Source organism: Lithobates pipiens, unplaced genomic scaffold, assembly GCF_037356315.1.
Source record: "Lithobates pipiens isolate NorthernLeopardFrog02 unplaced genomic scaffold, aLitPip1_a1.2 Scaffold_30, whole genome shotgun sequence".
Lineage (NCBI taxonomy): Eukaryota > Metazoa > Chordata > Amphibia > Anura > Ranidae > Lithobates > Lithobates pipiens.
In genome coordinates, this window is record NW_027507791.1 from 163453067 (window position 1) to 163524158 (window position 71092).

At 48.6% G+C, this 71092-nt stretch overlaps 18 pseudogenes; 12 read left to right on the top strand and 6 right to left on the bottom strand.

Moving 5' to 3' along the window:
- Positions 1-8898: 8898 nt before the first annotated feature.
- On the top strand, positions 8899-9017 carry LOC143949421 (5S ribosomal RNA; annotated as a pseudogene).
- Positions 9018-9117: 100 nt separating this feature from the next.
- On the top strand, positions 9118-9236 carry LOC143946370 (5S ribosomal RNA; annotated as a pseudogene).
- Positions 9237-9560: 324 nt separating this feature from the next.
- On the top strand, positions 9561-9679 carry LOC143947798 (5S ribosomal RNA; annotated as a pseudogene).
- Positions 9680-9778: 99 nt separating this feature from the next.
- LOC143949431 (5S ribosomal RNA) lies at positions 9779-9897 on the top strand (annotated as a pseudogene).
- A 1026-nt stretch (positions 9898-10923) lies between these two features.
- Positions 10924-11042, top strand: LOC143949107 (5S ribosomal RNA; annotated as a pseudogene).
- A 1075-nt stretch (positions 11043-12117) lies between these two features.
- Positions 12118-12236, top strand: LOC143947696 (5S ribosomal RNA; annotated as a pseudogene).
- A 1817-nt stretch (positions 12237-14053) lies between these two features.
- On the top strand, positions 14054-14172 carry LOC143949980 (5S ribosomal RNA; annotated as a pseudogene).
- A 12816-nt stretch (positions 14173-26988) lies between these two features.
- LOC143948834 (5S ribosomal RNA) lies at positions 26989-27107 on the top strand (annotated as a pseudogene).
- A 722-nt stretch (positions 27108-27829) lies between these two features.
- LOC143949319 (5S ribosomal RNA) lies at positions 27830-27948 on the bottom strand (annotated as a pseudogene).
- A 378-nt stretch (positions 27949-28326) lies between these two features.
- LOC143948248 (5S ribosomal RNA) lies at positions 28327-28445 on the bottom strand (annotated as a pseudogene).
- A 101-nt stretch (positions 28446-28546) lies between these two features.
- On the bottom strand, positions 28547-28665 carry LOC143950062 (5S ribosomal RNA; annotated as a pseudogene).
- Positions 28666-28985: 320 nt separating this feature from the next.
- LOC143946955 (5S ribosomal RNA) lies at positions 28986-29104 on the bottom strand (annotated as a pseudogene).
- Positions 29105-41297: 12193 nt separating this feature from the next.
- Positions 41298-41416, bottom strand: LOC143948604 (5S ribosomal RNA; annotated as a pseudogene).
- Positions 41417-42659: 1243 nt separating this feature from the next.
- On the top strand, positions 42660-42778 carry LOC143949931 (5S ribosomal RNA; annotated as a pseudogene).
- A 1225-nt stretch (positions 42779-44003) lies between these two features.
- On the top strand, positions 44004-44122 carry LOC143946500 (5S ribosomal RNA; annotated as a pseudogene).
- Positions 44123-57116: 12994 nt separating this feature from the next.
- LOC143948322 (5S ribosomal RNA) lies at positions 57117-57235 on the top strand (annotated as a pseudogene).
- A 109-nt stretch (positions 57236-57344) lies between these two features.
- On the top strand, positions 57345-57463 carry LOC143948507 (5S ribosomal RNA; annotated as a pseudogene).
- A 6238-nt stretch (positions 57464-63701) lies between these two features.
- Positions 63702-63820, bottom strand: LOC143946088 (5S ribosomal RNA; annotated as a pseudogene).
- Between the last annotated feature and the right edge of the window lie 7272 nt (positions 63821-71092).

The window sequence follows — 71092 nt, forward strand, 5'->3', positions numbered from 1 at the left end:
TCTCTGCAGCCAGTGCGTAGAGGCATGAGAAGATGGGTCAGAGGGAACGTCATGAGTCAGAGAGGGGTCTGAACATAGGACTTGGCAAGTCGCCTGTGGTCCTCCTTACACCAAGGTCCAAAACTCGCTCCCTGTAGGGCCGGTGGAAAAGCCGGAGTTCCAAACAGTGGAGTCATGGGTCCCTGCATGGGAGATAGGGTCTTGGAGGAATTCATTCGGGTCCAGATTTGTATGGTTTGTTGGGTGAGGTCGCTCAGTGGTACCTCTTCTTTCAGGAATTCAGTAGGTGTCCACGGCAATGCACAGAGATCTATTGGGTTAATATGGCTCTCTATTTGTACCCACAATTTGGAGGAGGAATGATGGAACCAGTTAAGTATACGCGTGAGCACAGCTGCTCTATAATATAAGGAGGCATCCAGGGCTCCTGCTCCGCCACGAATCTTGGGGAGTGATAAGGTCTCGTAGCGTATCCGGGGACGAGCCCCTCCCCAAATAAAGGAGGAGAATAGTTTGGCGGAGCTTCCTAAAAAACCAGGAGGGTATGGAAATGGGAATTGTTTGGAACAAATAGAGAAACCGAGGGATTACATCCATTTTTAGGGCATTTACTCTGCCTAGCTACGATAGGCATTTCTTTGCGTAGTTTGAGAGATCCGTCTTGGTTCTAAGCAGCAGGGGTGCATAATTCAAAGAGAATAGATTGGACCTGTCCGTGGGTATTTGGAATCCGAGGTAGCGGATGGAGGTAGAGCCTGTTTTAAATGGGTACCTAGCGGATATCTGGCGGAGGACCTCTTGGGACAGTGAGATGTTCAGGATTTCTGATTTAGTATGGTTTACTTTGAAATTGCTCAGCATGCCAAACCTTGTGAATTCCTGCATTTATGTGGTAAAGATAGGTGGGGTTGGGTTACAAACAATAGCAAGTCATCCGCGAAGAGCGCCAGCTTAGAATGAGTGGGGCCTATCGATACACCTGAGATGTTGGGGTTATTGCATAAGGCTATTGCTAGGTGTTCCATGACAAAGACATATAGAAGGGGAGATAAAGGACAGCCCTGTCGTGTCCCATTGTTAATGGCAAATGTAGGTGACAGTGAACCATTTACCCGAATTCTAGCGGAAGGTGAGGAGTAAAGGGCCATAATTCGGGATAGCATTTTGGGACCCAGGCCTATCTGTTGCAGAGACATCGGAAGGAATTGCCAGTCAACCCGGTCGAATGCCTTTTCGGCGTCGACCGTTAAAAGGCATAGAGGGATTTCGTGGGTGCGGGCATAGTCGGTAAGAAGCAGGGTTTTCAGGGTGTTATCCCTTGCCTCGCGGCCACTTACAAAACCCACCTGGTCCAGATGTATAAGGCGGGGGAGTAGCGGTTGCATTCTAGTAGCTAATATTTTGGCATATATTTTCAGGTCCACTCCAATTAATGATATGGGCCTATAATTTTCACACAAGGTAGGGTCTTTGTCTGGTTTGGGGATAATGGTGATGTGGGCTTCAAGCATTTGTGGAGGAAACGCTGAGCCTTCTGATAGAGAGTTAAACACCTTAGCCATAATGGGGGTCAGTGGAGGAGCAAATGTTTTGTAGAATTTAGGGGTAAAACCGTCGGGTCCTGGGCTTTTACCAGAAGGGGTGGCCGCTATCGCTCCCACTTCCTTGTCTGCTGTGATTACTTTCTGTAGCTCTTCTGCAGTATCGCCATCTAATATAGGGAGCTCAGTTTCCTCGACATAGGACTGTCCATCGGGCGCAGGGGTGTGGGATGGGCTAGATGGGATACCGGTCGGTAGGTTGTACAGTGTTTGATAGAAATCTCTGAATGTTTGTGATATCTTGGAGGGCTCATTAAGCATTTCTCCAGAAGGGGCCCGAATATGAGGTATAAATGTGGAAGGCGTGTTTGGATGGAGGGTGCGGGCCAACGGCCTACCACATTTATCTCGAAATCGGTACTGATGTAAAGCAAGTCTGTCCGCATAAGTACGAGCTGAGGCCTCGTATAGGTCCCTGAGTTGGGATCGGGCCAGTGAGACCTCTGTCAAAGTCACCAGCGTAGGGGCTCGTTTATGCTGGGTCTCAAGGTCCCGAAGCTTTTGTGTTGCTGAGGTTATTGCAGCTGAACGAGTCTTTTTTAAGCGGGTTCCCACCTGAATGAAGAGTCCTTGCAGAACAGCTTTAAGCGCCTCCCATTGACCTTGTGGGAACACTCAGGGTTCGTGAGGAGGGAATCATTCATCCTCCATGTCCATTCCCTCACCGGTGTGGAAGGGATAGATAATGTCAGATATATAGGCGAGTGGTCAGACAAGACCATTGAGTCTATGTCACATTCAGGTGACCAATCTAAGCAGCTATGGTCAAGAAGGAAGTAGTCGATAGGACTATAGGAGTGATGGACCTGTGAGAAATGGGTATAATTCCGATTTGTTGGAAACAGAACCCGCCAGATGTCGATTAGACGGAGGTCGTATATAGCCCGTTTAAAAGCCCTCAACTTAGTAAAGGAGATGGATGAGCGAGAGGTGGATGAGTCTAAGAGTGGGTCTAGGGGGGCATTAAAATCCCCGCCTATAATTAGTTTACCTTCCGCGAATTCTGACAAGAGCTTCAGGTATCGCAGAGCAGTCGAGATTTGGTTAGTGTTTGGTAGGTAGAGGTTGGCTATAGTAAATTTGGTGCCCCATAGGGAGAACTTTACGAACACATACCTTCCCTTAGGATCCGACAGCTGGTCTATCAGATCAATCAGGAGCGTTTTGTGGAAGGCAATAGAAACGCCTTTAGTTTTCTGAGAGGGGTTTGTACTGTGGAACCATCTGTTAAAGTACCTGTTGGAGCAGGAAGGGGTGGAGTTTGTGTGGAAATGTGTTTCCTGTAACAGTAATACGTTGACCTGCTGTTTATGCATGTGGTAAAGGATTTGTCCTCTCTTGGATGCAATATTGAGGCCATTTACATTGTACGAGCAACACTTCAAGCGAGGACGAGATAGTACTGTGTGAGCCATAGTGGAATGCAGATAAGAAAATCAAGTTATAGACAGTGGGGGGGGGGGGGGGGGGGGAGTAGGAGAAGGAAAGGGGGAACTTATAAGGTAGCAGAAAGTGTACTAGTACAAAACTAAAAAAGGAAAAGAAAAGGGAAAAAAAAGGGAAAGAGGGCTCCTAGGCAAGGAGCCTGGCAAATCTAAGGGGTCCACGAGAACGGGACACCACGTGAAAGTTCACGTAAATGAGCACTATTCGTGCCCGGCCTATTGAGGGTGAAGGGTCGAAGCGGAGAACCTGAGCCATGAGCCCAGTAGCACGACAGGCATGTAAAACTTTACTGAGGCACATTAGTATAACAAGATATTAATACAGAACACACATCAGATCCTCCACGAAGGGGGAGACGGTCTGCATGGGCAAATAGCTCCACACCAGTCCAGTCTCCCCCCTCCGCAGAGGAGACAACAGTCCATGAGACACCTCACGGGAAGGGAGCAAGCATTGTCAACATATGTTTCCACATAGTCCAACGGGGGGGCCAGAGATCCATCCGTGTAATACTACAGAGAGCGCATTAGGGTGAAACTACCCAGTGTGTAAGAAACCGTGAGTATATAACTAAGGAAGCCCACGTGGATAGCGGCAAGGGACCGTGGACCCAACCGGTCCATCAGCCGCCCCTCCACCCATATCCAGGTGGGCCATTACCGCTAAACATCTAGAGAGTAGACCTTACATTAAAGTAGATTAGGAACTCAACATTTACATAACTAGATCAAGCATGAGCAACCCGCTGTTCCATTGCCTCTCCTGAACCCCAGCCAGTCACAATACACTAGCAAAGGGCAGGGAGAAGGTCCGTCAATTAAGTGCACCAGCTGTATTGAGGTATTTAGTATGCGGTCTACCACCCCATCTCCCATCATGGCATAACCAACAGAGTATATGGAGAAACAAGTAAGATGAAAGGAGGGGAGGCAAGGGATAGGTATAATACTGAGATGGCACTAGTCATACAATGAGCATCAAAATAGGTCCAAAAGGTTTCTTGAAGTTACTTTAATCTTCCGGAGAGGTAGGGTGACGTGGTCCAGGATCAACAGAGTGCGATGCATACCTCGGATGTCTGCAGCGTTGTGGGAGAGGATCACATATTTGTACCCTAGCGCCGTCGTCTGGGGGGTCCAGCCAGTTAGGTACATCAGTTGGATTTTGCTCCAAAAAGCTGAAAAAGGCTGGAAGTTGATCTGGATCAGAGAGGACAAATTTATACTTGGCCCTGGTCACCTTGATGCTGAAGGGGTGCCCCCAAGTGTAGGTTGCTCCGGCTTGGCGTATCAGGTCTAGCAGTGGGCGGACCATTCGGCGCATGTGAAGAGTGTTGCGAGAAAGGTCTGGGTATAGGTGGATAGTTGAACCGTCAAAGTCCACAGGACCCAAACGCCACGCTTTCACATTATTTCTTCTTTAAGGGTGAAATAGTGGACCCTGCATAGGACGTCACATGGGCGGTCACTATGTTCCCTCCTGGGCCCCCCCCATTCTGTGCACCCGGTCTATCTCAATAGGGGACATAGTCTCTCTTCCCAGGACTAGGTTGAGGATGGCAGTGACAGATGGTTTCAAGTCCGTACCCGCTGTGGCTTCCGGTATGCCTTGTAGTCGTATATTATTCCTGCAGCTCCTATTCTCCCCGTCTTCTATGTGCAGTTGATGTTAACGTATACGGTGCAAGTATTCTTTGGAGGCCCGCTCAAGAGACGTGATGCGGGCAGCATGGTCAGATTGAGTATCAGTTAGGGTAGAGATTGTGGTCTGATTGGTAGAGACCTGCTGTTGGATGGCCTGAAGGTCCTTGTGGAGTGAGGACTCCATTTTGACTGCCCAGAATTCAAACTCCGCTCGGAAGGCCGCTAGAAGAGTCGAGGCTTCAGACCTAGGTAATTCTCCTGATGCTGGAGGGGCCACAGCTCCAGGGGCTGCCCCTGGAAGAGGGACAACAGTGGTGCCGGATCTGGACGCTACACTTGGAAGGACCGAGTGCTGGGTCGGGGGGTCATCTGATTCCTCACCACTGTCCGTTGTCGGCTGAGTAGGAGGACGAGGTTTGCTCTTCCCTGGATTACGCGCTGGTGCCATCTTGTCTCTGGGAGTGCGGGGATCAGACTGAGATGTACAGAGCAGGTATCGCTGGATTGTACACTGTTGGAGATCCGCTGACTCAGTAGATCGAGAGCTGTGCGTGGACATGCTGTTCAGGTATGTGCAATGTCTGAGGTATAGCCTGTCCGCTACGGGCAATCACGGGACTCAGCTGGACATTTCTTTAGCCAGACATGGTCGTTCCGTGTTTCTGCGCAGTTGAACGGACGGAGACCCCAGGTGGGCACTATCTGATTGGGCTGCTTTGGTGGCTGTGTATGTAGAGATCCAGGTTCGTAAGGATAAGGGAGCTCAGGAGTGTGGGTGTATACAGCAGCCTGGGTGAACCAAGATGGCCACCTTCCTGGGTTTCTGGATCCGTAGCAGCAGCCTATGTAATAAGGGGGGGTTGGTCCTCGAGGATATCCCCGTCTAATTCTGCAGGCGCCCGGCCAGGATTTCCAGGGGGTCGGTGAGTCTAGAATGGGGCCCAGAAGACACGGAGGTGTAGCAAGATGGCCGCCCCTCTAATTCTCTGAAGCCAGGGCCTCGACAGCAAATGCAGCCAGATTAAAGTACATGACCCCTTAATAACCCCTTTAGGGGTCTCTGGTGGTCTGGCTAGAGTGTTCCTGAGGGTGGATGGGGACGGATTGAGCCCAGAGAAAACAGAGAGGCCTCCGGGTGTACCAAGATGGCCGCCGTCACTTACCAGGACCGTTTTGGATGATCCCAGGGCCACTCAGGGAGGACTTCGGGCTCTAGATAGCAGGCTGGATGTTCCCGGCAACCCGCAGGTGGTAGAAACTGCCGCTGGGCTTTGTAGTCCGCCGGAGCTCGGCCTGCGGGTGAAGCAAGATGGCCGCTGCTCCACGTTGCAGGCCGAAGCCTCGGACTGTCCTGCTGGGCGGCCAGAGCTCCGCGAACGGCGCACCCGAGCTAGAGGTATGCCCCAGCTCCTCCTGGTATGCCCAGGGCCTCCGGTGGGGTCCGTTCCGCTCCGGCGGATGGGAAGGTTCTGGGTGTGCGCTCTAGTAGCGGAGCTCAACCCAGGCACGTCCACTCAGGTCTCCGCTCGGCCACGCCCCCCCCCATTGGCTTTAGTTTTAAGTTGTTGGCATTGACTTATTTTTTTTTTTTATTCTTTTATTAAGTATAAATAGAGCAACATAAATATAACAGTCAACCATACAGCATGACCCAGGGTCACAATTACATGGTAACAAAAAATAGGCAGTCAAATTACTCTGGGTTCTCAGAGGGGAGTCCTACAGTTTCATGCAGAAAAGAGAGAAACCCCACCTCCGACACGTAGTACAGTATAACTAGTGCAGCTCCGTTCGGACAAATGTAATCATGGAGAACAACTGGGACCACAGCGAGCCAGCTTATCATGACCTATGTGAACCAGAGTAAAAGATGGGCCGGTCGTGTCCAGGGTTCTTCTGGGCCCCGAAGGCTAGTAAGGAGACAAGGCATAGTCAAAAGGGAGGACGGGGGGAGAAGAGAGTGCAAAGACGGAGAGAGAGGAGGGGGGGTGGCGGCAGGGAAAAAAAGAAAACAAGACAAAAAGGGAGGGGGGGGGAATGCCACCCAGGGCAGACATGGCCTACGTAGGTAAAGGTTAGATGTTCAGTTGTTTTCTGGGACAAGGGCGCTGCTCACCTCCCGAATGTAGTCTCGATTACAAGTAAAATACCTCCAGGGCCGCCATGTAACACTAAATGCCTCTTCAGTGTTGTGAAGGGTGGCGGTCAATTCTTCCATCCGGAGAATATGATTGACTTTGGAATACCACAGCACCTTGGATGGGGGCTGAGGCTGCCTCCACAGTGCGGGAATGCAGGCCTTCAGGAGCTGCATCGTGAGGGTTTTTTTGTATTTTCGAATAGGCTGTTCGGTCAAGTGTAGAAGGCACGCTGCTGGGAACCCAAAAGTTCCTCAAGGCCGGGCATGCCCAGAAAAGGTGTCCCATGGTCCCCGTATCTGAATTACACCTCCAACAAACATCCGGGATCGATCTATTCATTTTATTCAGAAGGTATGAGACTCTATACCAGCGTGAGACTATCTTGTATCCTGATTCTTGATATTGGTTTGCGATGGAAGCTTTATGTACTAAGGTCAGGATCTTCTTTATCTGTTGTGGGGTAAATGTGATGCCTAAGTCCCTCTCCCATTTGTGGATAAATGGTGGGGTCGACTCCTCCTCCTGACTACTCAATAGGTTGTACAGAAGGGAGAGGGTGTGTCGCACAGGTTCCCTTTTGTGACAGATGGATTCATAGGGCGTCAGGTCTCTAGGAGGGTAGGGGGCCCTTTGTATGGCCAGAAGAAAGTGACGAAGTTGATAAGCACTAAACAAGTCAAGCGGAGGGTCAGAAAGCTCAGCGACAGTTTGCGTGGTCGGGAGCCCTCCCGAGGGCCACACCTCTCCCAGACGCTGTTTCCGCACCACTGTCAACTGTCGCAGTTTCTTGTTGGTACATCCCGGTGGGAAGTCTGGATTACCTATAACCGGAGTTATTGGTGACAGCAGGGGAGCAATGTGTGTGCAGCGGAACAACCTCCGCACAACAGCCAACGTAGCTCCCACTACGGGGTGATCTCTGAGGTCTTTTGGTAGGGAGGACAGGAGCCACGGGGAGGTCAATAGGGGAATGGACCCATCCTCAATCTCCATCTCCACCCACTGCTTGTGTGGGCCATTACAATGCCAATCAACGACTCTCGCTAGCAGAGTCACTCTGTAGTATTGTCTCAGATCTGGGAGACCCAGACCCCCCTTGTCCTTTGGTCTGGCAAGCAATTGCAAACGGGCTCTGGGCGTTTTGCGTGCCCAAATAAAGTCCTGGAGCAGCACCTGCAGTTGTCTGAAAAAAATTGGGGGTAACCGGATCGGTAATGTCTGGAACAAGTATAAGATCCGCGGGAGGGCCGTCATTTTGAATGCATTACAGCGCCCGAACCAGGTCAGTGTTAAAGCATGCCAGTTTCCCAAATCAGATTTTAGTCTATTCAGGAGAGGGACAAAATTAAGCGGGTACAATTGCGCCAAATCCGCTGCGATGTCAACGCCCGGGTAACGTATAGATTTTTCAGCTCAGTAGAATGGAAAAGCGGAGCGTAGCCTCTTGGCCTCACCATCCGGGACCGATATATTCAATACAGCCGACTTGGCGCAATTGATTTTATAGTTTGATAGGCTGCCGTATCGCCGGAGAGACGCAAGTATATTGGGAAGCAAAATGTGTGGATTGGAGACGGAAAAAATTAGATCGTCAGCGTACGGCGCAATTTTGTGGTGTGCCGAGGGTTTGGATATGCCAGTAATATTCGGGTCATTCCGAACGTGACACATAAGTGGTTCCAGTGTCAGAATAAAAATGAGGGGAGACAGAGGGCACCCCTGCCTCGTCCCATTAGTGATGGGGAAAGAGTCCGAGCACCACTCGTTCACCCTTACCGCTGCCGACGGCGTGGAGTAAAGCGACATTACCCAGCTCATCATGTTGGGGCCAAGATCTATATGTTCCAGGGTGGCCTGCATAAAGTGCCAGGCCACCCTGTCAAAGGCCTTCTCCGCGTCCGTTGACAACATAAGCAAGGGCCTTCCCCGTACATGCGCCGCATGGATTAAATTGAGGACTCGGGCCGTATTGTCTCTAGCTTCCGACTTATTTTTTATTTTTTTTGCTTGTTTCCCAAGCTTGGTTCTTGGCGTTTGTCAAGGGGGTTGAAAGTGCCTGAAGAGATTGCCTACGGGCACATCACCCTGAAAGCACCCGATCTCGTTTGATGTTGGAGGCTAAGAAGAGTCGGGCCTTGTTAGTACCTGGATGGGAGACCGCCTGGGAATACCAGGTGTCGTAGACTTCTTTTTATGTTGTTGGCGTTGACCAAATTTTTTTTCGCTTGTTTCCCAAAGTGACCATCTTGGTGTTTGTCAAGAGGGTTGAGAGTGCCTGAAGAGATTGCCTATGACCACATCACTCTGAAAGCACCCAATCTCGTATGATCTTGGAGGCTAAGAAGAGTCGGGCTTGGTTAGTACCTGGATGGGAGACCACCTGGGAATACCAGTTATTGTAGGCTTCTTTTTATGTTGTTGGCATTGATTCGTTTTTTTTTTTCGCTTGTTTCCCAAGGTGACCATCTTGGCATTTGTCAAGAGGGTTGAGAGTGCCCAAAGAGATCGCTTACAGCAGCATCACCCTGAAAGAGCCCTATCTCTTCTCTTCTCTGAGGCTAAGAAGGGTTGGGCCTAGTTAGTACCTGGATTGGAGACCACCTGGGAATACTAGGTGCTGTAGGCTTCTTTGTATGTTGTTGGCCTTGACCTGTTTTTTTTTTTTCACTTTTTTCCCAAGGTGACCATCTTGGCGTTTGTCAAGAGGGTTGAGAGTGCCGGAAGAGATCACCTATGGCCCCATCACCCTGAAAGCGCCCAATCTTGTCTGATCTCGGAGGCTAAACAGTGTCGGGCCTGGTTAGTACCTGGATGGGAGACCGCCTGGGAATACCAGGTGCCATAGGCTTCTTTTTATGTTGTTGGCTTTGACCTGTTTTTTTCGCTTGTTTCTCAAGGCGACCATCCTGGCGTTTGTCAAGAGGGTTGGGCGTGTCTTGAAGAGAGCGCTTATGGCCACATCACCCTGAAAGCACCCGATCTCGTCTGATTTCAGAGGCTAAGCAGCGTCAGGCCTGGTTAGTACCTGGATGGGATACTGTCTGGGAAGACCAGGTGCCATAAAAGGATATGGCCTGGTTAGTGTCTTGATTGGGAGATCGCCTGGGAATACCAGATGCCGTAGGTTTCTTTTTATGTTGTTGGCTTTGACCTGTTTTTTTTTAGCTTGTTTCCCAAGGTGACCATCTTGGCATTTGTCAAAAGGGTTGAGAGTGCCTAAAGAGATCGCTTACAGCCGCATCACCCTGAAAGCACCCTATCTCTTCTGATCTCTGAGGCGGGTTGGGCCTAGTTAGTACTTGTATGGGAGACAGCCTTGGAATACCAGGTGGCGTATTCTTCTTTTTATGTTGTTGGCGTTGACTTGTTTTTTTTCGCTTGTTTCAAAGGGTGACTATCTTGGCATTTTTCAAGAGGGATGAGAGTGCCCAAAGAGATTGCCTATGGGCACATCACCCTTAAAGTGCCCAATCTCCTCTGATCTCAGAGGCTAGAAAGGGTCGCGCCTTGTTAATACCTGGATGGGAGACCGCCTGGGAATACTAGGTGCTGTAGGCTTCTCTTAATGTTGTTAGCGTTGACTTGTTTTTTTTGTTTGTTTCCCACGGTGACTATCTTGGCGTATGTCAAGAGGGTTGAGCGTGCTTGAAAAAATCTTCTATGGCCGCATCACCCTGAAAGAGCCCAATCTCATTTGATCTCAGAGGCTAAGCAGGGTTGGGACCTGGTTAGTACCTGGATGAGAGACTGCCTGGGATTTCTCGATGCCATAGGCTTTTTTGTTAAGTTCTTAGCATTGACTTATTTTTTTTGCTTGTTTCCCATGGTGACCATCTTGGTGTTTGTCAAGAGGGTTGAAAGTGCCTGAAGAGATTGCCTACGGGCACATCACCCTGAAAGCACTCAATCTCGTTTGATGTTGTCGGCTAAGAAGAGTCGGGCCTTGTTAGTACCTGGATGGGAGACCACCTGGGAATACCAAGTGTCGTAGGCTTCTTTTTATGTTGGCGTTGACCTGTTTTTTTTTCCGCTTGTTTCCTAAGGTGACCATCTTGGTGTTTGTCAAGAAGGTTGAGAGTGCCTGAAGAGATTGCCTATGGCCACATCACTCTGAAAGCACCCAATCTCGTCTGATCTTGGAGGCTAAGAAGAGTCAGGCCTGCTTAGTACCTGGATGGGAGACCACCTGGGAATACCAGTTATTGTAAGCTTCTTTTTATGTTGTTGGCGTTGATTTTTTTTTTTTTCTTCTCTTGTTTCCCAAGGTGACCATCTTGGCATTTGTCAAGAGGGTTGAGAGTGCCCAAAGAGATCGCTTACAGCAGCATCACCCTGATAGAGCCCTATCTCTTCTCTTCTCTGAGGCTAAGAAGGGTTGGGCCTAGTTAGTACCTGGATGGGAGATGGCGTTGGAATACCAGGTGTCGTATTCTTCTTTTTATGTTGTTGACACTGACCTGTTTTTTTTTCGCTTGTATCTCAAGGTGACTATCTTGGCATTTGTCAAGAGGGTTGAGAGTGCCCAAAGAGATTGCCTATGGGCACATAACCCTGAAAGCGCCCGATCTCCTCTGATCTCAGAGGCTAAACAGGGTTGGGCCTTGCTAGTACCTGGATTGGAGACCACCTGGGAATACTAGGTGCTGTCGACTTCTTTTTATGTTGTTGGCCTTGACCTGTTTTTTTTTTCACTTTTTTCCCAAGGTGACCATCTTGGCGTTTGTCAAGAGGGTTGAGAGTGCTGGAAGAGATCACCTACAGCCCCATCACCCTGAAAGCGCCTAATCTTGTCTGATCTCGGAGGCTAAACAGTGTCGGGCCTGGTTAGTACCTGGATGGGAGACTGCCTGGGAAGACCAGGTGCCATAGAAGGATCTGGCCTGGTTAGTGTCTTGATTGGGAGATCGCCTGGGAATACCTTTTTTTTATGTTGTTGGCCTTGACCTGTTTTTTTTTCCCTTGTTTCTCAAGGCGACCATCTTGGCGTTTGTCAAGAGGGTTGGGCGTGTCTTGAAGAGAACGCTTACGGCCACATCACCCTGAAAGCACCCAATCTCGTCTGATTTCAGAGGCTAAGCAGCGTCAGGCCTGGTTAGTACCTGGATGGGAGACTGTCTGGGAAGACCAGGTGCCATAGAAGGATCTGGCCTGGTTAGTGTCTTGATTGGGAGATCGCCTGGGAATACCTTTTTTTTATGTTGTTGGCTTTAACCTGTTTTTTTAGCTTGTTTCCCAAGGTGACCATCTTGGCCTTTGTCAAGAGGCTTTAGAGTGCCCAAAGAGAGTGCCTATGGCCAAATCACCCTGAAAGAGCCCAATCTCATCTGATCTCGGAGGCTAAGCAGCGATGGGCCTGGTTAGTACCTGGATGGGAGACAGCCTGGGAATCCCAGGTGCCGTAGGCTTCTCATTATGTTGTCGGCGTTGACCTTGTTTCCCAAGGTGACCATCTTGGCATTTATCAAGAGGGTTGAGAGTGCACAAAGAAATTGCATACGGGCACAACACCCTGAAAGCGCCCAATCTCGTCAAGTCTCAGAGGCTAAGCAGGGTTGCGCCTGGTTTGTACCTGGATGGGAGACCGCCTGGGTTTTCCGGATGCCACAGGCTTCTTTTTATGTTGTTGGTGTTGACCTGTTTTGTTCGCTTGTTTCCCAAAGTGATCATCTTGGCATTTGTCAAGAGGGTTGAGAGTGCCTAAAGAGATCGCTTACAGCCGCATCACCCTGAAAGCACCCTATCTCTTCTGATCTCTGAGGCTAAGAAGGGATGGGCCTAGTTAGTACTTGTATGAGAGACGGCCTTGGAATACCAGGTGCCGTATTTTTCTTTTTATGTTGTTGGCGTTGACCTGTTTTTTTTTCGCTTGTTTCCCAGGGGTTACTATCTTGGCATTTTTCAAGAGGGATGAGAGTGCCCAAAGAGATTGCCTATGGGCACATCACCCTGAAAGCGCCCAATCTCCTCTGATCTCAGAGGCTAGAAAGGGTCGCGCCTTGTTAATACCTGGATGGGAGACCGCCTGGGAATACTAGGTGCTGTAGGCTTCTCTTAATGTTGTTGGCGTTGACTTGTTTTTTTTGTTTGTTTCCCAAGGTGACCATCTTGGCATTTGTCAAGAGGGTTGAGCGTGCCTGAAAAAATCTACTATGGCCGCATCACCCTGAAAGAGCCCAATCTCATTTGATCTCAGAGGCTAAGCAGAGTTGGGACCTGGTTAGTACCTGGATGGGAGACCGCCTGGGATTTCTTGATGCCATAGACTTTTTTTTTAAGTTCTTGGCATTGACTTTTTTTTTCTTCTCTTGTTTCCCAAGGTGACCATCTTGGCATTTGTCAAGAGGGTTGAGAGTGCCCAAAGAGTTCGCTTACAGCAGCATCACTCTGAAAGAGCCCTATCTCTTCTCATCTCTGAGGCTAAGAAGGGTTGGGCCTAGTTAGTCCCTGGATGGGAGATGGCTTTGGAATACCAGGTGCCGTAGTCTTCTTTTTATGTTGTTGACATTGACCTGTTTTTTTTTTCACTTGTTTCCCAAGGTGACTATCTTGGCATTTGTCAAGAGGGTTGAGAGTGCCCAAAGAGATTGCCTATGGGCACATAAGCCTGAAAGCGCCCGATCTCCTCTGATCTCAGAGGCTAAACAGGGTCGGGCCTTGCTAGTACCTGGATTGGAGACCACCTGGGAATACTAGGTGCTGTAGGCTTCTTTTTATGTTGTTGGCGTTGACTTTTTTTTTTTGTTTGTTTACCAAGGTGACCATCTTGGTGTTTGTCAAGAGGGTTGAGAGTGCCTGAAGAGCTCGCCTATGGCCACAGAACCCTGAAAGCACCAGATCTCGTCTGATCTCAGAGACTAAACAGGGTCAGGCCTTGTTAATACCTGGATGAGAGACCACCTGGGAATACTAGGTGCTGTAGACTTCTTCTTATGTTGTTGGCGTTGACTTTGTTTTTTTTGTTTGTTTCCCAAGGTGATCATCTTGGCGTTAGTCAAGAGGGTTTAGAGTGCCTGAAGAAATCTCCTACGGCCACATCACCCTGAAAGAGTCCAATCTCATCTGATGGTTGGGACCAGTTTAGTACCTGGATGGGAGACCGCCTGGGATTTCCAGATGCCGTAGGCTTCTTTTTATGTTGTTGCCGTTGACCTATTTTTTTCCCTTGTTCCCAAGGTGACCATCTTGGCGTTTGTCAAGAGAGCTGGGAGTGCCAGAAGATATTGGCTACGGCCACATCACTCTGAATCTGTTCCATCTCGTCTGATCTTGGAGGCTAAGCAGGGTCGGGCCTGGTTAATGCCTGGATGGGAGACCGCCTGGGAATACCAGGTGTCGTAGGCTTCTTTTTTTTTTCAAATATAATTTTTTCTCCAAACAGGGGAAGACGGTCTCCCGAGTACATAATGCAACACAGAAATACAGAGCAAAAAGCAGCTGAACAATACTTGATACAGGTATATTCGCAACTCTGAGTCTGCCTTCCATCAATCACAATGATTCGAGGCACGGATAAAGTACTGTACCAAGATCCAGGGTCACACAAACCCCAGGTCCCTCCGGCATAATCCATCCAGAGGGGGGTGTGGGGCCGTCATTCCCAATTTTCCACTTTTTCCAAAAGAGAGAGGGGGTAGAGGGGATGAGAGATAGGGGAGGAAGGCAGAAAAGAGAAGGGGTGAAAGATCAGGAAAGGAGAAGAGGGGACGAGACACGATGGCAGCCACTGTCCAAGGGGCCAGTCAAGGTAAGCTCAGAGCACTAAGGCGATAGCAGGCGACATCCTTCCAGCGACAATATAAAGGTATTCCAGATGTCCCAGGTTTGTTTAAAAAATTCTTGTTTGCCCACGGCCAGGGTGGTGGCTAATGGCTGGCCATCTCCTATGTTCGACCTCAGTAGAGGCACGAAACAAGGCTGCCCTCTATCTCCACTATTATATGCCTTGGCCGCGGAACCCTTGGCCGTGTCCATCCGAGCTGACCCAGAGATCAGGGGATTGAGCCATGGCGCCCTAACTGAAAAGATCAGCATGTATGCTGATGACACACTGTTATACCTGGCAGACTCGGGCCCCTCTCTACATGCGGCTCTCCAAACAATTGAACGGTTCGGGACTTTCTCCGGGCTAAAGATCAACTGGGGGAAATCCCAAATTCTTCCACTTGACAGCTTCCCACCGACCGAATTTCAGGGCAGTTTGCCATTACAACGAGTCAGCATTATCAAGTACCTAGGGATATACGTATCCAGATCACCAACGGATTATATACATTTAAATTTAAGCCCTCTAATTTCCCACGTTAAATCCAAACTACGGGCCTGGGCCCGTCTACCACTGGGGGTTTGGGGCCGGGTAAACCTCATAAAAATGGTTCTGCTACCCAAGATCCTCTATGTTCTCTGGCACTCCCCGACTTACTTACCCTTGAAGCATTTTAAATCCCTTGAGGCCCTTCTTAAACCCTTTGTATGGGGTAACAACAGACATAAATTAGCTTGGCAGGTGCTTAAAAACCCCACGGACCTGGGGGGCATGGCCCTTCCCGATTTTAATCTTTATTACATTGCGGCACAATTATCCCAACTGTACCATATAGACAAAACGGACAGAGGGCGGTTTCTCCAACTGCTATGCCCGGGGTGGGCTCGACGCACCGAAGATTCAATTTACCCGCTGGCGATGGGCCTTGGTGGGGCGGGCCTGGGGGACAACAGACAGACTTTGTTATACCATTACAGACGCATATGGGACTTGGCTTCTGTCAAGCTGGGGATACCACTCTATAATGATTACACTCCATTATGGCATAATAAAACTCTGTCAGAATTCTTACAACTTCCCGATGCAGACCTTTGGTCTACTCATGGTATTCTCTATATGCATCAATTGTTTGTTGACGGAACCCTTAAAACCTTTGCCACGCTCAGAGAAGAATTCTCACTCCCCAGCTACATGCTCTTCCGATTTTTACAGATGAGACATGCGGCCCGGGCTCAGTTTTCAGAATCCATCCCGCAGTCAGCCACCAATGCACTAATGGCCATAATCAAGAGTACTGACCCCCGCAAATTAACTTCGTCCTTCTATGACATGCTCACTACCCCTGCTTCCACCAAACTGGCACATACTCTCAGGCCCCGGTGGGAGAGAGAGGTGGGCCCTTTGGAGGATGGGGAATGGAAGGAGGCTTTGGAATCCTGCAAGGCTGTCTCACCCAAACTTGCTGACAGACTGACCCAAATTTATATTGTCCACCGGGTGTATCTCACCCCCCTTCGGGTTGCCAGATACAGAAGCACTCAATCTACCCTTTGTCAGATGTGTGGGAGTGAGGTGGGTATGTTCTTTCACTTAATCTGGTCATGTCCTAAAATACACGGGGGCGCAAGTTATAACATTCCTGCACGATCACATGGGCTCTCCGGTCACATTGGACCCGAAACAATGCCTACTCGGGGTACTTCCAGATACTATAGACAAATACGCTAAGACGTTCCTGCATGAGACCTTGTTTTCGGTGCGGAAGGTCATTGCCCAGAGGTGGATGCGGCCCGCACCCCCCGGGCTGGCCGAGTGGAAGGCGGAGGTCAATAATAATTTACCATATAAAAAGGTTCTGTATATTAACAGGGGATGCCCGGCCAAATATGACAAAATATGGGATCGTTGGTTACAAGACTCCGATACTTGTACGTAAGGCACTTTGAATCTATGTTGCCAGTTAGATGGTTTGCCCCTAACTGTGTGTTCTGGTTTGGGTCTGGCTGACCCACATGGTCGGGACCAGCTACCACTCTCTCCCTGGTTTTTGTTCCCTCTTACAAATGTTTGTTATTCATGACACCGGTTTTGAACCGGCTGTACTCTACTTACTGTACACCCTTCTGATACCAATGACACCTTGGCTGTATGTAATAATTTTTCTTGTTTTAATAAACTTGGTTATGCAAAAAAATTCTTGTTTACCTTGTGATGTGAGGATCAAGTCCTCCATTTTTTTTAATGTCCTCTATTTTCCTAAGCCAGTGAGTAATGAAAGGGGGGGAACACTTTTTACAATAGAGAGGGATGCAGGATTTCGCCGCATTTATCACATGCCGTATCATTGATTTTTTTGTACTTCTAAAAGGGAATCTGTGAATGGTGCAAGAGAAAGAATGCAGCCTCTTCCTGGATGGAGAAGTCTGTGAATTTTTGTGTTATGCATCGGATCTCTGTCCAGAAGTCCACCAAGCTGGGGCAGGACCAAAAAATGTGGAGCAACGTGCCCTCTTCTTCTCCACACCTCCAGCATATGTTCGAGGAAGAGAGGAAACATTTATGCAGCTTTGATGGTGTCAAATACCACCTGGTAAGAAGTTTAAAATTAGTCTCCTGTATCTTCGTGCACAGCGAGGTTTTGAGAGCCAAAGTGATAATGCGTTGTCTCTATGCTGGGGAAAACAAGCAATTAAGGTCCTTTTCCCAGTTGGACAGACAGATTAAGTGTGGGTAATCTGTTTGAGAGATAATGTGGGCCAAAGGGCCTTTGCTTCTACATAGAGTCTCAAACTCCGCCTGAGGGCGGGCGAACGTTTGATGGAATGGAATGGAGAAAATTATGTCGTTGCGCCGCTCTCCAAAAAGGCAGTTGGAAAAGCCCTGTCGGATCTGTTAGGGTTGAGAAAGAAGGCCATTTTCCATCAATGACGAAATTAGACACATTGTCTAGGTTGGAATTTCTAAGTGGGTCCCCGGTTCAAAGTTCAGATGGCCACGTATAGGCAATAGGGGGGAAGTCAAAGATGTGAGTGTGTTTTGGGTAGCGATCAGGTGACTGACTTTCAACTAAGCCCCTATGGTGGGATGTGACGTCAATTCTGTGGGTAAATCCTTATAGCACCACATGGCGCTTCTTAGCGGAATTCGGGAGTGAGCTTAGAAAGTTTGTTTCGATTCCAGTCCAATACACGCCCCAGTTGGGAGGCCAGGTAGTAGCGTCACAATTCAGGGAGAACCAACCCTCCCTGTTGTTTAGACAATTTCAGCTGTGACCGCTTAAGTCTGGGAATTTTGTGGGCCCAGTTAAATTGAGTGAGCAAGGATTGAGCTTGCTTAAAAAACGGGACTGGAATCTGGATCGGGAGAGCTTGGAAAAGATAGATAAATTTAGGGAGTATGTTCATTTTAATGAGATTGCATCTCCTGAACCAGGAATGGAGGCCAGAATGCCACCCGTGAAGCAAACTGCGGATCTTAGTGACAAGGGGTGGGGGGAAGTTCAACATAAACGTACGCGCGATGTCCGGTGGAATGTAAGTACCTAAGTACTTAAGGGCTGTATGGGTCCATTTAAATTGAAAATTGGACTGCAAGTCTATTAACGTTTGCGTGGGGACGGCAACCCCCATGGCCTCTGATTTCAAGAAGTATCCCGTATATCTGGAATTCCCGAAGGAGATTTGGCAAGGAAACTCTGGGATTCGTCAGCGAGAACAGCATGTCATCCCTGTAGGCAGATATCTTGCACTCAATAGTACCCATTTGGAGTCCGGTTATGTCTGAGTTTTGTCGAATTGTGGAGAGAAAGGGTTCCAATGACAGGGGCGACAGGGGGCAACCCTGTCTGGTCCCATTCCCGATGTCAAGGGGAGATGAGAGCACCCCATTCGCTTTGACTTGAGATGAAGAGCGTGAGTATATCTTACTTATCCATGCCAGCATCCGTTCACTCAGACCTATATGGCGAAGGATCGAGAACATGAATGTCCATTTGACCCGATCAAAAGCCTTCTCGGCATTACTACTCACGAAAAGACAAGGAGTCCCAGATGACTTTGCTTTATGGACCAGGGTAAGCACCTTAATGGTGTTGTCCCTACACCATTAAGGTGACAACACCATTAAGGTGCTTACCCTGGTCCATAAAACAAAGTCATCTGGGACTCAGACATAACCGGACTCCAAATGGGTACTATTCCCTGGTGGGAATAAAACCTAACTGGTCAATATGTATGAGGGACTGCAAGTGATGTGCCAATCACGTGGCGAGAATTTTAGAGAATAGTTTTAGGACCGAATTTAGGAGGGAAATGGGTCTGTAGCTCCCACATAGGCCTGGGTCTTTGCCCTCCTTAGGTATCAACGAGATGTGGGCTCTAAGGGTATCCTCAGGAAAATCCCCATTCGAGCTCAGAGTATTAAATAAATTCACCAAGCGCGGGCCGAGAATAGGGAGGAAGGTCTTATAGTATTGTGCGGTATATCCGTCAGGGCCCGGAGCCTTACCCACCTTTGGAGGTCCCAAGGCCGTCTGGACTTCTTCCAGTGTGATCGGGTCCTCCAAGTACTCCCGTGATTCCGATGAGAGGGTTGGTAGACCAGAACCGGTTACATATCTGTCTATATTGTCCTGTCCAGACCCTGAATCAGGCAGGTTGTAGAGATCAGAGTAACATTTTTCAAAGACTTCGGCTATTTGGGTTGGGGTAGAGGCCCTCTGGCCATTCTCATCTATCAACTGTGGTATGTAAGAGGCAGATTTCAACTCCTTTACCGACCTGGCTAAGATTTTTCCGCATTTGTCCCCTGACTCCTACGTCAGTTTATGACAAAACTGGAGTGCCGCTTTCGCTTTATAATGGAGTAGGTCAGCAATCTGGGTACGGAGTGTCCCCAATTCAATCTCTAAGGTCCGTGAGGGGGCATGTTTATGTTTCGCTTCCACAGAGGCAAGTTCACGAAACAGATTAGCAAGCTGTTCCTTCCGTGTTCGTTTGATGCGCGCCCCGTGCCTGATAAGTACCCTGCGGAGTACTGACTTGTGAGCCTCCCAAATTGTCCCCGGGTCGCAGTCCTGCGTTTCATTTTCTTGGAAATAAAGGTCCAATTCCCTGGTCACATCTGCTAAAACTTCCGGTATCTGGAGGAGGCTCTCATTAAGGTGCCAGAATAGAGACCTAGGTGAGGGGTTCCTAGAGAGGGTGTAGGTAAGGGCTACAGGAGCATGGTCGGACCAAGTAATATGGCCGATGGAGGAAGAGCTCACCAATTGCAGTTGATCATGTGGAATGAAGAAGAAGTCTATCCTCAAGTATGATTTGTGAGGGGAAGAGCAAAAAGAGTAGTCCCTTTCCCCAGAGTGTTGCAGACGCCAGACATCAACTAATTGGTCATTCAGTAAACACTTAGTAATCCGCTTTCTAGAGGAGATGAGGAGCGAGGAGCAAGAGGCAGAAGTGTCAACCAATGGCGAAAGGGGACATTAAAGTCCCCACCTAATATCAACTGGCCCTCCCGAAAGTCACATAATCTGTGCAGGGTAGTTCTGAGGAACGTGTCTTGGTGATCATTGGGAGCGTACACACTGGCAAATGTAAAAAGGCCCTCTCCAATGTGGCCCCTAAGAAAAAGATATCGGTCCCCAGGGTCCACCAGAGAATCCTGGAGAACCCAGGGGAGCCTGCTAGAGATCAGAATGGAGACTCCCTTGGTCTTAGAGGAGGGGTTAGTAGAGTGGTAGACCTTAGGGAAGGATCTCGACCATAGAAAGGGGAGGCTAGTATTTTTAAAATGTGTTTCTTGTATAAAGGCCACATCAGTACAGGAAGTTTTCAGTCCTCACAGGAGGATCTACCGTTTTTCAGGGGAGTTCAGTCCCTTAACGTTTAGAGAGGTGACCTTGACTGAGTCTGCCATCGCTCCTTGGGGAGGGGGAGGGGGACGTCAGAGAAAAGCAAAGAAAGTTGAACCAAGGTAGGTTTTGTGTAGGTAATTGATGGCGGGAACTAAGGGGGAGAAAGAAAGGGCAAATGGAAGGAAAGGTAAGGGGAAAAAGAGGCCGGGCACCTCAACCCCAGGGGGAGAGGGAAATTAAGGGTTGTCCGCACTCAACAGTACAGGAAGGGTATACTAAAACAGCACAATTATGCTATAGCGCTTACCAGATGTACACTGGGTTTAAAGCGCTGTCCTATTTGGGTTGGTGGGTAGACAGGTCGGAGAGGGAGCCCCCGAATCCTAGTCCCCCCAGTCCCGGCAGTGGTAAATATCACGTCTGATACCGGTATGCAAATAAAAGACAATCAGTAACATCATAGAACCAATAAACAATAGTATAATCAAAACAGAGGTAGAGCATATAACTGTCAGCACTGAGGGGTCTCCTCAGCTCGCCCTAAACATAGGCATGCACGAGGGAGCCCGTCACAACAGAAAAGGCATCACAGAATGGGATCCACCACCCCCCCGTCCCATACCCCAAAAGTACATGCAGTCCCTGAACAAATGCATTTCTCCCTTTGGCAGATTTTCCTTTCCTTACCCCCTCTCCCCCGTCCACGCCCCGGGGGGAAAAGGGGCAGGGAAGGGGTGAAAGGGGGGGGGGGGGTGGAAGGGGGGAAAGGGGGAGGGAAAGGAGGGAAGGGAAGGGTGGGAAGGGGGGGAAGAGAGGGGGGAGACAGGGGAGAGGGAACAAACATGCGGAAATGTCAAGTCCTTTAGCGCACTCCCACCAGCAACCACCTGGACCCCCCGAACCCCATAAATTTCAACTCCTCCCCTCCATGGTCACCGCATCAAGATGAAAGAGGAGCAGCCCTGGTTGGTGCATGGAAAATCCGGCAGGCAAGGGGCTGGGGCCACCATCCCTCCATCCAACGGGATACTTCACCCGAGCAGCAGTCCTGGGGCCCGCCAAATTAGTGTCTCTCCTGCATCGCCATCGGGGGCTGTGTAGAGCATCCCGAGGGAGGCTGGGACCGCCCAAACCGTAAGGGGTAAATCCTCCAGGGGGGTCCAGAGTCACACTGGAGGGAAGCAGTGTCTCGTACCAATAGGCTTAATAAATAAGTCATCCAGGGACCCCGAAAGCTGCAGAAGGCAATGTCGGCAAAGAGTAGGTGGGGGCCAGAGGGGGGGCGAGGGGCGCAACCAGGGGGAGGGGACACATATGCGGGAATGTCAAGCCCTTCCAGTACAGCACACTAGGTATCACTCAGACCCCCCAAAGTGCAACTCCCCCCTCTAAGGTCAAGACTCCAGAAGGGAAGATGAGCAGCCCTGGTCTGTACATGAAAGAACCTGCTGCCAAGGGGTTGGGGCCATCATCCCTTCCTCCAATGGGAGATGCCACCGGCATGACAGCCCCGTGTCCTGTAAAGTGGTGCCCCTCCGACAATGTCGTCGGGGTATATGTGGAGCATCCAGGGGGAGGCAGGGACCACCCAAACAGTGAGGGGTAAAGCCTCCAAGGGGGACCGGTGACAGACAGGAGGATAGCGGTGTCTTGTACAAGTTGGTTAATTAGACAAGTCATCCAGTGTGTTCCTGTGAGCAGCGGAAGGAAAGGTCAGTAAGGATTATGAATGGGTGGGGGCAGGGGAGTGCATAAAACTGTCACCAGATAACCGGGCAGAGAGGGCAAGGGGATGAAGTCAGATCTGGTAGGTGGGGGCGGGGGTGAGGAGTGTCCCTCATATTACTCACGTTGGCCATACCTTGAAGCTGAGCGCTCTGCATACCCAGGACGTTCTTCTGTATAATCTAGCCTATCTGTATACATTAGCCTGTCTTTTGTACACATTAGCCGGTCCTCTGTATACACGAGTCCGTCTGTATACACTAGTGTATACAGATAGGCTAGATTATACAGAAGAACGTTCTGGGTATGCAGAGATGGAGGCTAGGGTATACAGAGAAAGAGAGAGGCTGGGTTACACAGAGAGGCAGGAGTATGCAGACTTGCTAGTGTATACAGGTGGACTAGTGTATACAGAGGACCGGCTAGTTTATACAGAGAGCCTAATGTGTACAAAAGACAGGCTAGTGTATACAGATAGGCTAGATTATACAGAAGAACGTCCTGGGTATGCAAAGATGGAGGCTAAGGTATACAGAGAGAGAGGCTAGAGTATGCATACTTGCTAGTGTATACAGATGGACTAGTGTATACAGAGGAACGGCTAGTTTATACAGAGAGGCTAATGTGTACAAAAGACAGGCTAGTGTATACAAATAGGCTAGATTATAGAGAAGAACGTCCTGGGTATGCAGAGATGGAGGCTAGGGTATACAAAGAGAGAAGCTGGGTTACACAGAGAGGCTAGTGTATGCAGACTTGCTAGTGTATACAGGCGGACTAAGTGTATACAGAGAGGCTTGGGTATACAGAGAGATAATGTATAAAGAGATGCTAGTGTATACAAAAGACAACCAAGAGTAGACAGTGAGGCTCGTGTATACAGAAGACCGGCTACAGAGAGGCTAATTTGTACAAAAGACAGGCTAGTGTATACATATAGGCTAGATTATACAGAGGAAGGCCATGGGTATGCAGAGATGGAGGCTAGGGAATCCAGAGAGAGAGACTGTGTTACACAGAGAGAGCTAATGAGTACAAAAGGCAGGCTATTTTTTACAGATAGGCTTGTGTATACAGAAGACAGTCTGGGGAATTCAATGAGGCTAGTGTATGCAGAGAGGCATACTATGCATTTACTATGGGTTTACAATGATTTAGAGATAGTAATCTCTATAATATAATAATAATAACTATAGCAAAACAAATTAGGATAATATTGAGGCAGTATAAAGGTCTAGATAAAGTAAATACACAAAAGGGATCAAGGGATAGTTGCAAAGTAATATCCTTATTAAGGCAGAATGTCGGAATAGCAATGAGATTCGATGGTTGCAACATAAAACGAAATATGAGCACGGCTAACATACAGAACAACAGTACATAATTTAAGAGTACATTAGAATATAGTATAAATTACTTAAGATTAAATTAGACTTAGCTTGAAAAAATGTAAGTTTAAATAGTTGAGTAAATCGTGAGTAAATCGTAAATTTATCAGCTATGTTAACTCTGAGATTATGATTAATTTCACAGTTCCATTACGCGGTCCTTTTCCACTGGTATAGTCAATAATGTAAAATCAGTAATTGCTATCAGTAAATGTTAAAATTGTAAGACGGTTCATGGTTATATGGAATTGATATGGATTTAAAAGCGGTACATTAATTTTCTGAAGCATATGGCAGAAAGACGGCTTACACTGCTTTTCTCACATTTTGCTGCGCTAAAAGAAATGTTTTGTCACTGTGTTTTAACTGTGACAGTTAAGGTGGAGAAAAAGAAGTAATACAGAAAATAGAGTCAAACAGTGAAAACGTTTATTTGTTTATGTCATGACAGCTGATACTGGTTGAGCAATAAAACTGTTTTATTAAGATATAAGACTAGTTTTATTCTATACATATATGCTTTTCAGAGAGTTGTATAATATAGGCGACCAATAGGAAATTTAAATGGCTTAATATTGCAGGGAGGAAGTATACGCTGTACAACGGTAAGAGATTGAAAGCTTAGATTGAAAATGGCCGAGAAATAGTTGCGTTAGTCTAAATTTAAAGGATATGCCGGTACCAATGACTAGTATTAGACTAGTTGATCTTTGCATTACACAATCCTATTATTATTATTTTTTTTTTCTTTCAAAAGATTTTTATTGGATTTTATCACATACAGATATAACAAAACAAAAGATAAGGAAATAAAGAAAGGTAAGGTAGGTTAGGTTATTGGACACAGTAAAACAAAAAAAATACCTGGTACATACCTATTATTATTATTATTATTATTACTATCATAATGCAGAGAGATACTCAGTTAATGTCAGAGATACTCGGTTAATGTCAGAAAAGCAATAAAACTGTTTACATCGTTAGCAAGCGATAGTTACATTCCTCTTAGTATGTGCAGCATGTCTGGTAGCAAATGGATGGTTTTGTGAACATTTTGCGTTACCGTACAATTAGCGTTAGAACTCATCGAAGTGAATAGATTTAACCGTATTTTGAGATAGTTCACACTAGCCGGTCATCTGCATACAATAGCCTGTCTTCGATATACACCAGCCTATGTTCTGAATACACTAGCCCGTCTTCTGTCTTCTGTATGCCCTAGCCTGTCTTCTGTATACATTAGTCTCTCTGTATAAACTAGCATCTCTGTATACCCCAAACTGTCTTCTGTAAACACTTGTCTCTCTTTATAGCCTGTCTAGCCTTTCTTCTGTACACACTAGCTTCTCTGTATACACTAACCAGGCTTCTATATACAATAGCTTCACTATGCACTAGCCTCTCTGTATAATCTAGCCTCTCTGTATACCCTAGATAGTGTTCTGCATAGACTAGGCTCTCCGTAGAAGCCAGCCTTTATTCTGTATTCACTAGCCTTTCTTCTGTATGCTGTAGTCTTCTATATATACTAGCCTCTCTGTACACCCTTGTATCTCTGTAAACACTGTGTAAACTAGCCAGTCTTATGTATACACTCGCCAACACTACACTCTCTAAATACACTAAACACTCTGTATACCACAGCCTGTCATCTGTATACACTAGACTGTAAAAACTAGCTAGAATACACCAGCCTGTCTTCTGTACCCACTAGAATCTCTGTATACACTACCCAGTCTTCTGTATACACTGTCAGCTTGGATGTATACCCAAGCCTGTCTTCTGTATACACTAGTCTCTCTATATGCACTGTCCTATCTGTATACACTTGACTCTCTCTATACACTAACCTCTCTATATACACTAACATCTTTGTATATACTAGCCTCTCTTTAAACTAGCCTCTCTGTGTACCCCAGCCTCACTGTTTACTCTAGCATCTCTGTAGACTCAAGCCTATATGCATACACGAGTCTGTATTCTGTATTCACTAGCCTTTTTATCTGTATGCTGTAGTCTTCTATATATACTAGCTGCTCTGTACACCCTTACATCTCTGTAAACACTGTGTGAACTAGCCAGTATTATGTATACACTCGCCGACTGTATACACTAGACTCTCTGAATACACTAAACCCTCTGTATACCACAGCCTGTCTTCTGTATACACTTGACTGTAAAAACTAGCTAGAATACACCAGCCTGTCTTCTGTACCCACTAGACTCTCTGTATACACTACCCAGTCTTCTGTATACACTGTCAGCTTGGATGTATACCCAAGCCTGTCTTCTGTATACACTAGTCTCTCTATATGCACTGTCCTTTCTGTATACACTCGACTCCAGCCTCACTGTTTACTCTAGCATCTCTGTATACTCAAGCCTATCTGCATACACGAGTCTATATTCTGTATTCAATAGCCTTTCTTCTGTATTCTGTAGTTTTCTGTATATACTAGCTTCTCTGTACACCCTTGCATCTCTGTAAACACTGTGTAAACTAGCCAGTCTTATGTATACACTCGCCAACTGTATACACTAGACTCTCTGAATACACTAAACCCTCTGTGTATTCTGTATTTACTAGCCTTTCTTCTGTATGCTGTTGTCTTCTATATATACCAGCTTCTCTGTACACCCTAGCACTGTAACAGTGCTAGGTTCCTGTATTAAAGAAACAGAACACCAGCAATAAGGTGTATACTGTGCAGGAGGCACACAGCACCCACTCTAACTTCTGCACTGCAGATGCGTATATTGCAGAAATTGAACACCAGTAATAAAGGGTAGCTTCAGGTGTGTACTGTGCAGGAGGCACATAACACCCACTGTAACAGTGCTAGGTTCCCAAGCAGTAAAGACACTGTCTCTGCCTATCGTCCTCTTTCCCTGACCACTGCAACACACTATACAAGGCCGCCACGTGTGGGGTGTGTACTAAACCCCCCTGAGCTATAATTGGCCACAGGAATCCTGCCTGTGGTGAATTGTGGCTCTCCTCACAGAGGATGTCACATCTGTTCTTATTATTAGAACCTATTATGCTCCTCGTAAACTTTTTCAATTTGGCCGAACGGCTGGACACAAGTTGCCCCCGGTGCGGGAACATGGGGGGAGACATGATGCACATGTTTTGGAGATGCCCGAAGCTGATCCGCTACTGGACGGAGGTGACAGGAACCATTGATGGGGTGTTTGTAACCTCCACCAGGATGGAGGCAAAGTATTGTCTCCTGGGATTAGTTGAAGGAGTTGGAAACCTGGGAAGCAGCCAGATGGCAGTTCTGAGATGCCTATTTCAGGCAAGGAAACTGATTGCCCAACCCTGCTTAGCCTCCAATGTTGGCAATGACATTTTTTCTTTCGCTTGTTTCCCAAGATGACCATGTTGGCGTTTATCAAGATGGTTGAGAGTGCCCGAAGAGATCACCTATGGCCCCATCACCATGAAAGTGCCTGATCTTGTCTGATCTCGGAGGCTAAGCATTGTCGGGCCTGATTAGTAACTGGATGGGAGACCAACTGGGAATACCAGGTGCCGTAGGCTTCTATTTATGTTGTTGGCGTTGACATGTTTTTTTTTTTCCGCTTGTTTCCCAAGGTGATCATCTTGGCATTTGTCAAGAAGGCTAAGAGAACCCAAAGAAATCTCCTACGACCACATCACCCTGAAAGCGCCCGATCTCATCTCATCTCAGAGGCTAAGCAGGGTCCGGCCTGGATAGTACCTAATTACAGGTGCTGTAGGAATCTTTTTATATTGTTGGCTTTGACTTGTTTTTCTTTCGCTTGTTTCCCAAGGTGACCATTTTAGCATCAGTCAAGAGTTTTGAGTATGTCCCGCAGCGTTCGCCTAAGGTCACCTCACCCTGAAAGCTCCCGATCTCAGAGGCTAAGCAGGGTCGGGGTCAGATGGGAGACCGCCAGGGTCTTTGTTGTTGGCGTTGACCTGTTTTTTTTCACTTGTTTCCCAAGATGACCATCTTGGCATTTGTCAAGAGGGTTGAGAGTGTCTAAATAGAACACCTATGGCGCACAATCTAATCTGATCTCGGAGGTCTAGCAGTGTACGGCCTGGTTTATACCTGTATGGGAGACCATCTGTGAATACCAGGTTTTTTTCTTTTTATGTTGTTGGCCTTGACCTGTTTTGTTTTTCACTTGTTTCCCAATTTCTTTGTGCACTCTCAACCCTCTTGACACATGCCAAGATGGTCACCTTGGGAAACAAGGGAAAAAAAACAGGTCAACGCCGACAACATAATGAGAAGCCTACGGCACCTGGTATTCCCAGGCTGTCTCCCATCCAGGTACTAACCAGGCCCATCGCTGCTTAGCCTCTGAGATCAGATGAGATTGGGCTCTCTCAGGGTGATTTGGCCGTAGCCACTCTCTTTGGGCACTCTGAAGCCTCTTGACAAAGGCCAAGATGGTCACCTTGGGAAACAAGCTAAAAAAAACAGGTCAAAGCCAACAACATAAAAAGAAGCCTACGGCATCTGGTATTCCCAGGCGATCTCCCAATCAAGACACTAACCAGGCCAGATCCTTCTATGGCACCTGGTCTTGCCAGACAGTCTCCCATTCGGGTACTAACTAGGCCTGACTCTGCTTAGCCTCTGAAATCAGACGAGATCGGGTGCTTTCAGGGTCATGTGGCCGTAAGTGTTCTCTTCAAGACACGCCCAACCCTCTTGACAAACGCCAAGATGGTCGCCTTGAGAAACAAGCGAAAAAAACAGGTCAAAGCCAACAACATAAAAAGAAGCCTATGGCACCTGGTATTCCCAGGCGGTCTCCCATCCAGGTACTAACCAGGACCGACACTGTTTAGCCTCCGAGATCAGACGAGATTGGGCGCTTTCAGGGTGATGGGGCCGTAGGTGATCTCTTCCGGCACTCTCAACCCTCTTGACAAACGCCAAGATGGTCACCTTGGGAAAAAAGTGAAAAAAAAAACAGGTCAAGGCCAACAACATAAAAAGAAGCCTACCGCACCTAGTATTCCCAGGTGGTCTCCAATCCAGGTACTAGCAAGGCCCAACCCTGTTTAGCCTCTGAGATCAGAGGAGATCGGGCGCTTTCAGGGTTATGTGCCCATAGGCAATCTCTTTGGGCACTCTCAACCCTCTTGACAAATGCCAAGATAGTCACCTTGAGATACAAGCGAAAAAAAAACAGGTCAATGTCAACAACATAAAAAGAAGAATACGGCACCTGGTATTCCAACACCATCTCCCATCCAGGTACTAACTAGGCCCAACCCTTCTTAGCCTCAGAGAAGAGAAGAGATAGGGCTCTTTCAGGGTGATGCTGCTGTAAGTGATCTCTTTGGGCACTCTCAACCCTCTTGACAAATGCCAAGATGGTCACCTTGGGAAACAAGCAAAAAAAAAAACGAATCAATGCCAACAACATAAAAAGAAGCCTACAATAACTGGTATTCCCAGGTGGTCTCCCATCCAGGTACTAACCAGACCCGACTCTTATTAGCCTCCAAGATCAGACGAGATTGGGTGCTTTCAGAGTGATGTGGCCATAGGCAATCTCTTCAGGCACTCTCAACCCTCTTGACAGACACCAAGATGGTCACTTTGGGAAAAAAGCAGAAAAAAACAGGTCAACGCCAACAACATAAAAAGAAGTCTACGACACCTGGTATTCCCAGGCGGTCTCCCATCCAGGTACTAACAAGGCCAGACTCTTCTTAGCCTCCAACATCAAACGAGATCGAGTGCTTTCAGGGTGATGTGCCCGTAGGCAATCTCTTCAGGCACTTTCAACCCCCTTGACAAACGCCAAGATGGTCACCTTGGGAAACAAGCAAAAAAATAAAAAATAAGTTGGAAGCTAGAGACAATACGGCCTGAGTCCTCAATTTAATCCATGCGGTGCATGTACAGGGAAGGCCCTTGCTTATGTTGTCAACGGACGTGGAGAAGGCCTTTGACAGGGTGGCCTGGCACTTTATGCAGGCCACCCTGGAACATATAGGTCTTGGCCCCAACATGATGAGCTGGGTAATGTCGCTTTACTCCGCGGCGTCGGCAGCGGTACGGGTGAACGAGTGGTGCTCGGACACTTTGTCCATCACTATTGGGACGAGGCAGGGTGCCCTCTGTCTCCCCTAATTTTTATTCTGACACTGGAACCACTTATGTGTCACGTTCGCAATGACCCGAATATTACTGGCATATCCAAACCCTCGGCACACCACAAAATTGCGGCGTACGCTGACAATCTAATTTTTTTCGTCTCCAATCCACACATTTCGCTTCCCAATATACTCGCGGCTCTCCGGCGATACGGCAGCCTATCAAACTATAAAATCAATTGCGCCAAGTCGGCTGTATTGAATATATCGGTCCCGGATGGTGAGGCCAAGAGGCTACGCTCCGCTTTTCCATTCTACTGAGCTGAAAAATCTATACGTTACCTGGGCGTTGACATCGCAGTGGATTTGGCGCAATTTTACCCGCTTAATTTTGTCCCTCTCCTGAATAGACTGAAATCTGATTTGGGAAACTGGCATGCTTTAACACTGACCTGGTTCAGGCGCTGTAATGCATTCAAAATGACGGCCCTCCCGCGGATCTTATACTTGTTCCAGACATTACCGATCCGGTTACCCCCAATTTTTTTCAGACAACTGCAGGTGCTGCTCCGGGACTTTATTTGGGCGTGCAAACCGCCCAGAGCCCGTTTGCAATTGCTTGCCAGACCAAAGGACAAGGGGGGTCTGGGTCTCCCAGATCTCAGATAATACTACAGAGCGACTCTGCTAGCGAGAGTCGTTGATTGGCATTGTAATGGGTCACACAAGCAGTGGGTGGAGATGGAGATTGAGGATGGATCCATTCCCCTATTGACCTCCCCGTGGCTCCTGTCCTCCCTACCAAAAGACCTTAGAGATCACCCCGTAGTGGGAGCTACATTGGCTGTTGTGCGGAGGTTGTTCCGCTGCACACACATTGCTCCCCTGCCGTCACCAATGACTCCGGTTATAGGTAATCCAGACTTCCCACCAGGATTTACCAACAAGAAACTGTGACAGTTGACAGTGGTGGGGAAACAGCGTCTGGGAGAGGTGTGGCCCTCGGGAGGGCTCCCGACCATGCAAACTGTCGCTGAGCTTTCTGACCCTCCGCTTGACTTGTTTAGTGCTTATCAACTTCGTCACTTTCTTCTGGCCATACAAAGGGCCCCCTACACTGCTAGAGACCTAACGCCCTATGAATCCATCTGTCACAAAAGGGAACTTGTGTGACACACCCTCTCCCTCCTGTACAACCTATTGAGTAGTCAGGAGGAGGAGTCGACCCCACCATTTATCCACAAATGGGAGAGGGACTTAGGCATCACATTTACCCCACAACAGATAGGGAAGATCCTGACCTTAGTATATAAAGTTTCCATCGCAAACCAATATCAAGAATCAGGATACAAGATAGTCTCACGCTGGTATAGAGTCCCATACCTTCTGAATAAAATGAATAGATCGATCCCGGATGTTTGTTGGAGGTGCAATTCAGATACGGGGACCATGGGACACATTTTCTGGGCATGCCCGGCCTTGAGGAACTTTTGGGTGGAGGTGACCGGGACGATAAAAACTCTCACAAATGTAGATATCGCAGACAACCCAGCAGCGTGCCTTCTACACTTGACCGAACAGCCTGTTCGAAAATACAAAAAAACCCTCACTATGCAACTCCTGAACACCGCCCGGGCCTGCATTCCCACACTGTGGAGGCAGCCTCAGCCCCCATCCAAGGTGCTGTGGTATTCCAAAGTCAATCATATTCTCCGGATGGAAGAATTGACCGCCAGGGGGCGTGGCCTGGACAGCAATGGAGTAGGACGCTTGTGACCTGAGCTCCGCTCCTACCGCGATCTCCTGCAGTGATCCTGGGTGCCCACTGACTATTTTACCTGCAACTTTACCGGTGTAATACCCGTTACTTTCCCGTGTATAACTAGGGATGATGTCTCCGACGAAGAAGCAGTCTGCAGCGGCGGCATCTCTTGAAAAATTCCGGCGGGACCATGAGGGCCAACATGGCGGACAGTCCCCTCCGGCTGCAGAACCTGCTACCTCAGACACGGCGAAGGTGCTTGAGGCGATTTCTACCTGCCAGGCCACACTGACAACTAAGCTTGAAGAGGTCAAGGTGGACGTCTCACTTATCCGGCAAGACATGGCTAAACTGTGTGACAGAGTGAAGGAAACAGAAACCTGGATCAGTCAGGCTGAAGATGTCCTGTTCCCTCTGCAGCATGCCCAGGAGGATGTGCAAAGACAACTCCAGCAGCTGGCGCAGAAACAGGAGGACCTCGAGAATAGGACCCGCAGATCTAACCTCCGATTCATCGGCCTACCGGAGGGCTCCGAGGGGGCTGACCCGGCGACATTTCTGGAATCTCTCCTGATCAAGGCCTATGGTAGGGAGGCGTTCTCTACCTCCTTTATTATCAAAAGGGCCCACAGAATGCCTGCCCGCCCGCCGCCGGAGGGGGCACCTCCCCGCACGTGCATTGCTAAGCTGCTAAACTACCGAGATAGGGATGCTATCCTTCGCCTTACCCGAGAAAAAGGCAACATCCCGTTTCAGAACGGACATATATCGGTGTTTCCCAACTTCTCCGCAGAAGTTCAAAAACGTCGTTCCCGATTCGTGGAAGTTAAGCGGCGCCTCAGGGCACATCACCTCAAATACGCCATGTTGTACCCGGCCAGACTCCGCGTTGTGGGGGAAGATAGGGCCTACTTTTTTGAAGATCCTGAGATGGCGGTATCCTGGTTGGACCAGAGAGACGCGGCTCGAAATCGGCCACCTCGGGACTAAAATCGTTGGAGGATTTGTGAGTTCTCTATCCGCTTGGCGGGCTTTATTGGGCCCTTTCCCTGGGTGGGTGGTGGGGTTGCGGGTCATCTGGACTTGCTGCATGGGACTGCAGAACTTTGACTTTCTCCTGATACATGCCCTTTACTGGACTGCTATGTCCCGCTGCTGAACTGGGCACCGCACCAATGGGAGTGGGGTGGGAAATGGACGCATGGTCCGGCTCCGGCCTACAAGCCGGGTTATGACGAGAGAGGATTTGGTCTTGTCACTGGGTCCATATCTGGCAAAGTCCACCCCCGTGGCTTATTGTTACTGACATTGCCTAGTGTTATATGGTTTGTTTTGGGAAGGGAGCTCCAGCCAAGTTGGGGTGGCTGAGAGCAGGGAGGGTGGGGATGGGTTGTAGTTGTTATGTTACAGTATGTTATGTTCTATGCTTAGTTTATGGCAAAAGCTTTATTTGGTTATGGAACAGAAAAATGTCTCTTTTTTATGTCTACTCTGATAAATATGGGGATGGATACTGTTTTGTCAGGTGGTGTGGGTACTATTTTTCTCCTTGTGATATTGGTTGAGACCATGTCATGGGTACCCTTAAGTTACTGACGTGGAATGTCAGGGGAATTCGGATAAAATTAAGAGGGCAGCAGTGTTTGGGTGTCTTAAAACTTATAGAGCGGATATCACAGTTCTGGTGGAGACGCATGTAACTGGGAGATTGCAAATAGCTTTGCGTCGCCCGTGGATTGGCTGGGCCTACCACGCCACCCATACGTCCTATTCTCGCGGGGTGTCTGTATTGATATCTAAGACGGCACAGTTTTCCTTGGTTTCTTTACAGACAGACCCACAGGGCAGATATATATTTATACACTGCTTATTGCACGGCGAACAGTACATTATTCTCGCCTATTACGTACCCCCACCCTACGATCATAGACTAATTACAGAGGGATTATTTTTTATGGCTCAACACCCTAAAGGTCCCAGCGATTTGGCTGGGAGATTTTAATATGGTTTTGAATCCAGGGGTGGATAGAATGAGCTCTACTCGGGGGGACCATCCACAGGGGGACACTGGCCTAGGTCGCACGTTTCAGGAATTCTCTCTTACAGATCTATGGCGATTTAAATATCAGGCTAAACGTGTTTTTTTTTGTAAAATCAGTTTTTATTGAATTTTTAATGGCATACAAAATCGCCCACGCAGGGGCCAAACATTTCCCACACAGGGGTAATCTTCCAAATGTGGCAACAGGCCACAGAAAGGCACATTACATAACACATATCCTGCCTCTGATGCAGCAACCGACCACAACAGGGCAAAACAACACAAATCTAACCTTATCTATCTATACCCCACTGTGGGGAGAGGATATTTTAGGATAATTCGTGCTAAGTATTAAAATGACTGGATAAGGTGTCATAAGTGCAGGTGGGTCAGCCTATAACCGTACTACATCTATAACGATGAACTATGGGTCATTCACTACATCCGTTGCCGTAGTGTTATCATCCAACCAGCAGCTCCACACCTTCTCAAATTTCCGTGGGCAACCCCTGCTCAAGTAGGTGGCCCTATAGAGGGGTAAGCTAGCGTTCACCAGGTTTTTCCAGAATTTAATAGAGGGGGGAGACGATTGTTTCCAGGTCATGGTGATGGCCTTACGTGCATAGTAGAGTAACAGGGATATGAGTGTTTTCCTAGCCCTGAGGATCGACATTTGTTCCACCAGCCCCAGCAGACAATATTTAGGATCGTAAGGAACATTCACCTCTGTGGCCTTACCTATCACCAGGAGAACTTCTTTCCAAAAGCATACAATCGCTGGGCAAGCCCAGAAATCTTGTGGAGTCTGTGGGGCGTGAAGTAGACTCTGTGTACAATTTTGTATTGGACCAATTTGTCCCTGGCTGAAACCAAAGGGGAGAACGGGAAATCCCAAACCTCCCTCCAGTCATCGTCATCCAACTCCGGTATGTCCACCACCCATTTCCTGCGGAGGGAGGACAGCTCGGGGACGGCAGCAACCAGTAGGGACCCGTAAATCTGAGACATGGGTTTCTCCAGGTCTTTTACCCGAAGGATGGATTCAAGCTCAGAGTATTCCAGTACAACCGGTTGTCCCAAAAATTGACAGCGATAAGCATGTGCGATTTGAAGACGGAAGTGGGCCCATGCAGGCACATTAAATTTATCACGCAGGATATGAAAGGGAGTGAGTTCCCCGTTGGTAACGACATGCTTGAGCGTCAGTATTCTACACTTGGCCCAGGCCTGAGGGTCCGGGATGGTATTAAACTGCGGAAGGCTAGGATTCAGCCACAGGGGGGTGTGAGGAGACCAGGAGTTCGGCAGGGACGCCCTCAGTGCCTCTCCCACCCTCCATGCCCTTAAAGTTGTGCGCATAGAAGGGGTGAGGCAGTGAGGTGTTATTGGCCCCCTGAAAACCAACCCCCTTAAGGCCTCCAGAGACCCCACTATAGCGGCCTCCAGGACCGTTGCAGCATTGGTCAAGTCCGGCTGCAGCCACCAGTGGACGGTTACAAGCTGGGTAGCTAGGAAATATTTGTGGCAGTCAGGAAGAGCCAACCCTCCACTACCCACAGGCCTGGTGAGCGTGGTGTATTTGAATCTAGGGGATTTGGGCCCCCAGATGAAGGAGAGAAAAAGTTGTTTCAGAGAGTTAAAGAAGGCTTTAGTCAGCCATTGTGGGGAGTTCCTAAATATGTATGTAAGTTTGGGAAGGACCTTCATTTTAAGAAGGTTTATGCGGCCGATAAGAGAGAGGGGAAGATTGCCCCATGCCTTTAATTTGGACTTGATTTCTATCAGAACAGGTTCAAGATTGAGCCGGACAAAGTCCTTGCTCTCTCTTGAAATGACAATACCCAAATAGGTAAACCTATCCACCCATTGAAGCGTGGTGGAGGATGGTGAGGTCCTGGCCCCCTCATCCACCGGAAAGAGCTGAGATTTATGCCAATTCACCTTCAACCCGGTGAAGGCAGAGAAAGCATCCATGATTCCAAGTGCGCCCCGCAGAGAATCACCAGAATCATTTAAAAAAAGGAGAAGATCATCCGCATAGAGGGCCACTCTCTCCTCCAGCCAGCCCACCCGAAGACCACGGACCTCGGCCGAACTCCGAAGAGCCTCAGCAATAGGCTCCATGGCTAGGGCGAACAAGGCCGGGGAGAGAGGGCACCCCTGCCTGGTGCCCCGCTGCAGGGGGAACGAGGGCGACAAGGAGCCATTCAGTTTAATGCATGCCATAGGACCGGTGTATAATGTACGTATCCAGGCAATAAACCGCAGTGGAAAACCCATTCTTCTAAGGACCTCCCACAGATACACCCACTCCACTGTATCAAATGCTTTCTCCATATCAAGGGTGGCCAGGCTAAACGTGTTTACTCCTGTTTCTCTGCAGTTGTTACCCAGGCTAGTAGACACGGGCTATTATGCTAGATCATTGTCAGACCACACCCCTTGCTGGGCAACTTTTTCCTTGACCCGGCCTACTGGACCGAAACCATGGCGGCTTCACCCCTTCTGGTTAACCGCCTTGAGTGACATCGAAGACTTAGGGGATGAATGGCGGTTTTTCTTTACTACTAATCAGGGAACGGCTCTGGTTGATTGTACCTGGGAGGCTTTTAAACTGCACGTATGCTCCACTTTAACACACCGGATTAACCGGTTGAAGCGTACCTCCAAGACTTTGCTGTCTAATGCCCTACGGGAGCTGGACTCGGTGACCACTGACTTCACCACTGACCCCACACCTGCTAAGGCCCAGATATTAAGACACCACACAAGGATAGTAGATCACCTCCACACTGAACAGGCTAAGCAAAAGTTGTTTTTTGTTAAGCAACGGGTGTTTGAACAGGGAGAGAGGGGGCGGGAAAGTTGTTGGCCTACTTGGCGCATCGGGACTCCAACCCCCCGGTGGTGGTTTCGTTGACTGACAATGGGGGTGCGGAGGTGACTGATCCGCCAACAGTGGCCACCATGTTTCGTGCTTACTATGCTGCCCTCTATGAGTCGCAGGTACATAGGCCGAGGACTGAGACAGGGGCATACCTCCGAGCTGTCTCTCTTCCCCACCTGTCCGAGGCTCAGGTTGAGTCTCTTGAGGCCCCGATATCGGCAGATGATATTAGGCTAGCGGTGGCATCCCTTGCAGCGGCTAAGGCCCCTGGACTGGATGGTATTCCTCTGGATTTTTATGCCCACTACTCTGAGATACTAGTGCCAGAATTGTTGAGATTATATACACACATATTTGAATCCGAGTCCCTACCTGATACTCTAAGGCAGGCAGTTATTATAGTGATACCCAAGCCAGGAAAGGATCCCCACTCCCCGGATTCCTACCGCCCCATCTCGCTGCTCCAAGCAGATATTAAAATTTTGGCTAAAGTACTTGCCACCCGTTTGAGTGGCATCATCCTATCACTTATTCACCCTGATCAAACGGGATTTATGCCCGGGAAAAACACGGCCATTAATATCCGTCGGTTATATATGAATATCCAGGCTGAGCATGACAGAGTGGGATCGAGGGTGGTGGTGTCACTGGATGCCGCTAAGGCGTTTGATTCCATTGAGTGGAATTATCTTTGGGAATGCTTGGGTAAATTTGGGTTTGGCCCCAATTTTATTAAATGGATTACTCTCCTATACTATCGCCCCAATGGCTAGAGTAGCGGTTAATGGATGGGTGTCGGACCCCTTTCAGTTGGGCCGTGGCACACGTCAGGGTTGTCCGCTCTCTCCTATGCTATATGCTTTGGCGGCAGAACCGTTGGCTGCTGCACTTCGGGCACACCCGGCTGTAGTAGGCCTCCGACGCGGCTCTCTGGTGGAGTCGGTGAGTATGTATGCGGATGATACTTTACTGTATTTAGAGGACTCGGGTCAGTCGTTGGGAGCTGCCCTGGGGGTCATAGAGGAGTTTGGTGGTCATTCCGGTCTGCGTATTAATTGGACCAAGTCACAGGTTTTACCCATTGACTTGTCCCCCCCCGGACCAGAGTGCGGCTTCTCTCCCGTTTTCCAGGGTATCCTCCATCCAGTATTTGGGAGTGCAGGTTACGAGGGAGCCCAGGGAGTATATTCATCTCATTCTTGAACCACTGCTTCTGTATGTGCGGGAGAAAACGAAGGCATGGTCCCGTCTCCCCATTGGGGTTATGGGACGGATCAATATTACTAAAATGATCCTCCTGCCGAAACTCCTTTATGTACTTTGGCATTCCCCTGTCATGGTCCCTGTGGCGTTCTTTAAAACATTAGACGGTGTCTTAAACACCTTTATCTGGGGCCCCTCTAGACATAAGTTGGCATGGAACACACTTAAAAACCCGACCTCTATGGGGGGATAGGCTCTCCCTGATTTCCACACATACTACATAGCAGCCCAGGTTTCCCATTTTTATCACCTCCATAGAGCGGATAGTAACAGATACCAGGCCTCGGTGGGCGGGAGGGCTGAATCCCCTGTTGACACTCCACTTCAGATGATTTTTCGGGGTGGTGGGGTTAGGGATGCCCGGTTCCGGATCCTGCCACACCACCGGAGTATTTGGAAGCTAGCCCTTCGATTACTGGGAGCTGACTATCACCACTCACACACACCGTTATGGCGCAACCCCTACTTCGTAAGTTGTTTGGCTTACCAGATGTAGACTTGTGGGCTTCTAGGGGGATACTTTATCTGCACCAGGTGGTGTCTCCTATGGGCGTAAGGGATTTTCCCTCCCTACAAGTGGAATTTAACATACCCCCTCATATGCACTTTCGCTACTTGCAATTGCGACACGCGCTCCGTGCGCAATTTGCTCAGGACTTCCCGAATGTACAGTCGTTGGCTTTGACAGATGTAATTATGGGGGACACACCGACTAAATAGATCTCGACTCTATACAGCCTACTCCGGGCCCGCTTGGTGGCGCAAATCACTGAACGGGTTAGGTTGAGATGGGAAGAGGATATAGGTCCCTTTGATGGGGAGGAATGGGAGGATGACCTTGAGAACATTAAACAGGCTTCGCTTAACCTACCTGACCGACTAACGCAGTACTATGTGATGCACAAGTCCAATCTCACCCCTGTCCGGATAGCTAAGTATCACCCTGACTATGACCCAAAGTGTCCCAGATGCTCTTGTACGACTGGTACTTTCTACCATCTTCTCTGGCAATGCCCAATGGTCCAGGAGTATTGGGGGAAGATTGTCAAGTTTCTACACGACCACATGGGTTCACCCCTTCAACTTGACCATAAGAGTTGCCTACTCAGCATATTTCCTGATACCTCTGTTGATAAATACTTGGCTACATTTTTGCACTCTACGCTGTTTACTGCACGAAAGCTAGTGGCTAAATACTGGATGCGTCCAACCATGCCTACCATGCGGGAATGGGTAATGGACATTAATAGTAAGCTACCCTTGGTTAAACTGGTATATAGACATTGTGGGTGTCCAGCCAAATACCACAAAATATGGGATAGGTGGGTGGAAAATTTACATACATGTGTGGAGTGAGCTGTGTTGGAGTTTATATTATCATTGTCAGGAACTTTCCTTAATGTAAGATGTATTACTGTCCGTCACCTATGAAGTGGCTGATGTTTGTACCTACTGTAATGCCTTGTTATAACTGAGTTGTTCAATAAACTTGTGCTGTTTTAACAAAAAAAAAAAGAATTGACCGCCACCCTTCACAACACTGAAGAGGCATTTAAGCCGCGTACACACGTAGCCGTCTGTCCGACGTACTTAGTCTGGCGGACTTCCCGCCAGACTGTCCGTCGGACTTTCCGAACGGGCTACTTGCCCACACACGGCACTTTTTCAGTGGACAAATACGGAGTACTAAGTCCGCCGTACTATCCGCCCTACTTTTGAAATGAACGGACTCGCCCACACGCGGAAGAAAGTCCGCTCATTTCGAGCGCGTCTCCAGGTAGGCGGGGCCCGCGAAGGATACGTCGCTGGACCCGCCGCCTGGCTCATTGTGAGCGGAGGACTCAGTGAGGCAACATCTGAAGAAGAAGAAGAAGAAGAGAAGGACAGAAGAACGGAAGGCGGCGGTGGCGGCGGCAGAAAACTGGGCTACCTCCTGTAAAAGAGCTAGAAGAAGGCGCGGTGGCCCGGCAGAAGAACCGAAGAGGGGGACAAGACCCCCGAAGTCGGAAGAAGAGGCCGGCGGCGAGGAAGAAAGCCGGGCTCCTCCGCTAGCAAAAGAGCTACAAGAAGATAGCGGAGGAGTCCGGCGAGAAGACCCCCGAAGACGGAAGACCCCCGGAGCTGTGCAATAAACTATTTTAACCCTTGTGTGTTGTGTTTTTTTTGTACTTTATTTTACAGGTGAATGGGTAGGGGTACATTATACCCCATACTCATTCGCATAGGGTGGGGGGCCGGTATCCGGGGGCCCCCTTATTAAAGGGGGCTCCCGGATTCTGATAAGCCCCCCGCCCGCAGACCCCGACAACCAACGGCCAGGGTTGTCAGGAAGAGGCCCTTTTCCTCATCAACATGGGGACAAGGTGCTTTGGGGTGGGGGGGCCGCGCGGCCCCCCCTTCCCCAAGGCACCCCCCATGTTAAGGGCACGCGGCCTGGTGCGGCTCAGGAGGGGGGGCGCTCGCTCGTCCCCCCTTTCCTGGCCGGCCGGGTAGCGTGCTCGGACAAGGGTCTGATGTGGACTTGGGGGGAACCCCCACGCCGATTTTTTTCGGCGTTGGGGTTCCCCTTTAAGTCCATATCAGGCGGCGGGTCCAGCGACCTATCCTTCGCGGGCCCTCGCCTACCTGGAGACCCGCTCGAAATGAGCGGACTTTTCCGAAATGCGAGTCCGGCGGGAAGATTGGAGTGTAAAACTACTTTCTAAGTCCGCCGTACTTTCGGGTCAAAAAAGTATGCCGGAGGCTACACACGGGGGGATTATCCGGCGGACTTGAGTTTGCCAGACTTTTCCACCCGCTTGTTTGATCGTGTGTACACGGCATTAGTGTTACATGGAGGCCCTGGAGGTATTTTCCTGGTACTCGAGACTACATTCGGGAGGTGAGCAGCGCCACTGTCCCAGAAAACGACTGAACATCTAACGTTTACCTACGTAGGCCATGTCTGCCCTGGGTGGCATTCCCCCCCCCCCCCCTCCCTTTTTGTCTTTATTTTTCTTTTTTTCCCCGCCGCCATCCCCCCCCCCCTCCTCTCTCTCCGTCTTTGCACTCTCTTCTCCCCCCGTCCTCCCTTTTGACTATGCCTTGTCTCCTTACTAGCCTTCGGGACCCAGAAGAACCCCAGGGTTCTGGACACGACCGGCTCATATTTTACTCTGGTTCACATAGGTCATGATAAGCTGGCTCGCTGTGGTCCCAGTTGTTCTCCATGATTACATTTGTCCGAACGGAGCTGCACTAGTTATACTGTACTACACGTCGGAGGTGGGGTTTCTCTCTTTTCTGCATGAAACTGTAGGACTCCCCTCTGAGAACCCAGAGTTATTTGGCTGCCTATTTTTTGTTACCATGTAATTGTGACCCTGGGTCATGCTGTATGGTTGACTGTTATATTTATGTTGTTCTACTTATACTTAATAAAAGAATTAAAAAAATAAAATAAATAAGTCAATGCCAACAACTTAAAAAAAAAGCCTATGGCATCGAGAAATCCCAGGCGGTCTCCCATCCAGGTACTAACCAGGTCCCAACCCTGCTTAGCCTCTGAGATCAAATGAGATTTGGCTCTTTCAGGGTGATGCAGCCATAGTAGATTTTTTCAGGCACGCTCAACCCTCTTGACACATGCCAAGATGGTCACCTTGGGAAACAAGGGAAAAAAAACAGGTCAACGCCGACAACATAATGAGAAGCCTACGGCACCTGGTATTCCCAGGCTGTCTCCCATCCAGGTACTAACCAGGCCCACTGCTGCTTAGCCTCCGAGATCAGATGAGATTGGGCTCTTTCAGGGTGATTTGGCCATAGGCACTCTCTTTGGGCACTCTGAAGACTCTTGACAAAGGCCAAGATGGTCACCTTGGGAAACAAGCTAAAAAAAACAGGTCAAAGCCAACAACATAAAAAGAAGCCTACGGCATCCAGTATTCCCAGGCGATCTCCCAATCAAGACACTAACCAGACCAGGTCCTTCTATGGCACCTGGTCTTCCCAGGCAGTCTCCCATCCAGGTACTAACCAGGCCTGACGCTGCTTAGCCTCTGAAATCAGACGAGATCGGGTGCTTTCAGGTTGATGTGGCCGTAAGCGTTCTCTTCAAGACACGCCCAACCCTCTTGACAAACGCCAAGATGGTCGCCTTGAGAAACAAGCAAAAAAAACAGGTCAAAGACAACAACATAAAAAGAAGCCTATGGGCTTACAGCGGACCTTAAAAGATGGGACCCACTAGCTCTGTCATGGTTCGGACGCTGTAATGTGTTGAAGATGAACGCGATGCCACGACTTCTGTATCTACTACAAGCCTTACCTATCAAAATACCCCAGACTTTCTTTCATGCGGTTCGCTCAATCTTTATCAAGTTCCTCTGGCGCGGCAAACATACGCGTATTGGTAGGGCAATGCTATTGCGACCGAAATTGCGGGGAGGTATTGGCTTCCCGGAACCCTGCTCTATATTACACAGCGACGCACATGACACGGGTGGTTGACTGGTGCCGGCATGGGGAACTGAAGCTATGGGTCAAGCTAGAGCAGGAGATGGCGCGGGTTCCACTGGCTGGTCTGTCTTGGGCGGGGAGGCCATTGGAGCCCTGTGTGACTACTCACCCGTTAATTGGCCCCTCGCTCGCCGAGATGGATAGTTTTTTTCACCTTTCCCACCTGACTAACTTCCCTTCTCCTATGACCCCAATTATTGGACATCCTAGATTCCCTCCGGGCCTGTCTGACCAGGCCTTTACCAGGCAAGCCCCGAAAGGGCTTCTGAGAGCAGCCCTATTTCTTGGACCCACGGGCTGGATTCCCACGGGGACCATACTGCTAGAGCAAGTACCTGTTGCATTGGATAGCTGGAGAGCGCCCAATCTCATCTGATCTCGGAGGCTAAACAGTGTCGGGCCTGGTTAGTACCTGGATGGGAGACCGCCTGGGAATACCAGGTGCCATAGGCTTCTTTTTATGTTGTTGGCTTTGACCTGTTTTTTTCGCTTGCTTCTCAAGGCGACCATCTTGGCGTTGGTCAAGAGGGTTGGGCGTGTCTTGAAGAGAACGCTTACGGTCACATCACCCTGAAAGCACCCGATCTCGTCTGATTTCAGAGGCTAAGCAGCGTCAGGCCTGGTTAGTACCTGGATGGGAGACTGTCTGGGAAGACCAGGTGCCATAGAAGGATCTGGCCTGGTTAATGTCATGATTGGGAGATCACCTGGGAATACCGGATGCCGTAGGCTTCTTTTTATGTTGTTGGCTTTGACCTGTTTTTTTTAGCTTGTTTCCCAAGGTGACCATCTTTGCCTTTGTCAAGAGGCTTCAGAGTGCCCAAAGAGAGTGCCTATGGCCAAATCACCCTGAAAAAGCCCAATCTCATCTGATCTCGGAGGCTAAGCAGCGATGGGCCTGGTCAGTACCTGGATGGGAGACAGCCTGGGTTTTCCAGATGCCGCAGGCTTCTTTTTATGTTGTTGGTGTTGACCTGTTTTTTTCGCTTGTTTCCCAAAGTGATCATCTTGGCATTTGTCAAGAGGGTTGAGAGTGCCTAAAGAGATCGCTTACAGCCGCATCACCCTGAAAGCACCCTATCTCCTCTGATCTCTGAGGCTAAGAAGGGTTGGGACTAGTTAGTACTTGTATGGGAGACGGCCTTGGAATACCAGGTGCCGTATTCTTCTTTTCATGTTGTTGGCGTTGACCTGTTTTTTTTCGCTTGTTTCCCAGGGTGACTATCTTGGCATTTTTCAAGAGGGATGAGAGTGCCCAAAGAGATTGCCTATGGGCACATAACCCTGAAAGTGCCCAATCTCCTCTGATCTCAGAGGCTAGAAAGGGTCGCGCCTTGTTAATACCTGGATGGGAGACCGCCTGGGAATACTAGGTGCTGTAGGCTTCTCTTAATGTTGTTGGCGTTGACTTGTTTTTTTTGTTTGTTTCCCAAGGTGACCATCTTGGCGTTTGTCAAGAGGGTTGAGCGTGCCTGAAAAAATCTACTATGGCCGCATCACCCTGAAAGAGCCCAATCTCATTTGATCTCAGAGGCTAAGCAGGGTTGGGACCTGGTTAGTACCTGGATGGGAGACCGCCTGGGATTTCTCGATGCCATAGACTTATTTTTTTTTGCTTGTTTCCCAAGGTGACCATCTTGGCGTTTGTCAAGAGGGTTGAAAGTGCCTGAAGAGATTGCCTACGGGCACATCACCCTGAAAGCACCCAATCTCGTTTGATGTTGTCGGCTAAGAAGAGTCGGGCCTTGTTAGTACCTGGATGGGAGACCGCCTGGGAATACCAGGTGTCGTAGACTTCTTTTTATGTTGTTGGCGTTGACCTGTTTTTTTTTCGCTTGTTTCCCAAAGTGACCATCTTGGTGTTTGTCAAGAGAGTTGAGAGTGCCTGAAGAGATTGCCTATGGCCACATCACTCTGAAAGCACCCAATCTCATCTGATCTTGGAGGCTAAGAAGAGTCGGGCCTGGTTAGTACCTGGATGGGAGACCACCTGGGAATACCAGTTATTGTAGTCTTCTTTTTATGTTGTTGGCGTTGATTCGTTTTTTTTTTTCGCTTGTTTCCCAAGGTGACCATCTTGGCATTTGTCAAGAGGGTTGAGAGTGCCCAAAGAGATCGCTTACAGCAGCATCACCCTGAAAGAGCCCTATCTCTTCTCTTCTCTGAGGCTAAGAAGGGTTGGGCCTAGTTAGTACCTGGATGGGAGATGGCGTTGGAATACCAGGTGCCGTATTCTTCTTTTTATGTTGTTGACATTGACCTGTTTTTTTTTCGCTTGTATCTCAAGGTGACTATCTTGGCATTTGTCAAGAGGGTTGAGAGTGCCCAAAGAGATTGCCTATGGGCACATAACCCTGAAAGCGCCCGATCTCCTCTGATCTCAGAGGCTAAACAGGGTTGGGACCAGTTTAGTACCTGGATGGGAGACCGCCTGGGATTTCCAGATGCCGTAGGCTTCTTTTTATGTTGTTGCCGTTGACCTATTTTTTTCCGCATGTTCCCAAGGTGACCATCTTGGCGTTTGTCAAGAGAGTTGAGAGTGCCTGAAGATATTGGCTATGGCCACATTACCCTGAATCTGTTCCATCTCATCTGATCTTGGAGGCTAAGCAGGGTCGGGCCTGGTTAATGCCTGGATGGGAGACCGCCTGGGAATACCAGGTGTCATAGGCTGCTTTTTTTTTCAAATATAATTTTTTCTCCAAACAGGGGAAGACGGTCCCCCGAGTACATAATGCAACAGAGAAATACAGAGCAAAAAGCAGCTGAACAATACTTGATACGAGTATATTCGCAACTGTGAGTCTGCCTTCCATCAATCACAATGAATAAAGTACTGTACCAAGATCCAGGGTCACACAAACCCCAGGTACCTCCAGCATAATCCTTCCAGAGGGGGGTGTGGGGCCGTCATTCCCAATTTTCCACTTTTTCCAAAAGAGAGAGGGGGGTGGAGGGGGTGAGAGATAGGGGAGGAAGGCAGAAAAGAGAAGGGGTGAAAGATCAGGAAAGGAGAAAAGGTGACGAGACACGATGGCAGCCACCGTCCAAGGGGCCAGTCTTGTAAAGCTCAGAGCACTAAGGTGATAGCAGGCGACATCCTTCCAGCGAGAATATAAAAGTATTCCAGATGTCCCAGGTTTGTTTAAAAAATTCTTGTTTACCTTGTGATGTGAGGATTTTTAATGTCCTCTATTTTCCTAAGCCAGTGAGTAATGAAAGGGGGGGAAATTTTTTTCCAATAGAGAGGGATGCAGGATTTTGCCTCATTTATCACATGCCGTAAAATTGATTTTTTTGTACTTCTTAATGGAAATCTGTGAATGGTGCAAGAGAAAGAATGCAGCCTCTTCCTGGATGGAGAAGTCTGTGAATTTTTGTGTTATGCATCGGATCTCTGTCCAGAAGTCCACCAAGCTGGGGCAGGACCAAAAAATGTGGAGCAACGTGCCCTCTTCTTCTCCACACCTCCAGCATATGTTCGAGGAAGAGGGGAAACATTTATGCAGCTTTGATGGTGTCAAATACCACCTGGTGAGAAGTTTAAAATTTGTCTCCTGTATCTTCGTGCACAGCGAGGTTTTGAGAGCCAAAGTGATAATGCGTTGATTCTGTACTGGGGAAAACGAGCAATTAAGGTCCTTTTCTCAGTGGGACAGACAGGTTAAGTGTGGGTAATCTGTTTGAGAGAGAATGTGGGCCAAAGGGCCTTCACTCCTGCATAGAGTCTCAAACTCCGTCTGAGGGCGGGCGAACGTTCGAGAATTGGGGATGGAATTGAGAAAATGATGTTGTTGCGCCGCTCTCCAAAAAGGCAGTTGGAAAAGCCCTGTCGGATCTGTTAGGGTTGAGAAAGAAGGCCATTTTCCATCAATGACGATTTTAGACGCATTGTCTAGGTTGGAATTTCTAAGTGGGTCCCCGGTTCAAAGTTCGGATGGCCACGTATAGGGAATAGGGGGGAAGTCAAAGATGTGAGTGTGTTTTGGGTAGCGATCAGGTTACTGACTTTCAACTAAGCCCCTATTATGGGATGTGACGTCAATTCTGTGGGTAAATCCTTATAGCACCACATGGCGCTTCTTAGCGGAATTCGGGAGTGATCTTAGAAAGTTTGTTTCGATTCCAGTCCAATACACGCCCCAGATGGGAGGCCAGGTAGTAGCGTCGCAAGTCAGGGAGAACCAACCCTCCCTGTTGTTTAGACAATGTCAGCTGTGACCGCTTAAGTCTGGGATTTTCGTGGGCCCAGTTAAATTGAGTGAGCAAGGATTGAGCTTGCTTAAAAAAACGGGACTGGAATCTGGATCAGGAGAGCTTGGAAAAGATAGGTAAATTTAGGGAGTATGTTCATTTAATGAGATTGCATCTCCTGAACCAGGAATGGAGGCCAGAATGCCACCCGTGAAGCAAACTGCGGATCTTAGTGACAAGAGGTGGGGGGAAGTTTTAAGGGCTGTATGGGTCCATTTAAATCGAAAATTGGACTGCAAGTCTAGTAACGTTTGCGGGGGGACTGCAACCCCCATGGCCTCTGATTTCAAGAAGTATCCCGGATATCTGGAATTCCCAAAGGAGATTTCGCAAAGGAAACTCTGGGATTCGTCAGCGAGAACAGCATGTCATCCGCATAGGCAGATATCTTGCACTCAATAGTACCCATTTGGAGTCCCGTTATGTCTGAGTTTTGTCGAATTGTGGAGAGAAAGGGTTCCAATGAAGGGGGGGACAGGGGGCAACACTGTCTGGTCCCATTCCCGATGTCAAGGGGAGATGAGAGCACCCCATTCGCTTTGACTTGAGCTGAAGGGCGTGAGTATATCTTACTTATCCATGCCAGCATCCGTTCACTCAGACCTATATGGCGAAGGACCAAGAACATGAATGTCCATTTGACCTGATCAAAAGCCTTCTCGGCATCAGTACTCACGAAAAGACAAGGGGTCCCAGATGACTTTGCTTTATGGACCAGGGTAAGCACCTTAATGGTGTTGTCCCTATCTTCCCTGGTGGGAATAAAACCTAACTGGCCAATATGTATAAGGGACTGCAAGTGATGTGCCAATCACGTGGCGAGGATTTTAGAGAATAGTTTTAGGACCGAATTTAGGAGGGAAATGGGTCTGTAGCTCCCACATAGGCCCGGGTCTTTGCCCTCCTTAGGTATCAACGAGATGTGGGCTCTAAGGGTATCCTCAGGAAAATTCCCATTCGAGCTCAGAGTATTAAATAAATTCACCAAGCGCGGGCCGAGAATAGGGAGGAAGGTCTTATAGTATTGTGCGGTATATCCGTCAGGGCCCGGAGCCTTACCCACCTTCGGAGGTCCCTTGGCCGTCTGGACTTCTTCCAGTGTGATCGGGTCCTCCAAGTACTCCCGTGAGGTTACATATCTGTCTATATTGTCCTGTCCAGACCCTGAATCGGGCAGGTTGTAGAGATCAGAGTAACATTTTTCAAAGACTTCGGCTATTTGGGTTGGGGTAGAGGCCCTCTGGCCATTCTCATCTATCAACTGTGGTATGTAAGAGACAGATTTCAACTCCTTTACTGACCTGGCTAAGATTTTTCCGCATTTGTCCCCTGACTCCTATGTCAGTTTACGACAAAACTGGAGTACCGCTTTCGCTTTATAATGGAGTAGGTCAGCAATCTGGGTACGGAGTGTCCCCAATTCAATCTCTAAGGTCCGTGAGGGGGCATGTTTATGTTTCGCTTCCACAGAGGCAAGTTCACGAAAAGCAGATTAGCAAGCTGTTCCTTCCGTGCTTGTTTGATGCGCGCCCCGTGCTTAATAAGTACCCTGCGGAGTACTGACTTGTGAGCCTCCCAAATTATCCCCGGGTCGCAGTCCTGCGTTTAGTTTTCTTGGAAATAAAGGTCCAATTCCCTGGTCACATCTGCTAAAACTTCCGGTATCTGGAGGAGGCTCTCATTAAGGTGCCAGAATAGAGACCTAGGTGAGGGGTTCCTATAGAGGGTGTAGGTAAGGGCTACAGGAGCATGGTCGGACTAAGTAATATGGCCAATGGAGGAGGAGCTCACCAAGTGCAGTTGGTCATGTGGAATCAAGAAGAAGTTTATCCTCAAGTATGATTTGTGAGGGGAAGAGCAAAGAGAGTAGTCCCTTTCCCCAGAGTGTTGCAGACGCCAGACATCAACTAATTGGTCATTCAGTAAACACTTAGTAATCCGCTTTCTAGAGGAAATGAGGAGCGAGGAGCAAGAGGCAGAACTGTCAACCGATGGCGAAAGGGGACATTAAAGTCCCCACCTAATATCAACTGGCCCTCCCGAAAGTCACATAATCTGAGCAGGGTAGTTCTGAGGAACGTGTCTTGGTGATCATTGGGAGCGTACACAGTGGCAAATGTAAAAAGGCGCTCTCCAATGTGGCCCCTAAGAAAAAGATATTGGCCCCCAGGGTCCACCAGAGAATCCTGGAGAACCCAGGGGAGCCTGCTAGAGATCAGAATGGAGACTCCCTTGGTCTTAGAGGAGGGGTTAGTAGAGTGGTAGACCTTAGGGAAGGATCTCGACCATAGAAAGGGGAGGCTAGTATTTTTAAAATGTGTTTCTTGTATAAAGGCCACATCAGTACAGGAAGTCTTCAGTTCTCACAGGAGGATCCACCGTTTTTCAGGGGAGTTCAGTCCCTTAACGTTTAGAGAGGTGACCTTGACTGAGTCTGCCATCGCTCCTCGGGGAGGGGGAGGGGGATGTCAGAGAAAAGCAAAGAAAGTTGAATTAAGGTAGGTTTTGGGTAGGTAATGCATGGCGGGAACTAAGGGGGAGAAAGGAAGGGCAAATGGAAGGAAAGGTAAGGGGAAAAAGAGGCCGGGCACCTCAACCCCAGGGGGAGAGGGAAATTAAGGGTTGTCCGCACTTAACAGTACAGGAAGGGTATACTAAAAAAGCACAATTATGCTATAGCGCTTACCAGATGTACACTGGGTTTAAAGCGCTGTCCTACTTGGGTTGGTGGGTAGACAGGTCGGAGAGGGAGCCCCCGAATCCTAGTCCCCCCAGTCCCGGCAGTGGTAAATGTCAGGTCTGATACCGGTATGCAAATAAAAGACAATCAGTAACATCATAGAACCAAAAAACAATAGTATAATTAAAACAGAGGTAGAGCACATAACTGTCAGCACTGAGGGGCCTCCTCGGCTCGCCCTAAACGTAGGCATCCACGAGGGAGCCGTCACAACAGAAAAGGCATCACAGAATGGGATCCACCACCCCCCGTCCCATACTCCAAAAGTACATGCAGTCCCCGAACAAATGCATTTCTCCCTTTGGCAGATTGTCCTCTCCTTACCCCCTCTCCCCTGTCCACGCCCCGGGGGGAAAAGGGGCAGGGAAGGGGGGAAAAGGGGGGGTGGAAGGAGGGAAAGGGGGAGGGAAAGGAGGGAAGGGAAGGGTGGGAAGGGGGGGAGGGAGGGGGGAGACAGGGGAGAGGGGACAAACATGTGTAAATGTCAAGTCCTTTAGCGCACTCCCACCAGCAACCACCCAGACCCCATAAATTTCAACTCCTCCCCTCCATGGTCACCACATCAAGATGAAAGAGGAGCAGCCCTGGTCGGTGCATGGAAAATCTGGCAGGCAAGGGGCTGGGGCCACCATCCCTCCATCCAACGGGAGACTTCACCCGAGCAGCAGTCCTGGGGCCCGCCAATTAGTGTCTCTCCTGCATCGCCATCGGGGGCTGTGTAGAGCATCCAGAGGGAGGCTGGGACCGTCCAAACAGTAAGGGGTGAATCCTCCAGGGGGGTCCAGAGTCACCCTGGAGGGAAGCAGTGTCTCGTACCAATAGGCTCAATAAATAAGTCATCCAGGGTCCCCGAAAGCTGCAGAAGGCAATGTCGGCAAAGAGTAGGTGGGGGCCAGAGGGGGGGGCGAGGGGCGCAACCAGGGGGAGGGGACACATATGTGGGAATGTCAAGCCCTTCCAGTACAGCGCACTAGGTATCACTCAGACCCCCCAAAGTGCAACTCCCCCCTCTAAGGTCAAGACTCCAGAAGGGAAGATGAGCCGCCCTGGTCTGTACATGAAAGAACCTGCTGCCAGGGGGTTGGGGCCATCATCCCTTCCTCCAATGGGAGATGCCACCGGCATGACAGCCCCGTGTCCTGTCAAGTGGTGCCCCTCCGACAATGTCGTCGGGGTATATGTGGAGCATCCAGGGGGAGGCAGGGACCACCCAAACAGTGAGGGGTAAAGCCTTCAAGGGGGACCGGTGTCAGACAGGAGGATAGCGGTGTCTTGTACAAGTTGGTTAATTAGACAAGTCATCCAGTGCGTTCCAGTGAGCAGCGGAAGGAAAGGTCGGTAAGGATTATGAATGGGTGGGGGCCAGGGAGTGCATAAAACTGCCACCAGATGACCGGGGCACAGAGGGCAAGGGGATGAAAGTCAGATCTGGTAGGTGGGGGCGGGGGTGAGGAGTGTCCCCCATATTACTCACGTTGGCCATACCTTGAAGCTGAGCGCTCTGCATACCCAGGATGTTCTTCTATATAATCTAGCCTATGTGTATACATTAGCCTGTCTTTTGTACACATTAGCCGGTCCTCTGTATACACTAGTCCGTCTGTATACACTAGTTAGATAGGCTAGATTATACAGAAGAACGTTCTGGGTATGCAGAGATGGAGGCTAGGGTATACAGAGAGAGAGGCTAGAGTATGCATACTTGCTAGTGTATACAGACGGACTAGTGTATACAGAAGACCGGCTAGTTTATATAGAGAGGCTAATGTGTGCAAAAGACAGGCTAGTGTATACAAATAGGCTAGATTATAGAGAAGAACATATTGGGTATGCAGAGATGGAGGCTAGGGTATACAGAGAGAGAGGCTGGGTTACACAGAGAGGCTGGTGTATGCAGACTTGCTAGTGTATACAGACGGACTAGTGTATACAGAGAGGCTTGGGTATACAGAGAGCTAATGTATAATGAGCAGCTAGTGTATACAAAAGACATCCAAGGGTATACAGAGAGACTCGTGTATGCAGAAGACCGGCTAGTTTATACAGATAGGCCAAAGTGTACAAAACACAGGCTAGTGTATATAGATAGGCTAGATTATACAGACGAACGTTCTGGGTATGCAGAGATGGAGGCTAGGGTATACAGAGAGAGAGACTGTGTTACACAGAGAGGCTAGAGTATGCAGACTTGCTAGTGTATACAGACGGACTAGTGTATACAGAAGACCAGCTAGTTTATACAGAGAGGCTAATGTGTACAAAAGACAGGCTAGTTTATACAGATAGGCTAGTGTGAAGATATAAAGACATATGCAACACATATCTATATAAGTTACTCAGAGTTCCCCTTCAATATAAGAATGAATTTCTTTTTCAAATGTTTCTCTATTCTTTGAGTATTTGTCAAATGTTTCCACACATATGATTGCTTGTGTATTCTGTTCTCTGGATGACATGAAATGTTCTGCCAGTAAGATGACAAAAGATATTATTCCCAGAAATGTTGTGAAATGTTGGTATGGAAAGTCCCTGTTTATAACAAACTTTACCCTTATCATAATTAATCACTATCCTGTCAAATTTACCTTTATCTTGTTTATCTTGTTTTTGTGTTTGGGTCAAGATGACCATATGTAATGTGGGACCAATTATTATGAAATGTATTACGTACTCTGTAACTTGGTTCTGTGCCCGCCATATGCGGTAATGTTATCATTTTCTTATAAAAAGCTGTAACAGTTTGTATTCTGTACCACAACCCCTTGGAAGGTGTGGTCCTCTGTACAGTGAGTATTTCTGAAGTAAACATGCATTGAGACGAATGCTACTTCGTAGATGTCCTTTATTTCAAAGCTCATCATAACAGTTGGTGACCCTCGGACGGTCTTCTTATCTGCACCCCCACCATCGGCTCTCAACCCGCAACAGGAGGGACAGCACAGAGGCCTCAGGTGAGAAACCTTTTATTTCTCATATTAGAAAGTACTGTCTTTCTGTGCGGTTTTGAGGAGCCGGGTGGGGCTTGTGGAATACAGAAGGTAACACGTTCCTTTTTGATTTTACTGCATTCTGTCTATGTATGATTACTGAGAATACTAATGGTACCAGTTACAACTTAAGCATGCAAAAGTACTTACTTGACCTTCTTCTTACTCACAGAAATGACAATGAATATAGTCATGTTATTAAGGGATGTGTAAAATGCAGGTACCACAATTTCTATGAGTGAATAGAAGGTGGTGGATGTTGAATTTTTTGTGTGATTTTTTGAGAAACGTTTGTGGTCCTAAGGCGGATAGGTTTGCCTTCAGCGGATAGCCACAAATGGGTGAATGACCTGCTGTATGTTCTCTGGAATAGGGAGTCGAGATAGGGACTAGCCTATTACCACTCAGAAAGGAGACGTCCTTCTGAGAGTAGAACGAAGTGAGATATCTCAATATATGTACTGGGCTGCTGGTACACAGCCGTAAGAAGTAAACAGTCCCGGAGCTCTAAACTATTGTCATTTCTGAAAAAGAGTAACAGGGGAAACAAAGAAAATGGGAAATTTGCTTGAAAAAAATATTTTACCGGTAATGAATACTTTTGGGTTAACAAAAGAAAGGGCAATAAAATTATTAAAAATAGCAAAGAAAACAGGGTTAAGTGTAGCGAAATTGCATCCAAGCGCCCCTATCATCAAGATGATGGTAAGTGGAGAGCCGAGTGCTTTAAAGCATCATGTAAAATGGTGTAAAATTACAAAAAGGGAATACAAAGAGGACCCGTCGAAATGGTGGCCCCCCTGAGGGTTCGCTTGATACCCCAACAATTGATGCATTATTTAATTTACTCTTTAAAATGTCTGATTGCGGGGGGATTGAATGTCTAGCTGCTTGGGAAGAAGAGTCCCGAAAGAATTTAAAACCACCCCCTTATAAAATGTGTACTGAAAAAGCTGCTCTGCATCTGGAAGATGAAGAGGAGCTTCCCAATGCTTGGGCATCCCCGTATGAGTTTGCAAGAAGGGATTTAGCAGTAGCATCTAGAGCAGCATCTGCCCCTATAGATGAAGTTGATCCTATGGAGGAAAGGGAAGAAGAGAACAGAGTGCTCCCCACATGCCTTTCCAGGCTACCCCTCAGCAGCAGCAAGCTGTTTCCAGCTTCTCACAGGAGGGAAGGAACCGAATGTTAGAGGGAGCCCAAGGGACTTCTCAGCGGAGGAGTAGTTTGGGATCTTCATTAGATAAAAGTGAGGGGGTAATATTTGATAACGATGGACAAATTTGGCAGTACACTCCATCAAAACCAAATGTTTTAGCAAAGTTCACTAAAATAGATAGATTACACACCCCCATAAAACAGACAAGCCAGACTTATACCCCAGTGGTTACGAGGCAAAAAGCAGCAGCAAAGCAGAGAGCTTTAGTGATACTACACACTCCAGATAGGGAAAGAGAAACAAGGAAATTGGTCAGGTCCCTATTAAATGATAAGCCGATAGAAAAGCCGGTAGAGCAGATGCCCCTAAGGGAAGTGGCCCTGCCAGGAGGGGTAGTGGGAGATCAATATGTAGCTAATATGGCTCAAGTTTATGTCCCATGGAAGCCTAGTGAGATAAGAGCAATTGTGGCAAAACTGCCCAATATGGAAAAATGTCCTAAGAAATGGTATAGGAAAATGATGTGGATGGAAAGGACTCAACAAGCCAGATATACAGATATGTGGATCTTGATTGACTGTGTGGTGCCTGAAAAGTATGTGGATGTATGGAACGTATTTGCAAAGAATAAGGGTGCTTGTGAACAATAAAATGTTAGAGAGAAGTAAGTGATGAGTTAGCAAATGGGTTAATCTCTCCCTATCGGTGTGCACGGGACAGCTAGCAAATTGCAGATGTGCTTATGATTTTCTGAAAGGGAGGGATCAACAGGCTCTGTGTCAGTGAGGGAACAGTGCAGGCAGACGCCTGCTGCAGTGGCGTAACTAGAACCTTCAGGGCCCTGATGCAAGAAACCATGAAGGGCCCCCCTGAACCCCATCCAGGGCCCTTCCCTCCGAGTCTGGCGGTGGAACTCCAGGGCGTGGTCACAGGTATGACCTTTGTGAGCCCTGTAGTTCCACCACTGGTATCAGTAGTTTTTTTTATAATTTTTTTTTAATTATTAGGTGCCCCATTGGGGGACTGTCCCTAGGCAGGATGGGGTCCCCATCCCCAGAAGAGATGAGGCCCTTTTCTCCAGGGCAGATGAAGTTACTGCCCCCAGGTGAGAAGGGGTCCCAGTCCCCAGGGGAGGTGGTGGTCCCTGTCCCCACGTAAGAAGGGGTCCCTGTCCCCAGGGGGAGAGGGAGGGGGTATATAATGGTGTGTGGGGGATGGGGTCCTCTCACTCCCCATGACCAAGCTGTAGGCCGCGCACTCATCCATGCTGGCCTGGGCTCCATACAGTGTGCTGGATGGGCGATCAGCATATCGCCCAGAAAGACCTTTCACCATCTGTGTATGACGGGGGAGGGGGGGGGCTGGCAGACAAGCCTGCAGTGTCCTCCGGGGAGCTGGCTCTCATAGGGCTGCACTGCATCTGTGTGCTTAAAGCTTGTTTACCCGGGAGAAGTATGCAGTGCAGTGTGGGCCGGACTCGGGGGGGGGACTCTGGCTGGGGAGAACGGACATCGGACTGAGCGGCAATGCATGGAGCAGGATAGGGGTACTCTGAGGAGCCGGCTGAGGACACAGGTCATGCGGGGAATGCACAACTAAAGAGCAGCCAGTGCGATAGTCGAGCATGGAGCTCTGCTAGTCACCCTCCACCTCCAGCCACCCGTGTGCATGGTGCACTGGTACCCATAGCTGCCTATGCTGCTGCTGGCCATATGTAGAGGGGGCTGCATGGGCCCCCTGCATCACAGGGCCTGGTTGCGGTCGCGACTGCTGCACCCCCTATAGTTACGCCCCTGACCCCTGCCCTACCCCTGATAGATGTTATAGGTTTGTAAGAGGTGGGTACTGGGGGGTAGGTTTGGGTGGGCCTAAAAATCATATAAATCATTGCTCCTGTATATCCTGGATCAGGGATAAGGCTAGTAAGGGGGGTATCACTTGATAAATTGACCACCCAATGCCTGCAATATTGTAAGGTAGTTTAGTAAAGTATATAGAATTACTAGCTCCTCTATGATGATATGAGGTCTGCAATATGAAGAATAGTTCATATAAGGCATAGAGGTAAGCGCCAATATAAATGTCGCAGCAGGGCACAAGATCGGATCAGTCACTAAAATATACCAAGTGCTCCGTTCGATGTATACTTTACCGATAGGTGTGTCGGGTTCTTCTGGGCGCTCATTCGGCCGTGGTAGTGTTCAGTTAGAGAGTAAAAGGCTACAACTATATGGGATCCGAGCAGGTGTGGTGTCTAGTCGAGTGCGTGCGTTGAATGCTCTCTCGTCTGACGGGTTGGAGGCCCAGGACTGTTCCAGGTAGAAATCATGGTGGTAACCGGAGTCAGGGTTATTGAAGCTAGTGTAAGTGTCTGTAGTCTTTCAAGGTAGGTGAGTAAGGGAATGGTCCATATGCATGGCAGAGGAAAGGAGAGCGGCACTAGGCAGGGTATGAAGCATGTAGGCTAATCCACCGTCCCATGGGTGTCCCAGAGCTCTCGTGAGGCGACAGGTCTAGCGGTCCCTGCGTGCTCTGCGAGGTAGCGGGACCGAAGTCGGGCTCGTCGGTGTGTGGCGGGGTCGGTGTCCCCCAAGTGGTCTGAAGGTGGATGGCGACCTATGTCTGCGAGATCTGGACAGTTGAGTTTCCATGAGATCTTCAGTGCTCCGGGTGTTGGGTGAAATGTGGACCCGAAAATCAGCATACCAATTAGGTACTTCAACCAGTGGCAGGTCCAGCGTTTTGCAGAAGGTTTCTAGATATTCTGGCACTTTTAAGATGGCAGTGCGGCCCTGGTAAGAGGCTTGCAGAGCGAACGGAAACTTCCAGCGATAGCGGATGTCTCTCTGCCTCAGCACGTCAAGTAATGGGCGCAAGTCTCTTCGATGTTTCAGCGTGATCGCCGAAAGATCCTGATATATCTGGATCAAATGGCCTTCAAATGTCAGGTTCAGATCGCTCCTAGTTTTTTTAAGAACCTCTTCTTTGGGGGTATAGTCGTTAACATAACAGATGACCTCCCGTGGGGGATCAGAATCTTTGCCCTTAGGCCTAAGGGCTCTATGTATCCTCTCCATAGCTATAGGTGTACCGGAGGGTCAGACTAGCAGCTGGTTGAATAGGGATGTGACCGCTGGGAGGATTTGCTCGGGCTCCATCGACTCCGGGAGGCCTCTAAACCTCAGATTGTGTCTTCGTCCCCTATTGTCGATATCTTCGACATGGCGCTGGAGGTCTCTGAGCTGCCAGGTGTGTGTGTCGACTTTGCCTTGAGCCATCTGCAATTAATGCTGTTGTTGCGCCGCCATTAGCTCCATGGAGTTTACTCTCCCTGTGATTGCTTGTATCTCGTGGCGGAAGTCTGAGATGGCGGCGGTTAGAGTGCTCTTTATATCAGCCGCGACAGTCCTCAGGTCGTGGATATTTAGTTGTTGGTGATGGGGAGATGGACTGTCTGCCATAGTGTGCTGTGGATCAGTCGGCGTCAGGGTAATCCCGATGTGGTTGGTGGTGGGAGAACGGGCCGCCATGTCGGCCCCCTGGTTCCTGAAAAGATGCGGTATTGTCTGGGTATTACGGGATCCCAGGTCTCTTGGTGAGCGGGATCTAGATGCAGAGGGTCCGCTTGAGGAGGTCCCCATGATGTGACAGTGTTTTTCAGGTAAAATCCTCGGTGATCGATCTTTTTTAGGCTGAGGTAAGACGGAGCAAAAAGCTTAAGCAGCCACCCTCTCTCTAGGCAAGCCACGCCCTCCCGGCTTTTTTTTAAATATGTTGTTGACGTCGACAACCTGTTTTATTTTTCTGCTTGTTTGCTGAGGTGACCATCTTGGCTTTTGCCAAGAGGGTTGAGAGTGGCCAGCAAGATTGCCTATGTCCACATCATCCTGAATACACCCAATCTTGTCTGATCTTGAATGCTAAGCAGGGTCAGGCCTGGTTAGTACCTGGATGGGAGACCCCCTGGGAATACCAGGTGCTGTATGCTTTTTTTTTAATATGTTGTTGGCGTCGACGACCTGTTTTATTTTTCTGCTTGTTTGCTGAGGTGACCATCTTGGCGTTTGTCAAGAGGGTTGAGAGTGGCCAGCAAGACTGCCTACGACTACATCACCCTAAATGCGCCCGATCTCGTCTGATCTTGGATGCTAAGCAGGATCAGGCCTGGTTAGTACCTGGTTGGGAGACTGCCTGGGAATACCAGGTGCCGTAGGCTTTTTTTTTATTTGTGCTTGGAGACTCTTATAACAATGATGAAATGGGAATGACAGATACTGAAAGAAAGTGACCTGAAGTTGTGCCGTGGTCACATGGTCAGTATGCCTAAAAGGGGGCATTCCCAAGTAGTACTAAAAAAGAAAAGGAGATACAAAGAAAAAGGGGGAACGGGAGGGTGGGACAACCTCCGGAAACATCCGACAGGGCAGAGAGGAACCGAGGCCGTCTTATAACGGACAAGGCTCCTCCCACAAATGACGGATACCTTCATTTTTTAAGAAGGTAGAACAGATAGTGAACACCTTTATATGGGCTGGGGCAACCCCAAGAATAGCACAAACTACCCTCCAATTGCCCCTGTCACTTGGGGGTCTAGCCCTTCCCTGTCTGAAGGAATATTATTGGGCAGCAGTACTGGTTACGGTGCGGTGGTGGTTCATGCAGCTCCGCTCCAACCCGTCTGTTAATCTGGAGGCGGCAATTTTAGGCTCCTATCCTGCATTGAGTAACTTAGTCTTTAGAGGGCTGAAGGCTCACCCTGTGGTCACTACCCCTATGTGAACTACGCTTCGGGTTTGGAATCAGGTTAGGACTCGATTGAACCCGCCCGTCGCACTGTCGCCATACACCCCACTGTGGGAAAACCCAAAGTTGAAACACCTCAGCTCGGTCCCGGACCCTGCCCTTTGGGCTAGGTATGGTGTCACAACTCTGCAACAGGTGATGCCGAGGGGATCACTTATCCCCTTTGATTCCCTTAGAGAAGAATACCAATTCCCCTCCAGAATGATTTTTCGCTACATACAATTACGCCACACACTGAGAGCACAATTTCCTTCAGGAGTAATCTTACACTCCCACATTGTCGAGAAATTTCTAATGGCCCAGGAGGCGGATCGTGTCCTCTCCTCTCTTTATCTTAGGATCTCGACGGGGTCGGCCAGGGGGGGACCTAGCCTCTTCCAGAAATGGCAGGAGGACCTCCCCACCCTGGCCACTGATGATTGGGAAGAGGGGATACAACAATATTTGCCATTGATGATATCAGCTAAGGACAGGTACATACGGTTGAAATTTATTCATAGGGCATACTATACCCCGCAACGCCTTTCCAGAATATACCCGGGATACTCGGATAGATGCCCGAAGTGTACCACTTTATACATGTGGTGTGGGAGTGCCCAGTTATAAGACAATTTTGGGAAGGTGTGGTGCGGGAGATCAACGAAGTTGGGGACCTCTCGTTGGGGTTAGATCCGGTAGTTTTACTGCTGGGCGTGTGTGACAGGGTGGCGCCAAATACATATAAACAGCTGTTTGTGTTTTATACGGCGTTCTATGCCAGAAAGACTATTCTTATGCAGTGGAAGAAATCGGACCCACCTAGTGTAGCCCACTGGAAATCCCTGATTGATTCTGCCCTCCAGCTGTACAAGGTACAAAGTTTACTAAGATCTGGGGATGTTGGGTGCAAGAGAGAAGCGCACCATGAGACACAGGGCTGACCTGTATTGATGTGTTGGTCCCCTCACCCCGACCTACTGTAGGTGGTTAGGTGCTGTATTATGATCAAATGGCCTGACCCTTTATAGCAGCCAAATTAAGGAGTTGTCCCCTACGAATACTGGGATAAGTGCAGTGCGGATATGTTCTGTGGAATATGACTGCTAAATCTGAATGTACGCTGTACTACATAGCTTGATTCTGCTCTGATCCTTTTTTTTTTTCTTTTTTTTGTGCTTGTTACATTGTATTTTATATTTTATATGTAAAAAATATGATGTGATGCATTGCTGTATCCGTTAAGAGACCAATAAAAATGTTTCTGTTAAAAAAAAAATAATGCATGCCAATCAGTGATGCCCATTGTGGGCACTGATTGGCATACATCATGGGCACTGATTGGAATCCCTGGTGGTCTAGGGTGCCATACCTGCTGCTGGGCATCCCTGGTGGTCTGGTGGAGTCCCTGGTGGTCCAGTGTGCAGCACAGACCCCCCCTCTCAGAGGAGCAGCCGATCGGCTCTCCTCTACTCGCGTCTGACAGACGTGAGTGAGGAACAGCCAATCACCGGCTCTTCCTATTTACACTGTGATCAGCCGTGATTGGATCAGACTGACACCCCGCAACAATGATCGCCGTGATGCGCACCCCCGGGGGCGCGCAGCGGCTCAAAATCCTGAGGACGGTCTATGACGTCCAGTCAGGATTTTGAAACCACTTTGCCGCCGTCATTTGACAATGGGCGGGTGGCAAGTGGTTAATGTGGACTAGAATATAAGTGTCTTAAATATCGTATATTGTATATAACATCCAACGTTAATCAAGGATCAATAAAAGTCCAAAAATAGTGCAAAACTGTATATCTCTTGTGTCCATAAAGTGCAGAGTGCAAAAAAAATCCAAAAAATATGTGCAAATAATGCAAAAAAATAAAAATAAATTGTATATGCAAAAAACTGTGGAAAAAACTGAGCAAAGCAAAGCTGTTTTATATATGCCACATAAGGCTACCAGCTATATAAATAATGTGCTCAGTCAATATGTATCAGTTCACAGGAACCATGAGGTAGATCAAAAACAGATTATAGGTGAGTCACCTATAATCTGTTTTTGATCTACCTCATGGTTCCTGTGAACTGATACATATTGACTATTTATTGGTGACCTGCTACTCAGGTAAAGTGAAAACACACAGATTTCAATAGGTGCTGTCTTAAATTCAGTGACTTGAGTCTTGCAGTATTTTTTGGTGACTCTGGTGTAGCACGACTCCCATTGAAAAATCACCAGCTAGGGGTACGTTTTGTCTTAATCTTTGAGACTTCTGATGTAGTGTTTTTGTTTTTTGACCCACCCCTCTCTCCTCCCTAGTTATCCTTGCTGCCTAAAAGCTTACTCCCCAGCACATCCCATCCACACCCGAGCATAGTGGAAATGCATGTTCCTGCTTCACTTTTTTTGTGTTTTTCCCATGTAAACAAGCATCACTTGAATGGGCTGCCCTATAAGCGACAAACGCCCCAAAGTAGTTTAAAGAAACTTTTTGGTCATGGAGCATTGCGCGTTTTGGACGCAAAACCTTTCTGCATGTTTCCAAAAAGGCAACAAATGTGCATAGCGTGTGCGCTTCCATTTAGGCAGTGTCTGAATCCATCTACACATTTCCGAACACGCAACCCACACAGAAAATGCAGTTTGCTGTGCGGTTTGAAAACGCGCTGCAACGCCCACTGTTCTGCTTTGCGTTATTGAACTGTTGTATAACACTAGTCAGACAGATTAAAAAAAACTCAGAAGTCAAGAAACACGAGACATCAGATCTGTATGTATTCTTTTTTCAAAATAACTTTGTAAAACTACAACATAAGCATAAACAAATGTGTCATTGCATTAAAACCATTATACAGCAGCCTCACTCTATCAGTGAAAGTACTCACGGACAATTCCACCATTAGTCAGCTTGGATCAAGGAGCAATCATGAAATTAAGGAAGTACAGTTCCAGCTTTCACTGTGAAGAAAATATCACTTCCTGTCAAGCTGTGGCAAAATAATAACTAACTCTGACCACTAGATGGCAGCAACGTGAAACCAACATTGCAGTATAATCTGTAACAGCACATAAAAAATATGGCCAGAACACTCTGTCTGGCATAATTTATTATGTCACTACCTAAATAACTACTGCTATGCAGAAAAAACATATAAACAGGAAAATGGAATCCTAGCTAGTCCAAGATCAAAACTGTCAGTTACAGGTCTGAGATAAATTCTGGCGGTCTCATTTTCACAATCTTGACCACCACCTTTCTAACCTTGCCATCCCTGCTTAGAGAATTAACAAGTCCTACGGGCCACTCATTCCTGCCCTCTTGGCTGTCCTTCAACATAACATCACCCACTTTTACATTTGGACGATCCTCAGTCCATTTCCTAAGGCGTTGCAGATTTGACAGATACTCTTTTCCATCTTTTCCAAAATGTGTCTGCCAAGCATTGTACTTCCATTGTTTTGCATGAAATTGTGTTGTACTTATGGTTCCAGATGGAGCAGACAAAGAGTTCACCTTTTGAGCCAACAACATTGCTGGGTTAAGGGCCATAGGTGTATCTGAGTCTGAGGACACAACTATAGGCCTGGCAATAGCCGTAACCTCTGCCATATAGGTGCCATAAAGGTGCGTAAAGTCTCATGGGTCAACTGAGCAGGTTTGATTTGTAGCAACATAGCATCCAAGATTCAACCTGGCAATACCTATAAGTCTCTCCCAGATGCCACCCATATGTGAGGAGTGTGGAGGATTAAAGACCAATGTACATCCTCTGTCTTGGAGAAAGTCTTGCAATTGTGATTCGCTGTCACAATTGTTAAGTTCTTTGCAGGCTCCCACAATTTGTTCCTCTCACTCCCCCCCCTTTTCTACCCCCCCAGTGCTCTCCACTCCTCCCAGTGCTCTCCCCCCTGTTCTTCCCCCCCCAGTGCTCTTCACTCCCCCCCTGTTCTACCCCCCCAGTGCTCTCCACTCCTCCCAGTGCTCTCCGCCCTTGTTTTCCCCCTCCCCCTTGTTCTTCCTCCCCCCAGTGCTCTCCCCCTGTTCTTCCTCCTCAGTGCTCTCCACTCCCCCCAGTGCTCTCCGCCCTTGTTTTCCCTCTCCCTCTTGTTCTTCCTCCCCCCAGTGCTCTCCCCCTGTTCTCCCCCCCCCAGTGCTCTCCACTCCCCCCAGTGCTCTCCCCCCTGTTCTCCCCTCCGTGCTCTCCACTCCCCCCAGTGCTCTCCTCCCTGTTCTTTCTCACCACCCCAGTGCTCTCCATCCCTCCATTCTCTCTAGTGCTCTCTACTCTTGTTCTTTTTGGCTCCCCCCAGCACTTTCCATTCCTCACCCCTGTACTCTCCACTCCCCCCTGCATTTTGCCCCCACCCATGTGCTCTCCAACCCTGCCAATGCTCTCCACCTCCCATAATGGTCTCCAATCCCCGTGCTTTTCCCCCTGTTCTTTCTGGTCCCCACTGGTGCTCTCAAGCTCTCACCCCTACTCTTTGTACCCCCCCCCAGTACTCTCCAGCCCCGTGCTCTCCATCCCTGTTTTTCTGCCCCCCCAGTGCTCTTCGCCACCCCACATTCTTAGCCCCCTCGGTGCTCTCAGCCCACCATGCTCTCCACCCCTGTTCTTTTTGGCCCCGCCAGTACTCTCAAGTTCCCCCCAGCACTCTCTGCTCCCCACCCCTGTGATCTCCACTACCCCCTGCTCTTTGCCCCCACCCATGTGTTCTCCAACCCCGCCAATACTCTCTGCTCCCCCTTCTCTCCACCTCCCACCCAGTACTCTCCACTTCCCCAGGACCAGAGGACAGGCTGACTGGGGCTGGAAAATGGGGACGGCTGAAGGTGCAGGTCTCCAGGGACCACTCCATCTCACAGCAAACAGATCCTCTGGAAGGAGCACTGTCCCCATCCAAAACGAGAACAGACCCTGCCTGCTGCTGGCCGTTATGGATATCCTGCTGGCATGCAAGGTACCGTAATGAGCATCAACAACACACCTTCCCACAGACAGGGACTGCAGACTGGGACATGGGGCACAGGAGGGGCTGCATTCATGGGCTCAGTAAGGCTGCATTCATGGGCACAGTAAAACTGCATTTGATGGGCACAGCAAGGCTGCAATAATGGGCACAGTGAGGCTGCAATGGTGGGCACGGTCAGGCCGCATTTGTGGGCACAGTGAGACTGCATTCACAGGCAGAGTAAAGCTGCATTTGGTGAGCACCCATCCCCTTTATCTTAGTGTATTCTTTCTGTGGAAGGTGGTCCCCCCCCACGTTCTGAGTTCCTGGGGTCCCCCTTGATAATTGTCCACTTACCACTTTTAACTGGAATTTGCATATATATATATCCCTATGTGACTGCATATCTATATATAATACACTCTTCATCAAATGTTCTTTAAAATGTATGGCTTTCCCTTTCATGAACAAGAAAATAATGACGTTATGCTGTTGGGCTGGTTTTTATTCCCAGTCCGGCCCTGGCGGTCTCCCATCCGGGTCCTAACCAGGTCCGACCCTGCTTAGCATCCGAGATCAGACAAGATCGGGCGCATTCAGGGTGATGTGGCCATAGGCAATCTTGCTGGCCACTCTCAACCCTCTTGACAAACGCCAAGATGGTCACCCCGGCAAACAAGCAAAAAAATAAAACAGGTCGTCGACGCCACCAACATATTAAAAAAAAAGCCTACAGCACCTGGTATTCCCAAGCGGTCCCCCATCCAGGTACAAACCAGGCCCGACCCTGCTTAGCAGCCGAGATCAGACGAGAATGGGTGCATTCAGGGTGATGTGGCCATAGACGATCTTGCTGGCCACTCTCAATCCTCTTGGTCACCTTGGCAAACAAGCAGAAAAATAAAACATCAGGTACTAACCAGTGTAGTTCAGAGGTACCCAACCTGCCTCTTACTGCTATACCACTTGTACTCCAACATCCCCATTTCTTACCCTTCTAAAATGATGAGACCACACCTTAATTTTGGAGTATAAATGGCCATAGCAGCCTATTTATTATTCACACCATATAAATAACTCCAATATCAAATATATACCAAAATATCACCTCCGTAACAACTTGTTTAACTCCAGTCTGTTGGTCTTTGAGGGCACCCCCGAACTCCAACACATATTCCACCAATACACAGCGGGACCTTTATTCACACGATAGGTCTCCAGCGGATAATCAGCTCGGAGACAACCCCCTTCCCGCAGTGCAACCATTACAGTATTCCAGCTAACCTTTCGCTGGAATACACCGGAGGGGCACATACTACCGATGAGCCCCCCACCCCTTTCCATCACATATGTTTACTGCCACCGTCAAAAACCAACAAAACACCGCCACAGCCTGCAAGGATGACACCTTACCCTTAAGGGCTCCCCCACACCCCCGGGGGCCCGCTGGATCCCATCTTGCAGCCCCAGAGCCCAGAAAACAATCCCCACTCCCTAGAGGTGTATTCTAACACCCTCAATTACAGGCCCACATTAGTTTCCACCTCTACTTGCCTGATCACCAGGCCCCCCATTCTGAGCCACAGCCTCCCCACCACCTGAGTGTTAGACAACTGTACGAAGTCGTAAAATATCTGACTTAATGTCCGAGATCAGCTCCCTGATCATTCGAACCCAAAAGCATTACCCCTTGCATGCATAACCCATTTCCCATATCACCTTGCTCTACCTCAACCCCCATACACCTAGCCAGTGAACACATGCCTCCCTCCTCTAACTACCCAACTGTCTGCCAATGGATCTCGCATCTGCTCTCCTGGCCCCCCAACAAACATACAGATAACAAAGAAAATCCAGACAAGGCGTATAAGTCCTCCATCTGGACAAAAAAAACGCCAAACAAAGGCAGCACCAACTTTAAAGTAAACCAATGTACCCCTTACCACAAACAACACAGCTTGTATATACAGACTACTCCCCCACTCGTGTTTTATTTTTATTTATTTATTTTTATTATTTATTCCACCACCACATGAAGGCATAGGTAAGTGCGTAATCGCTTTGCTTCCCACCTACCATTCCTCCTTACTGCTGCCTCATCCAACCCACATCTGGCAGCTTCTACAGCCGCCCCGATGCGGAAGGAGTGTGAAGCGTATTCTGCACCATCTAACCTTGCGTCCCAGTGGCATTTTCAGAACACCGATCCGAACTGGAACCTCGACCAATACTTCCCAGCCTTGTGCCACATGAACTGCCCCCCATGCCATCTGTTCCAAACCCTAGAAACTCCCTAAACGTTTTATCCCTTTTTTTTTTTTTTTACCCTGAATCATGGTAACACAAACAGCAGCACCTCCACCCCTCTAACCCTTTGATCATTTTTTTATTCATTTTTTTTTCAATGGTCCAACCCAAACTCTTTTTTTTTCAATCCACCCTGCACCGCAGGTTAAACAAAAGCCAAAAACCCACCAGTTTCCGCTCAATGGCAGATACCGACCCCCGTTTACCAAGTTCCTAGAACCATAGTACCACCAACAAACTTACCCCCCACATAGCCATGTTTGACCTCAAACTCTTGCACCCAACAACCCACCCTTCTTTTCATACCTTCACGTAAGCCGCCCATGTGGACTCACTGGCTGACCGCCCTGTTACCTCCCGTGGTAACTCCAATGCCATCTCCCATACCCAGCCCGAGTAGGGAATTCCTCCCCCTCTGTGGCCGGCTAACTCCCACCAAAAATAGATGCAAGGAGTAAGCCCTCCGTGTTTCCGAAGCCTGCAAGATGAATAGCATATAGAAAATGTTCAACTGCACCTAACGCACCACAAAGTGGCGTAGCTGCCGTATGACCAGTTGTGACAACGCGGACATGTGGTTGACCACGTAAACCACACCCACATAATCACAATTCAACTCCGTGTCAGGTTCCTGCATGACCCTTACCCCAGCTCCATAGCCGGAACCACTGGAAAAATTCCAATAGCACACGTTTACGAATGAACACCCCACTTCCACCCAACAAAATTGGGGCCAAATTTCCTCACTCTATTGCCCCTGAAAGAAAAAATTTCCCCCAAACCTGTTTACCCTGCCGTGTTCGTGACCCCTTTTCCCATCGACCTGGCATCCACCTATCGTCCGTTATATGTGGCCAAGAACTCGTACCAAACCTTCTAACCCTCCCTATGTTCCACATTTAACTGTTTAAATTAGCCAGGGCCTGAAACCCCCACTGTAGCAGACGGCAGCCGTCAGCTAAAACCCACTCATCAGAATAAAACCGGCAGGTATAATTGAACTTACCCAGCAATGAATGCAAAGTCCTCAACTGTACCTCACGCCGTCCCTGGGCCTCCCCCACCCCCTTCTATAGTACATCCACCTTGGTCACCGGCAGATGACCCTCCGTAACCCCTGAAACAATCACAATGCCAGAACAAAATAGTACAATATCCCTCGTCGGCCCCCCGTGTTTTGCAGCCAATGGCACTAATGAACCTACCTGCAATGTGCTGCAATGTATAAAGTATAATCGCACACACATCGGAAGAAGGCGGCCCAACACACAAAAACGTCCAAGCCATGTACGATTGAATCAGGGACCGACACGTCTCTACCCCCCCACTCCGGTAATTACCTAAACATCTAACCACGGCCCACTAAATTGAGCAACCTATGGGCAGGCATCGTTCCAAGTAAAAAACTCCTCTTGCCAGCATCTATCCAGCAGCCATAGCTCTCCGAATAAACTGTAAGCAAGTGGAACACGGATTCCTAATTCACCACAGGCACCCCTTTTCCGTCACACCTAACCCACCTTATAGCTGTGTACATGAAGTATCGGACACAGTGCACCGCATTGGATTATGACAGAACCTTTTAACACTAGTGTTTAACGTCAAAACCCACTGAACTGACAGGAGCTCACATTGCACTGCCAACCCACCCCCCTTCCTTTTCGGCCGACCGTCTAGAGGGGGGTATACGCAGGGCCATCTTTAAGGCAGGGCAAAAGGGGCAGCTGCCCAGGGCCCTGTCATTGTTGTGGGGCCCAAAGCAGCTGCCTCATATTTGACAACTATCCCAGTTTCCATTTCCCTTGTCCCTTGAAGTTTTAGTCCTGTGCTGCTACTAATGCTGCCCGGCTCTGCCCTATTGTTGTGTACAGATGACTCAGACCTATGTTTACCTATAAATACTGACATTCATATGTAAATAGCAGTCACATGCATATGTAAATAGCCAAGGCCAACGGCATTGATATGTAAATAAAGGCAGCATTCATAAGTATATCATACCCCACTGCAGTGAGAAGATGTGCTGTAACCTATTGCAACCAGTGAGCAGTATTACTGTACAGTAATCTCTAGCAGCCAATCAACAAGCAGAAATGTGCTGTAACCTCTAGCAACTAATCAGTGAGCCTTAAGGAGTGCTGTAACCTCTAGCAACCAGTCAGTAAGCAGTAATAATATGCTGTAACTTCTGGCAACCAATCACAATCGCTGCCTGATCTGATACAGTAAAGTGATTTTAAGTCTTGCTGCTATTTATTGTATGTCTCAGAGAAGGTGGAGAGCGAAATTGCATGGAGGGGGGGCCCGAAGAAAATGTTTGCCCAGGGTCCAATCAATATTAAAGACGGCCCTGGGTATACCCCCCTGAAGGAACTGCTTCGGGGGCCTCGACTACTACAGAAACCGCATCCAGAAGCCGCTATCCTTTGATCCCCATTAAGAGGCGGCCATACCGACCTACGCGGTCTAAACTGCTCATCATCCCGTAGCCAATCAGATCCCCCTTTTTAACGTGTGCAATGGCCTACATATAACAGAACAACAGGTTCTTCCCCCCCATGGCAATCGCATAATGGCGACCGCCTTCCACAAAATCAATCGGTACCTCCTCTTACCTTCATCCTTTTTCCCTTAATCTTACTGCATGACCCTACACACTTAAAATGTAAATTCCCTCCCTTTTATTTAAATTTTTTTTAAAGGGGGCCATAACGAGAAGATCTCCACACACTTACCTTTTCAAATCGTATCCCGGAATTCCTATTTAATTGTGTTCCCAGGGGACCCTCAAAGCACCCGTACATCTCACATTTTTTTTATTTATTTTTTATTTTTTTTGCATCTGCAATCCTTACCATCTCCATCCTACCATTACCTGACAACCCCACCACTGCACCACTGTCCCCAAACTGCAGACGCACCGCCCGCCATTTGTGGGCCAGAATCCACCACCTCTGTTCCCGGAGGAGCAACTGCCGCTGACATTGCACCCCCCTTTCCAACCCCCCAACAAATCCTGTAATGCAACTTAAACGAAAAACATTTAGACATTATTTGACTTACCGGGCTGACTGGAACCCCAACATCCGCCGTGCTTGCCTCCATTGCTGGCTCGCATTCCTGCGGCTCCTCCTCCTCGCACACTGTCAGCTCGCCTTCCGACCTGTCGTCCTAGACCAGGACCGGTGGTGTCATCAGCCCCCCAGGCAAAGAGGTCCTGGGGGCCGTGGAGTCCCTCTGTTGTAGTGCCTGTCTCACCCCCGAAGCTCTGCCTCCTGCCATGGTTCTACACATGCCCTCACATACTGTGACCTGGAAGGTCAACCTCGTCCTTCCACCGCCATCTTGTGCCATCTCCGTATAGGTAACGCCCACCCGTGGACCTCCGCCCCCTTAAAAAACTTTTTTTTTATATAAGCAGCCTGACGGCCATACTAATTAGTCTCCCTCGCCGAGCCTTCCTCCCAGCGCAGCGATGCAGGCAGAGGAGGTAGTAGTCCTGTAATTCACGGGCAGGAAAGCAGCACCATAACGGCCCGTGGCCCCACCCACCGAGCTGGGCTGGCGGCGTGGAGTCCGCCCAGACCCTGCTCAGGCAGACGGCTGGGTATTCTTTGCTGGGGGACCGGATTGTTCCCCTAGAGTGCTCCTTGCCTGCGCGGGGCCCCAGATGAGGGCCCTGGTGAAAACAGAGTGCCAGAGGCCGCAAACTCTGCATGCACAGCAACCCTCACCTCCCAGCCTCCGTCCACTCACCTGGTCATCCATAAAGACCCTCATCCGAGTGACATCTCAGCCATGTTGGAGGAGCAGAGCAAAAAACTGCTTCCTCCTTTCTTTCTCCACAACTTTCTGTTCCCCAGGCAAGTCCCACCTCCTCCTTATATATTACCACTCCCCCTTGGACTTTACTCCCTGTCCCCTCCCCTCTTATCTCTTCATATTAACCCCTGCATTGTCTCCCCTAAAAACATAGTCATGCCTGGCCCTGCACTACTTTTTCTTTTCTGTCTTTTCCGTTTCGGGCCTCACTATATCGTTATTATATCATATTGTCGTTCCCCGAAGTAAGTTGGGGGTCTGTATTCTATAATGTGCAGCATCCATATAGCGATGGGCAAACAAGTAATGAAATGAATTAACCCTAACCGGGGCTTAGATGGGTGACCCAATATATATAGTGGCGGCTGTTTGACTAGGGGAAGTGAGAGCTACATAATCTTAACAACTAGGGACGGCTTGTCTACCCCTGCCAGTGGCGTAACTAGAACCTTCAGGCCCTTTTCTCCAGGGCAGATTAAGTTACTGCCCCCAGGTGAGAAGGGGTCCCAGTCCCCAGGGGAGGTGGGGGTCCCTGTCCCCACATAAGAAGGGGTCCCTGTCCCCAGGGGGAGAGGGAGGGGGTATGTAATGGTGTGTGGGGGATGGGGTCCTCTCACTCACCATGACCAAGCTGTAGGCCGCGCACTCATCCATGCTGGCCTGGGCTCCATCCAGTGTGCTGGATGGGCGATCAGCATATCGCCCAGAAAGACCTTTCATCATCTGTGTATGACGGGGGAGGAGGGGGGCTGGCAGACAAGCCTGCAGTGTCCTCCGAGGAGCTGGCTCTCATAGGGCTGCACTGCATCTGTGTGCTTAAAGTTTGTTTACCCGGGAGAAGTATGCAGTGCAGTGTGGGCCGGACTCGGGGGGGGGCGGGACTCTGGCTGGGGAGAACAGACATCGGACTGAGCGGCAATGCATGGAGCAGGATAGGGGTACTCTGAGGAGCCAGCTGAGGACACAGGTCATGCGGGGAATGCACAACTAAAGAGCAGCCAGTGCGATAGTCGAGCATGGAGCTCTGCTAGTCACCCTCCACCTCCAGCCACCCGTGTGCATGGTGCACTGGTACCCCTAGCTGCCTATGTTGCTGCTGGCCATATGTAGAGGGGGCTGCATGGGCCCCCTGCATCACAGGGCCCGGTTGCGGTCGCGACTGCTGCAACCCCTATAGTTACGCCCCTGCTACAGTTTCTGACTCAGCAAAAAGAATTTAAGAAGACATGGTCTGGTTAACAGTTTCATGGGAGGATTGTTATAGGAAGTTAAAGAATGGAGAAAGAAGCCAGCGCTAGAATTAATGAATAGTGGATCTTAAAGAATCTAAGAGATTAATAAGGATAGCAATAAAAATAGTAAATGTATAACAAGTTCCCATACCTAAGAAAGCAGCACTGCATATGGAAAGTATTGAAGTGCAGGTTGTAGCTCTTCAAATTAAACGAGAAAGACAAAAAAGACTTTGTTAAATATATGTGATGCCAATTTTCCTACTTCGAATCAGCAGGTATTTTCTTGGTTAAGATAAGTAATGATGTAATTACTGCCAACGTCACTGAACCTCTATAGGTAAGAGGTTGTGTATCGCCATACTCCCCTAGCAGTCTGCTAGACAGAGAAAATATAAGAGTAACTATAGTTTTAATGCCTGAAGGGATGGGAGTAAAACATACTTGAAGCAAAGGGAGATGTTAAATTTGCTCCTTATGCCAGAACTTTATTAACCCTAAACAGGAGGGATTACAAGAAGCCCACAAGGGGCTTATGAATCCAGCAGTCTGGATTACTGGAAATTCTCACCAGACTATATGAAAGTGGCCACGGTGAAAAGTCATAGGGATTTAGCCCTGTCAGTACCAAGAATTTTTCAGTATCTTGAGTAGAGAAGTCACCGGAGGATGCTGCCCAGTGATTAAGAATAGATAATAAATAAATAAATAAATAAATAATGAAAATTTTACTGGATGAAGGAGACTCAATCATCCA